Source organism: Erithacus rubecula (assembly GCF_903797595.1).
Source record: "Erithacus rubecula genome assembly, contig: SUPER_Z_unloc_2, whole genome shotgun sequence".
Taxonomy (NCBI): Eukaryota; Metazoa; Chordata; class Aves; order Passeriformes; family Muscicapidae; genus Erithacus; species Erithacus rubecula.
This window is the reverse complement of record NW_027635860.1, coordinates 215,965-286,002: the sequence shown is the minus strand read 5'-3', so window position 1 is coordinate 286,002 and position 70,038 is coordinate 215,965. Positions and strand designations below refer to the sequence as shown.

Genomic DNA, 70,038 nt, shown 5'->3' with positions numbered 1-70,038 from the left:
TTAGGAATCATCTTACGTGCTGCATTTATAGCAGTTTTCACCGTCCAGGTGCTCGGGTCTCACAAAGTCCTCCAGAGCTGCCGTGAGGGACGAGGCTGCCTGGAGGAGTGAGAAATGAGCACACTGAGCTGCAGGAAATCTCCTCAGCCAAACTGCTCCCTGGAGCTGACAAGAAAAGCCCTGTAGCTGATGCTGAACAGAGCCACCATGAACCTGTCCAGAAGGAGGCAGGAACAGAGTGTGATGCTGAACATTCCCCTGTGTCCCAGAGGCCCCTGGAGCCACCAAGAGCTCCCTCCCTGTAGCACCACTCAGTTCAACTCATGACAGTGTGCAGGACCATCAGTGGTGCAAACAACTCAACCCATCAGCCTCAGAGCCACACAGGTGCTGGGGGAGGACAAAGGGAAGAAGGATGAGGGTAGATGAAGGGTGCAGAGAGGATAATGCTGCTTGTCCAGCTTAAAAACAGCACCTGCAGAGAGACCAGTGTCACAGCCTCTGCAGGAGGACACCATCCATTCCCCTTGGCACCCACCACCAAGATCTCCTGTGCTCACAGTACACATTTTTAGACAAATGTGTTGACTCTGGAAAGCTGCAGGAGCCTTGGGATGTCTTGAAGCACAAGTGCAAATCTTCTTACTTTGATATCCAAAGGGATATCCAGGAAGGCCTCGTAGGAGTCAGAAATGGCTTTGCAGCTGAAGCAGGTGACTGGAAGGAAAAATGCAAATGCTGAGCAATGGGAAGCTGACTGACATTGCCCATTTCCACACTGTACCTGTCCCAGCAGTCCCAGGAAGAACTGTCAGAAGGGCACAGGAAATGGCAAAGAGAGTAAGAGTTGTGGAAATGTACCTCTGGATCTCAGAAAGCCTCCAAATATTTGAGAGACAAGGGTAGTGGATTGAGATGAGAGGTCCAAGCTGGAAAGAAGTGGTAAGACAGATCATTATCTCCTGCAAGAGTTTTGCTTGGCCTGAAAGGCCAGGGTTTAGGTTTCCCTTGATGGGAGCACACCGAGCAGCCCAAAGGCTCCGGGCTTTGGAGGGTGATTTGCTTGTGCTTACTCGCTGCCTGCACTCAGACAAGCTCTCTGCATGGCATTGAGAGTACAGGACAAGAAGTCGTGGGCATCTTCCTCCCTGCCAAGCTGAAAGTGTTCTCCTATGCCTAAGAAAGAAGCTTGTAGTTCTGTCATACAGGAAGGGAAGAAAACCTGTCCAAGCACCTGGCATGACTTACGTCTGAAAACCTTGAGGACAGCCAAAGGCACGATGGCACTGACAGGGGAATGCAGGACCTTGTTCACGTGTGCTTCCATGATGCACATCATGCAGAAACCCTGCTGGTGACCTGGAGAGGGACACAGGAAGGTCCTTAGGTTAGCAAAACATCCACAGCAGTGGGAAACTCCTCCTCTTCCACTCCAGCGCAATACTCCACTCTTCCCAACGTCCAAGTGATCCCGGGGCATTTTAGTGTGCAGAAAATGTTCTTAGAAGGATGCTATGCCCACAGTTTTCTGTGCAATCGGCCAAGAGGTTTTGACTGCAATACAGGAATAAAGGAATAATGGAAAAAAGGAAAAGAGGAAAAAAGGGAAACAGAAATAAAGGAAAAAAGGAAAAAAGACCCTGTGCTAGAAGGAAGCGCTTTCACGAAGTGTATGACAGCTGGGTAGGACAAGTGGCTTCTAGGCTTGAGTGTTTAAAGAACATAAACTCATAGGGCTGACAATGGGGCTGTTCTCCTAAATTAAATTGCAGGATCTGGGAATCTTTGGGACTCAGTTAAGAGGTGTTCAGGATGTTCCTAAAAGCACTCACAGGCCTGGCTGTGCTCTCGGGACAGCAGGTAGTTGGCCAGTGGCGGGGTGTAGGTCAGGCACTGCAGGACAGCGTTGAGGAAGCAGGTGTTGCCCACATTGACGAGCCCTGCTCCAGCACTCTGTCTCTGCTGCCACACCATGCAGATCTTCTCCGGCGGGAAGAGGATCGTTTTTGGAGGATCCATTCCCTCGGCAATGACTGCAGAGAAATTCCATTTGGAAAGAGATGAGACAAGGAACTAAAGCATCATTAAACCTGCAGTTTTCTACACAAGCAGTCAGGACAACCAGCTTGAACCTTGAGCTCAGTATCAGGGGAAGCCTAGCACTGCCATTGAAATTTACTGGTTTGGAAAAGTCTGTTCCCCTGCTTACTTTGCAGAGTCTAACAAAACCCAGCTCTGATTTCTGGGCCTCAGGGTACCTTCCTTTCTCACCAGAGCTCTAGACTGGATTCTCAGGTCAAGCTTTCCCTGATTGTAACTGATTGCAACTTATTGAAAACAAGCAAGTACTGAACACAAAAGTTAATTCAGGGATGTCAGACCTCTCTATGAGCATTGATGTTTCAAAGTCTTGTACACAGTGACAAAGGAGAGACAAAAGGTGTTTTCCTGTGACTAGTCATAAACACTTGGGTCAGGCTGGCTGCTCTCAGCAAACATCCCAGAGCTCACTCTAGGCTGTGAGCACATCATTCTGGGATCTGAGCACCAGTCATGTCAGCTGTCGGTGGGGAGTCACAAAGTCCAAACCTGCCAGTGAAGCTGTTACTCACAGGAATTGTTCTCTGTTGTGGCCATTGCCTCTCTGAGGAACAGAGGGCACAGCTCTGGATGATGGTCCAGAAAGAGGTCAGTATCAATTCCCTCACCTGATTGCAAAGAAATTTCTGTAGCTCAGCAAAAGAATAAAAATTCCAAATAAATACAACCTAGAGAAAGAACAGGCTTTGCCATCAAGAGTTTCAGTGGTGCTTGTACCAGCAGCTGAACTGCAGATTCACACCTTTGTGATGGGTGACAGAGCCCCAGGAGGTTCAAAGGTCCTGACGAGCTCCAGTGCAAGTCACCTTCTCTGAACAGTCTGTGCTGCTGCTGTCACAGCATCAACAGCAGAGCTCTCTGGCTTCCCCCTCCTCTGCAGGAGTGACCAGCATTCAGCCACTAACTTAACTACTGCCTCTGCTGCTCTCCTTTTTCTGTCTCACTCCCTCGTGCAGCAGCCAAGGTGGGCTTTTGCCACTCTGGGCTGAGCCCGGCCCCTCAGACTGCAGTCACCCCCTACTTACCTATCCTAGGCTATAGTAAAGAAAAGAGAATCAGCAACTAAGAACTCTAGCCTAGCCTGTATCTGGGCAGCCTACAGAGGTGTAACAGCTCAGCCTTCAGCTAGGAAGGTGTAAACCAGCCTAGACTTTTATCTCCTTCCCCTATGCTCTATCTGAAAAGGCAAACCATACTTACCTGTGAGGGGATGAAAGTTGAAGGGGACAGAAAACAACGAATCTCTTTGAAAGGAAGAGAGGTGAGTAGGAGAAAGGTGAACTGTCCTGAAGACCAGCTGGTTCGTTGGCCTGTTCTCAGGACACTGAGCACTGGGCAGGTGAGATCACCGTCACCCAAGAGGTGCCACACCTCTGCCCTCAGTGACATGGGGACATGCAGAGATGTGTCTCCTGGAGACCACGGAACCACAGAACCCTCCTGGGCACAGGAACCCACCTGGCTCCTCTCCCAGGTGCCAGGCACTGGGACACCCCTGTGCTCTGATGAACAGGGGTTCCTTGGCTGGCAGAGCCTCCCTTGGGTGAAGGAGAAGTGAGCTCCTTCCCCAAAGCACAGAGCCCAGTGAGCACAGGCCTGCCCAGAGCTGTCACAAGCCAGGTCACACTTCTGTCTGGCCCACACGAAGCACAGAAAAACACTCTATAACTCACAAAATAAGTTCTAAGAGTAGCTGTGTATTTATTTAGCACTGGGGGGCATGGGGGACAGCTCCTGCAACAATATGCACACCTTTGGCAACCTGCACCTCTCCTTTTATCCTCTACAAACTAGGAATACACAATTTGCCTAATACATATCCATTGCCTCCCCACTTCACATGGAAATTAGTTTCACTCCTCTTTGCACTGCCCATTGTTCCTTTTAGGTTGCTCTGGTGCTCCTCTGAGGGTCTTTGGATGAAGCAAGTGCTCTTCCTCTCACTTAGAACTTTTCACTTTGCCTCCTTGCACATGCACTCTCTTTAATCCTTTGGTCATTTTTTGCACTTTGATATCAGTTTTCCAGGTCTCAGGGGTCTGAGGAGCCTCTTATCCTATGGTGTCTTTGCCCCTGCATCCTGTTTGCTCATTTTAGCCCGTGATCTCTCCTTGTAGACCTGCTCTCCTTCTGCTCTTGTAAGCGCCTGAAGGTGCTGGAACAAGGGACAGGGTTACAACGATGGACAGGGAAGGGACTGGATCAAGGGGTTGGGAAAGTCAAGCAGGGTAGTTTCAGGGGTGCATACAACTTGGGGACAAACCCACTGAGAAAAACACGGGTACATAGGAAAAAATTATTATAACAATGAACTGAATAAAATAAATGCCCACTGCAACACCAAGCCATCAGCACAGCTGTGTCCCTGGCACTAGAATGGGGGCTCCTGTGGGAGCTGCTCCAGCCCCCCTGCCTGGACCACGGCTGCCATCCCATCACAGGGAACAAGGCTGAGATTTACACAACTCTGCTCAAGAGCATTTTCCAGCAGCCAGGGCTCAGACTCTGTAAACAGAGGGGCACCGAGGAACTGCAAGGGAAGCAATTAATGATTGCACTTGTGAACACTGCCTGTGCCCTGCTCATAGGGGGGCATGGCAGCTTTTGAAATTATATCACTTCCAAACTAATTTTAATTAACTTGAATTAGCTTTTCAATAATTGTATTAATTCATTATAAAGAGTATATTAGTCATAAGCAGCATGCTAGTTTTAAACCGTTTTTAGACAGCATGTAGCGAAGTTTGTCCTAAACTGCCCTTGTGGGAATAAAATTTCGAAAAATGAGTGAATAATCTACTGATACTTCCAAGTTTTGCTAAACTAGCCCTGACTGACTTAGGGAAAAAGGTCTCGAAAAAGAGACAGATGGATTGCAGATATTGAATACAAGGAATGCAGAATGCGTAGGTCACAAGGAGATTTTGCAGGAACCAGAAGATAAAGAGGAGAGTAATAAAGACCATTTCTTATGGAGCAGAAAACTCTCTACTATACTGTGAATGTTGCAGAAAACTCTCTACTATATTGTGAATGTTGTGTTTATATGGCCAGCCAAATATTGAGATTTCCCCCTGCCTGCAGAGGGTCTAGATCACTGAGCACCATAACACAACAGCAAAGGTTTATTTGGATCCCTCTGAGCTGTGGGAAGCTGCAGCTTTATAGGAGGGAGGTTGTTGTAGTGTTTTTCTTGTTAATGGTATGTTTCCTTATTGCCCAAGCTAATAGTTTAGTCCAAAATAATACCCTCCCACCCACCTTGTCAATCTCTCCTAAACTACCTGCTAATCTTGCTTTGATCCAGCCCCCTGCTTGGAATTCCTCTTTGGAAATCCCCTAAAGCTTGAGGTCTCATTAGTCCATGTGACCCAGGTGCAGGGTGTCAAATTTACCCTATGGGCCACTGCAGCGTACCCACAACTTCCAATTCGACTGACGTGGAAATCATCCAATCCTGTGTACGTAGAGCAGTGGCCCATACCAGAGCCTTGAATGTCCATCCTCCTTCAACTGGTCCAACGAGAAATAGAAAAGGGACACATTGAACCATCCGTTTCCCCGTGGAACACACCAGCGTTTGTAATACCCAAACGCAGTGGCGAAGGCTTTCGCTTGCTCCACGACTTGCGAACCGTCAACAAGAAAATTCAACCGATGGGCCCCGTGCAGACAAGACTACCGAACAATTCCTCATCCTGACAAACCAGCCTTGCGCAGTGATTGACATCAAGGACTGCTTCTTTTCAATACCATTGCATGAGCAGGACAAAGAACGGTTCGTTTTTTCCGTCGTGTTTCCCAACAGACAGTAACCCAACCTTCAAATTCAGTGGAAGGTCCTTCCGCAAGGAGTGGTAAACTCTCCCACCATCTGTCAAATTGTTGTAAGTCGAGCCCTAGCGCCAGTCTGGTCAGCAAATCCCAAAGCTACCATCATCCAGTACATGGACGACATCCTGATAGCGGTTCCTTCACCTAGCCAGGTAGATGATCTTGTGACAGCAGCTTCTGAAGTCCTGAAAGCCAACGGCTTCGAAATAGCCGAAGCTAAAATAAAGAAAGGTCCTTCAGTCACATTTCTAGGTGTGAAAATTAACGGCTCCTACGTGTCACCTCCCACAATCAAGATCTGTCACGACATCAAAATGCTACACGATGCACAGCAAGTAGTAGGGTCACTACAGTGGTTGCGCAACATCGTCCTTATTCCACCAGAGGTCATGTCCCCGCTGTATGACCTCCTCAAAGGCAAGCATCCATGGGAGCAAAAAACCATCTCGGAAGAAGCCACCCACTTGCTCGACTATATCGAACAACAGCTGTCCACTGCAATCCTTTCCATGTGGAACCCGAGCCTGTCACTAGATTCGTATGTGCACTTCACAAAAGAAGGGGGAGTCAGAGTGTTAGCACAAGGACCTCCTGTCCTAGCCAAACCAGTACAATGGATAGCTCTAGGGAGACTGTCGCGAGCCTTTACACCAGGAGTGGAATGCCTTGGAAACCTGATCATGAAAGGCAGAAAACTTGCTTTGAGTCACCTAGGTTTCGAACCTGCAAAAATATACTTACTTTTCTGGAAGCAGATCCCGTCATCATCTGTGACAATCTCAGAGTGCCTTGCCCTAGCTCTGTTCGGTTTTGCAGGAGAGCTGTGCTACGCTGCAAAGCCCCCATGGACTCAATTGCTGGCCATAGTGGACATCGACCTCTCACAGAAGGTCAGGGTCCTACCAGGCCCAACTGCATTTACCGATGCATCCTCAACAACTTCCACTGCAGCAGTTGTGTGGCAAGAACGAGACCAATGGCAGAGTGTCAAGAAAAGGGATGAATCTCTGTCAGTGCAACTACTAGAAGCCTCAGCAGTAGTGCTGGCATGCAAACTGTTTCACACCGAACATCTCAACATTGTCATCGATTCCACGTTCGTTGCAAAGCTGTGCCAAGCAATGGTCAATTCGGGCGTTTTCACCTCACCCGCTGCCATAATGATCGAAGAGGCACTTTACTCTCGTCAAGGCACTGTATCTGTCGTGCATGTCAACAGCCATAACCCAGTAAAAGGGTTCTATAAAACAGGCAACGACAAGGCTGATGTGGCAGCAAAAGGCCTATGGACTTTGCAGGAAGCACTCCAATTGCACGAACCACTCCACATAGGAGCAAAGGCACTAACCAAGCGATGCAGCATTTCCATATCAGATGCCAAGCACGTAGTAGCCACTTGTCCACACTGTCAAAAGTCACCCCTATGGTCCTGCGGCGTCAATCCCAGAGGCCTAAAGGCCTCAGAGATCTGGCAAACAGACTTCACTCTATGCCAGCTGCTGAAGCCCAGAGTGTGGCTTGCTGTAACAGTCGACACGTACAGCAGCATGATTGTGGCAACTCAACATGCCAAAGCTAACTCTAAAGCCACCATACAACATTGGCTAACAGCCATGGCTTGGCTCAGTATCCTGAAACAAATAAAAACAGACAATGGGATAAACTTTATCTCTAAGTCAGTTCAGGAATTCGCAACCAAATGGGGCATCACCTTAAAGCAGGGCATCCCGTACAACAGCACAGGACAGGCTATAGTGGAAAGGACCAATCAAACCCTAAAGGCTAAGCTAGAAACTTTGGCTAAGGCAGAAGCGTTCACTAATGCCATTCCCCCAACTGATCAACCATGCCTATTAACAACTGCCATGCTCATGTTGAACCAGTTTCCCAGAGGGGACCAAAACCAAGCTCCTTCTCAAAAACATTGGGCCGTAGAAGCCATCAGAGAGGGTCCACCAGTGAGCATCAAAAATGAATTAGGGGAATGTGAGACAGGTCGGAAGCTAGTTGTAACGGGTAGAGGGTACGCGGCGGTAGAAAAAGATAACGTCACTAAGTGGTGTCCTCTAAAATCCATAAAACCCATGCTGCCCAAAACTAATGAAACCTCTGAGTTTCTTTTAACAGGCTTGCCGCTGTGACCTATTTTTGTGCTCCAGTATTTTGCTGCTGTTAAGCCTGCCTTATGCCATCCAAGCGGAAGCAAGCAACTACCTTTACCGGCCCTACGTCTGGACATTTCGTTACCTGCTTACAGGTACAACCATCGGACGTCCCGAAACCAATGCGCCCAGCTGGACCGTACGTGCAGTCGACATCACCAACGGAAAACTAAGCGGTTTGTACCCAATTAGCCAAGGACTGTACTGGTGTCCCAGTGTTAACCCTGGGAAAAGTTACTGCACCTACCCAGGGTATTGGTTCTGTAGGTATTGGGGCTGTGAAACCATCGTAACAGGTAACCAGTGGAAACCACCTACAAAGGACGACTTTTTAGAAGTCACTCATTGGCCAAAAGGCTGTGTACCAACCACGTTTAAACACGGTACTAAACCCGGCAATTGTTCTCACCTTACAGTTACCATTTTACAACCCCAACACCCAAGCTGGACTTTAGGCAGAACATGGTCAGTGGGCTCGTCCTATCCAGACCGAGGCACAGTTGTGCAAATTACCAAAACCTCTATGCCAACAAAATATACCGCAATAGGGCCTGATAAAGCCATAGCTTTAAGGAAAATGCTAACAACTATCTCCGCAACACCCAAATTAACAGCAACAGTCCGTATACCCAAAAGCGATTTGTCACCTTTTAGTACAACACCCGAAGCGCCTTCAGGCAACTTGTTTACCCAAATGCTGTACACTGTACTTGTATCCCTCAACGCCTCACGCCCAGACCTCACCTAGTCCTGTTGGCTCTGTTATGATGCCAAACCACCCTTTTACGAAGGCGCAGGTCTCATCGCACAATTTAGTTACTCCAAAGAAAGTAGCCCTACACAATGTAAATGGGACACTCCTCGTAAAGGAGTCACTCTAGAAACAGTGTCCGGCCAAGGGACCTGTATAGGTAATCAGGATGTAGTAAGGTGAAACAAACAGCTCTGTAACGTCCCAATCACCCTCGCTAAGCAGCACCTATGGGCCATTCCAGCAGTCCCAGGTGTGTGGGCCTGTTACTCCACAGGCATCTCTCCTTGTGTCTCCATTAAAGACTTGAATGAATCTAACGATTTCTCTGTGCAAGTCATTCGTTCCCAGGATCCTGTACCACTCGGATGACAAAGTGTTCTTCCATTTCGAAGAGAGTCTCCATCGGCAAAAACGGGAACCAATAACTGCTATAAACCTTGCAGTGCTCCTAAGCCTAGGGGCAACAGGTACAGCGACAGGTGTCTCAGCACTAGTGTCGCAAAAGCAAAATCTAATGCAGCTGCCAAGGACGATGGATGAAGATCTACTCGAAATCCTGAAAAACATTCTAAGACTAGAAGAGTCCCTGTTCTCCCCGTCGGAGATGGTAATGCAAAACAGGCGAGGTTTAGATCTCCTGCTAATGCAGCAGGGAGGCCTGTGCGTTGCTCTGAGCAAAGAGTGCTGGACTTATGTAAACCATTCCAGGACAATCAGAAAATCCATGGCAGAACTTAAAGACAGGCTCCAAGGCCGCAGTCAAGAGCTGCAGCAACAAAATTGGTTCAGTTCCCTTTTAGGCCAACACCCTTGGGTTACTGCTTTTGTGTCTACCCTGATGGGACCAGTAATAGTTGTCATTTTCGCGTTAGTGTTCGGTCTCTGTCTTCTTAATAGAATAGTTCAGTTTGTTAAAGCAAAATTGATATTATGCTTTTAGAGCAAAGGCAGTTAACTTAAAGCATTTTAGTCGCTTATTTTATTTGCCAGTTCAACAAGTTATACAACCCAGTTGCAACCACCATTAACGTTTAACACAGTTTACGCTTTTACCACTAAGACGTTCGTAAGTTTCTACTAACACAAATCTAAGCCAGTTATAAAACTTAATTGCTCACGGAGAGGGGGGAAATGTAGTCAGCCAAAAGCTGCATGGAAGATCACGTGATGTACATGGTAGATAGGGCCCCCTCCTCTCCATGACGCTAGCCAATCGTATTGCATTCCGCGGTTACTTAAGCTGCCGTTTCCAGAAAATAAATGCATTTCGCCATCCACCGCATGGGTGTCAGTGAGTGAATTGCCCGGCCAGTTTGTTGTTTTGAGGTGGTTTCTTTCTGAACCAGGTCACCCTGACTTTACCCCAAAGGCAACACACAAGTAACTTCAAGCTCAGAACTCAAAAAAAAAATCCCTAACAACATCCCTCCCCAAACCTAAAGTTTCAGCTGTTTTCTGTATCATCCCCATCACAGAACAAGCCTAACCATCTCTATTCCTCTAACCATATTTAAAAGGTCTGTGCTGCAGCTGTTTTCCCTTCAGAGTTAAAAAGTGTTGCTTAGTCTCAATAGCTTAAAAATGGCACATCAATGAACAACTGTTTCTAGGTTAAAAAAAAATCTAATCACATTTGAGTAAGAAAATAGCTCTTCCTTTTTGTCTAAAAGAGCATCCAATTCCAAGTCATTCTCTCTTCCAGGAGAATGACACTGTTGGTTTTGTGCATTGCATAGCATCAAACAAAATTCTACCATCAACTCAACATGCACTTTTGATCAACTACTGAAACATCATCCTTCAAAAATAATTTTAATACATAAGCCTTACAAACAGCATATTAAAAATTACAAGAGGAATTACATGACTATGTCTTATTATAAACATCCAGTGGCAGCTGTGTATTTTATCAGCTTAACTTCAGGGAAAAGTTGATGCAAGAGCACAGATCAAAATATCTAAATTTCATCTGGCTTTGAAAGATATAAACTAAATTAGTTGCCTTTAGACAACCCAGCATCTATTAGCAGTGAAATAATCCTATTTCATGATTACAGGACAGGAATTTGGATTTACAAGAGCACATATGGTAAACACTGGCTTAGTTCAAAGAACCCTTTCCTGCAGAGCACCACAGCCCCAACCAAAACTGTGTTGTCAGAGAAGTTGGGAAGCACCAAAAGAGCCGCTCAGTTGTTAAACCAGAGGGCTGTGCTTTGTTGCTGAGCTGTGAGTGGGGAAAAGGATAGGGACTGCTGCTGTGCTGGGAAAGGAAGCTAAAGCAAGCAACAGTCTGAGATCATGACAACAATTTAACATGCGTTTGGTCAATCCATGTTTTCCTTAGTTTTTACAGAAGCTGATTATACACATTTACTGTAAATGACTTTCTTATATACAAATTGATGAGACGAGGCAGATTCTGTTAATCCTAAAATCTCCTTCAAGCACATGCTTGGAGACATCCTGAGGTCAGATGACTGTTGCTGCTTTTATTACTGGAAGCAGCAATTTATGATTTACACAACCTGCTACAGCATCATGCCAGATTCTCTTCCAAGAAAGTGAAAACTGATTCAGTTAAGGCAGCAGCCAAATCACTTTTCAGAAAAGTCTGCAAAAATCCTGTAAGAGGAAGCGAAGAAGGCAAAGGCAGAAGCCCAAAGAAAAAATGCAACCCAAAAACTTATCTATAAATACAGAGATTAAGGATAACAGTATCATTAAGGTTATTTGGCATCAAGCTGTAAGGAGTTCTACCTTCACCTTCTGCTGGTAAAGATCATCCAGCTCTTCAACTTCTTCTGTCAGCATTTTCACACCGCGTTTCTTGTCCTTCAGCATTATGTTCACCTAGGATGAAAACATCACCAAGGAAATACAGTTCAAAACAAATTCCAACAGATAAACCTGTGCCATCACAAACTACACCTGGTAAATCTGAAAAATAAAGCAATGAAACTAGGTTAGGCTGGGATGGCACAGTCTCTCTTCAGAGCAGTCTGTGTTATGCTTTGCTTTGGATAAGGGCTAATACAGTGCTGGGAACACACCAATGTTTTGGCTGCTGCTGAGTAGTGCTAGCACAGCATTCCAAGGCTTTCTATACCCTCACTGAGTAGGACGGGGATGAGCAAGGAACTGGGAAGGTGCAGAGCCAGGTCAGCTGACCAAGAAGACATTCCATACCACATAACTTCATGCTTAGCAATAAAAACTGAGGTAAAGGTAGAAGACTGAGGAAATCAAATTCTCCTTCTTTCTATCCATCCCAAACCCAATATTGCCAAAAATCTGCTTGGTGACAATTTGTCAGTGATGGCAAGCCACACAATCAACTGGAATGAGCAATTTATTAAAAACAAGTCCTCCCAATGTTTATGGTCAAATATATGTAGGCTACATAAACTTTAATTCAGGGAACACACTAATTCAACCAACAAAGATCCCAGTTCTTAGAAAAACTTTTACGTTCCAATTAAAGCAGTTTTCTCACAGCTTCTCCCGCTCTGCTTGTCCTCAGAAAAACCCCAACCAATCCAAAACACCAATCCAGCATACCACACTTCACCTGTGCAAAAGGTTGAATGAAAGCAGCAGATAAGGTTTGAGGGTTGGTATCTTAGTCCTTATCTTCATTAACCAACACACCTCTTTCAAAGTATCTTCCAAAGACATTTTCTGTTCAATAGCTTTAACAATTTCTTTCTCAGTCTCACTCATGATCTCCATGAGGGGAATCTGAAATATGCATACAAGAAGAGCTGACATTATATGAACCAAGATGTACCCCAGGACATCTTTTCCTTCTATTTTTTCAGGCTACTGTATTCCCCAACACCAAATCTTTCATACAATACAATGTCATCACAGTGACTCATCATACAGGCTTTTCAACGATGTTTCATGGTGAGATTTGAGAGACCTTTCCAGTATTTCCAAAGGAACACATCTTTTCTGTGAGTGGTAACTAAAGCCTTCAGTGCTGACTCTACTTACTTTGATCTGAGTTCTGTATTTCATTAGGCAATTTGGTCCTGCCTCAGGATTAAACCAAATCTCAAAGTTGTGTCCTTTGGAGTTCTCAGCAGTCACTGGAATTAATTTCAGTTTTCGAGCCAGTTTGTGATATTCTGCCAGTTGCTTTTCAATCTGCTCAGAAGAGAAAAGGGCAGAAATCATAGAAGAGATAAAAGTGAAAAGCTTTACAAGGAGTATTCATACAGCACTTCAAACAAGCTCCTGAGTTGCTCTCTAGAGCCAAGACTGCTTGTTACACCACAGTATTCCAGAGCTGTATGTAATGTTTGCTGCATTAGGTCCTGTTTTATGATTCTTTCAGAGTTTGCTCAGCCAGGTTTCTCAGTGTCTATGGCTGACACTCAACAGTTTTCACCTGTGGTTTTCCATATTCATCTGCCATAATTTTTCCTGCCCCAAGTTTTTGAGAATTAGCTGAGAGGTAACCAAAAACATGCTGGGAAATAATATTAAAGCAATGATCAGCCATCATGTCAGTATGGCTTCTCTCATTAGTTTTGACAGGAAACACCACACAGCCACATTCTTATTGCAAATTAACTTGAGCATGCCTCCAAACAGAGTTTATTAAATGCTCTCATTTCTAATTAATGAGTGCTATTTACATGCAAACATTAAAGCACCCCAGGTTTTTGTCCAGTTTTATGTGCTTCATACTTGCACGTGACAATTCAAGTTAATACAAGTGCTTGATAAAGGGTAACCCTATCACATATTCAAAACTTTTTGCTTTAGTTCTCCAATTGGCAAAGCAGAAGCTTTTAAATCTCAGCAGTGATATGACCATAACTTTTCATTCTGTTTGAAGGGATTGAACTCAGCCCTTGAAAGATATTACAACTTCTACATGAAGAACTAATCTGGCCCTAAATGCATGCAGAGGTATTGATTCCAATTCACTGGTTCTGCCTTACTTCCTTGCTCTGAAATACTAACATTAGCCTGAAATTTCTTGTGTTATCAAAGCAATGGCATGCTAATGTTATCAAAGCTCTTAATGCTAGAGCAGTGAGAGCTGACAGTGCTTCATATTCCAGCCACATCTCTTATGATGCAGAAAAAGAATACAGTTCCATTAATCACAAAACAGAAAAAGGCAGCGAGGGGGGAAAAACATATTTCAGAGCTATTGTAAACAGAGGCCATTTTTGTCACTTTTGCCTGCTTAGATCCATGGATGGTATTGTTAGATTATTTAGGGAAGAAATGATCAAGACTCCAATTTTAAGCTTGCATGATGAAAGCTGACAGCCATCCCCGAGTACAGTGGGTTTCCACATACCGCCTCTTTATGCCTAGCATATTTTAGCTCTTCATTCCACAGCTGTTGTTCTTCTGCTGCTTCCAGGTCCTTCGTCATCCTGTTAATGGTTTGCTGCAGCTCATTTCTCTCCTGTTTTATTCTCTCAATATCCACAGCTGAGTACTTTTGGTTATCCAGGATGTGCCGGAGCCGGGCATTCTCCTGACGCGCAGCTTCCACTTCCGTTTCTAAGTTCACAAAACATCTGTGAATTGGACATCAAATACCAGCCCACAGACAGAAACCTCACCTCTGGATTTCATCACTAAGTCACAATTACTATATAGCATTACCATTTCATTACTCTAGTGTATAACAAGCTATTAGACAAAAAAAAGATCTGTCCTGACTGATCAAGGCCTCCTTACCTGCAGTCTCAACTTCTTCATTAAGACTCCCCAGTTTTTGATCAAGCGTGGCTGTGTGAGACTCCGTACTGCCCAAATAAGCCTGGAATTTCTGGATGTCTCCTTCAAGAGCCGCTTTCACATTCCGCAGTGTTACTCTGCAATCCTAGGAAATGGGGGAAAAGAACAACCACTCTTAGATAAAGATAAAACAATGACTTCACTTCCCATACAAGACAGTTCACTAATTGGTCAGTAGCAATAGCACAAATATAAAAGTAAAGAACTGAATCATTTTTTATCTCTCTGACAGCTGAGTCAAGTCAAACACCTCTAAATTAACAGCAAGGAAGTCTGAAAAGATTTTTAAATTTCAGCATTAAGTCTCTTATTTGCATCTGACCCTGCATTAAGACAATTCTTACTACAGGTAGTTCACAACTCAACTCCAATAATATACAGATGGCAGATAAAACTGGAGCATGGAAAGGCAGGAATAAACCCAGCACATTTTGCACAGTTGGCAGGAGCATCAATTTGCTACCTGCACAGTCACTAACCCATTTTTAAACTCACGATGCATTAAAAGCAGAATCTGGCTTTTCAAGCCAAATATTTTCTATCACATATATTATTAACACTGAATCCCACATGTCATACCAACACATTTGGAAAACAATGTTGAAATTCAGATTTCAAAAAAGTGGTTCAAGCATGTTATTAATATTTCAGTCAACACAAGACCTTATTACCTGGAAATAGATGCACATTATCAAACAAATAGTGAATGAAGACTCCACAGAAAAAGCCTTGCTCTGTAATGGTATAGAGCCTGTAAAAACCCAGCCTAACTAAAATCTCAAAGCACTGAAAACTTCCATTTGTTATGTATCATAAGTATCTTCATTCAGAAATGGTCAATCATATAAAATTCAACTCCACTATAAAAACAGACCTCACTTACTAACCGGCTCACTTTCCTTTTCTCTTTCTACTCTTGCAATCTCTTCTTGAAGTCTTTTGTTTTCAGCTTCTAAACTTTCCATCCGGACTTCATCTATATTAAATAACTTCTCCGTGGGAGAGCAGGAGAGAGTGGGCTTACAAATTAATCTCACTTAATATTTCCACTTATTTGGACTATCTGAATTTTAGCTTCAGCACAGTAAATACCCATTATCTGGACAATTATTTCCCTCTAAAGAAATAACTAAAAACAACCAAGAAACTTGCCAGAAAAACCTTTCATTAAAATGCAACCAGGCAAAAACCCCAAAACAAATAAGAAGAGAAATGGGTTTCCCAGTCCTCAAGGTCACTGCCAAGAGGTAAGGGTTCCTAAACTCTCATACAGCCCACAGCACAGGAGTGTCTATCAGTCAGGACCACCATGTGATGCTACAACACATCAAACCTATTCAACAACCTCTTTCTTATCCATATATTTCCTTGCTACTTGAGACATCTTTTCCTAACTTCCCTTGGCCTTTGCCAAACAATGGGATGTTTATTTTTTCCTAATATCCAATAACAGCATCTTAGCTTCTTTCCTCTCCAATGGATGGCTCCAGTTTGCAAAGGGCCCTTAGTCTAACTTTTCATAGGAGAGCAGAAAAAGCAAGAAATGTTTTTCTTCCTTGTTCACACATTCTGTTTGTATTTCTGTAGGTGGTGAGATGAGGGAGTCAAAAATCCTAATAATTTTTCACCTCCCTGAAGACAAACATGGGTGCATGCCAAATCATACACAAGAACATTCATAACAGAGTTTGGAACTCTTGCAGACTTTTCAGAGCTTTCAAAAGCTCAAGTTTCTTATCAGGTGTGCATCCTCTGAAAAGATTTTTCTTTTTTAAAATTGTTAACTTTGCCAGACAAAAACAAGAGTCACTGCATAGGTGGAGTTGGCATCTGAAGAGTTGTATACTGGTCTTCTGTGACAAAGCCATTAAAAACCAGGTGACACAGCTAGAGCTGATAGCAGATCATGACCTAGCCATCTGTACTACTAAAATACAGATAAAAGAAGAGAGCATTAGGTTGAAGTAACTGAAAGGTACTTAGGAATTTCAGATTCCCTTGTAAACTGAACAAACTGATACTAGGAGAAAAGAAACCAGGAACACAATTGAAGACTTAATTAAAACTTGAAAACTTACTTCATTTTGACTGCACTTCAGCATCCACCTCCTCAAAGGTCTCTCTCCCTTTCATGAAAAGATCATAGCACTTGTGACAGTAATCCATGAAAAGCTAAAAACAATTTACAAATATTTTACTTCAACAATTCCAAGGCCTGTAAAATAACTAGATAGTCTAAAGCTACTCAATCAGCTGAATTGAAGAGACATCACAAATCTCTTTCACTGCTTTGATTGTACTTATGCAAAATTCAACTCTTTTCCTCCCTTTGAACATAGAATGTCAACAGATTCTATTCAGGCAGAAGGAGGAACCTAGAATTCACATTATGAAATGTCTGGAAATGCTGTATTTTTCTGGGATATTTCACAAGGATTGTAGGTACAATATTTAAGAATTTTTCATCTTGATGTATATGATTCTCTCAGGCTAGTTTATGGAAACTGGAGATCTGTTTAATGCACCCTTCAGTAAATATGACCATTAAAATTCAGATCTGCAGCTGTCAAAGAACTAATCTGGAATTAAAGAAAGGTTACCCAGAAAGAATTTGCTGGACACTAAGTTACAGATGTTTCAGAAGCAATTACACCAGTATTGGGAATTCTCTATCAATATATATACATAAGTATTGGTGTGGAAGAACATAGTCTAAAAGCATTTTTACTTGCCAACCATCAGGTTGTGACCTTAGTCCAAAATTACGATTTCACTTGATTTTGGCAATTTTCTAATTAAATGTTTTAGCTATAATGCGACCCCTTCCAAACACCTGTTGTGAGTTAACACTGAGTTAAATCTGACTAGTACTAATAATCTATGGTAAAAGAAAAAAAAGCAAGCTGTTGGATTTCTAAGAACCTGAATTACATTGCCACCCTATTTGAAAGCTCAGAAATAAGGTGCTACAACCAATCTTTACTTAGGAACCTGAGTAGATCTTGGCAGAAGCCACTGTCTAGAGAATTAAGTCACTGACTTTACACTGCACTGCTGTCAACCTCAGAAGTCTCACATGCTAAAGCACAATATACCAGAAACTCTACTAAAATAATAAGGAGCATAATGATTCCCTTTCTCCACAAAGGAGAACTGACACAGTAGACACCTGGAGAACAAGTTATTTCTGTTTAATACCCAGCCTTCATCAATAGACTGGCCGTGATGCCTGCTCAGGAAATAGCTGATCAGGCTTTTTATATAATGCTACTCTACTTCCTAGAAAGTGCTGTGAATATAAAAGGGAATACAATCTATAAACACATGACACAACAATCTAAGCTGTATTTAAATTGTGTTGTTCCAGCACAGCAGTAATTCTGATTCTAATTGTACCTCATGATGGACAATTCCATCATCAGTCTCTTCTCCCCAGCTCTGCCTGGCATCCAAGGCTGGTGCCTTTTCCCTCATGGAATTGTACAGCTGAGAAGCAGAGGTGCACACACAGAGCAGATGTGAAGATATCCATTAGTTTTCATATTGGTCTCATGATAAGAAGCAGAGTAACACTGGATTAGGATTTCAGCAAGCAGGTTGGAATGAGCCTATGAGCTGACTAAACACACAGGTAAAGAGGTGTCAACACTGCCAAATTGTCTTGTGTCTTTTCAGCAAAAAGTGACAGGATTTTCATGGGTGCTCAGCTCAGCAGTGGAGAACTTCTGCCACAGATTCCAAATTTTGCTCAGACCTGAGCTGGCAGCAACAACAGTTACCACCACTAAACAACCCAAACAAACAAAGCAAAATCAAAATTAAATAAAAACACACCACCTCAACACAAAACTTGTCACTCTGTATCAGAATCACAGGACAATTGAATAATTTCAATTGAAAATTCCATCCTTAGATTTCAAATTTAGTAGAGAATGGCAGATGTCACAACATTTGCACTGAAGACACATGTTCTATTCAGTGATTATATCCATTAATTTCTCACATTTAATGTATTTAGAAGCCAGCATTTCCCCACCTTTTTTTATACATTAATTTATCCAGTGCATACGTTGGAAGAAAAACATTATCACACTATAATGTGAAAAAATCACTTTAAAAGTTACTGAAACAAAAGACTAAGGGTCAGCTCCCAAATGACAGCTAAGAACATCCACCTTTATCTTTACATATATGTTAGACAAGGAGATTTGTAGAAAAGAGTGGCTAGATCTGTACTGAAACTAACATTCCAGCCTGGAAAGTAGAAATATTTCTCTGAAGACAAATGTTACCTTGACACAACCAATTAACCAATCCAAAGCTCCCAAAATTTGAGGCCAGGTGTGTGGTGCATCCACATTGTACATGGAGCTTTTTGTCAGAGGAAAGGGGGACCTAGAAGGCCAAAGACAACATTTTTAATAGCTCTGCTGAAAACAAACCAGCACATTCTCAAAATAAAGCAGCACATTTTTAGACTTAGATGAAGGCATAGAAGAACAAACTCAATTGTGCTTTATACTGTATTTCAAAGGAAATAAGTTTGAGCTCTTACAGCACTGTTTTATTCAATTCTCATGGGTTTCTCCTTTAAGTGATTCAGAGAATACCTTGGTTTGAAAGGGACCCCTAAGGATCAACAAATCCAACTCCCTGCTCCTCACAGGACTGCCTGCAACTAAACCATGTGATCAAGAGTGTTGTCCAGATGCTCCAGAACTCCCAAAACTTCAAGTGACTTGTTCAAATTACTCACTCAATCCAGAATTACACTCTTGGTGTAGCAGTGTGCCATCCATCTCAACACTTCCAGCTTTGTCAGCAGTTTCAAATGGTACAGATGAAACCAAAATGTTATTAAAATGCTGAGAAGTGAACAAAAGATTTGCACCTATGTTTAAGGAGCCCTGGCACTTGCATGCCATGATGGGTTCAAATCTATAGGAGTAAAATATGCCTTTAAAAAAAAAAAAAAAGACTGAAAATTCCCAATTATCATCAGGCAGATGATTTTCTTTCTTGGAAAGCCTTGGGGTCAATGATTTAAAACACTGAATAAACTCAGCAAGAAAAATCACTCATACTTCATGCTCTTTTCACCTCAACAGTCTATCTTGTTATTTCCACATTCTGCTTTAAAAGCAGAATGAGAAAAATAGCAGGAAAACTTTTTCAACTAAATTAACTTGATATAAAATTCTGGAAATTTTAATTCTTGGATTCTAACAGAATGAACAGAAAGGTCTGTAAAAGACAATTCTGTCTTGTCTTTCAAAGTTTTATACAAATAACCAATTAGTTTTTACATTACAAAGCAAGATTCCAAAAGCTAATAGTTGTGCAAGTGCAAATTTAGAATGCACAGTAGACACTGAAAAAATCAGATTCAACCTACAGCTAAATAAAAGTGAAACAAAACAATCACAAGCTTGTACTTTCAGAGTCTTACCTAAATAAAGAATCCTATCCATTCTCTGCAACTGCCAAGGCAGAATTCTTTGTTTTTACATTTCTAGCCTCAGCATATCTATTCAGCCCAGCAGACTAACAATAATCATCTTGCCCAAGGTCTTTCAAAACTCTTGGAACTTCCTCTTCATATTTTGAGCCAGCCAATTCATAAGAAGGGCAAAAGAATTTATAGATAAAGGTGAAGATCTTTAAAAAGTCCTTAAATGATGGGAGATTGTAGCAATTGCAAGGAAACCTTGTGGGGATAACCATTCTCAATGAGAAACTGTACAAAAGAAACATGAAATACAAGTCACTAAGTACAACTAAGAGTTGAACCCAAGAGAAAAAACATTTTGATTAGATTTTATACCTCCTAACACACATGCAGAATAAGTTCATGTTACCTCACAAAGCCTCTTGATACATTGTTGGATGGATGCCTTGGCATGAAGGGGCCTGGGGTCCTTTATCTTTCCTGCCCCGAACACCCCGTACAGGCTGCTGCGGGACCCTCCAGCCCACTCGCTCTAAGGACAGACAAACACACATCTTGTCAAAAATAACTACAAAGAAGAACTCTCTTCATGTTTCAGTCGCAACAATTGCTACATTTATGGGGGCTTTTTTTGCATTTGTTATACAAAGTGATACTTGAAAGTTTCCCCTTAAAGTGATGGGAAAAACATTATCAACCTGGAAGCCACAATTGCACATGTGCAACAAAGGGATTACTGCATCCTAGATTAATACTATCTTCATTTTATTGTGCTATGGGTCATGTTTTGACTAGCTCCTCTCCCTACCCCCCACCATGGAGCTGCCGGCCCCTGCCCCAGGGTGTTTTATGTAGGTGGGTGTTTTTCTGCTACTGCCATTTCCCTGAGGCGTTGGACCCCCTGCTCTATAGTTTTCCATCGGGTCTGCTGCACATATAAGTCATCTGCACACAGATATCTTTGTGCCACGCTATCCAGGACCCGTGCCCAAAGGCTTTGAGGGTTATCTCCCCTCATCACACCTTGGTCGATAACAGGATCATGAGACAGAGACCCCAAATGTCTCGCTTCAGAGCCATCCAAAACCGTGGCCTCACCTGCCGCATCCCAGAGACGAACCAGCCAGCTGATAATAGATTCATCAGGTCTCCGGGTGTAATCTTTTCTTAAACCACGAAGATCCTTTAGGGAAAGGGATTCATTATTAGTCTCTGCTCTTCCATTAGTTGTTTTAACTCCTGATTTTACATCAGGAGGCTTTGAGGGTCCCTCTCCAGCATCATCATCATCTTCCACTAGCCTATCAGTCTTCTTGGTGCACTTTCCACTTCTCGTACTAGTAGCCACAGCCATTGGTTGGGGCTTTTTCTCCAGTTTAGCTGCTGGGTTTCGGCCTAGGGGGTTGGCTGCAACTTGAGTCACTGGGATAGGGGATAATTTATCTCCCTGTTCCCTCTCCTCTGTCTCCTGCTCTATCGTGCCTAGCAGGGTGCGATATGCATGTGCCAGGGCCCAGCTCACTGCAATAATCCTTTTCTCTTTAGAACCATCCTGACACTTCCCCTTTAAGTACCTTGCAACCTCAATCGGATTTTGAATCTGTTCTGATGGGAATTCCCAAATTATGGGGTCAGAAAACTCCTTTAAAATCTGGCCCATTTTCTCCCATTTGCCATTCCACTCAAGATTCCTCCTACCCAGCTTGACTCCCAAATCAGGAGTCGTCCCAGCCCCTTTAGAAATCTCGGCCTTAATTTTGTATAAACTGCAAATGGTGCAACAAAGACTTACCAAATTAACTGATAGAAAGATAATGTCCTTAATATTCAGGGAGATCTGAATATTTTCTAATATAGATGTAACTGATTCAGAGGAGAGGAAAGGAAATAAAGGCAGAAAATCCTCTTTTCCTGCTTCTCCTCTAAGAAATAACACAAGCCATGATTTATATGTTCCTGAAGCAGATTCTAACATTCTTATAAATCTCCGGTATGCCACTATCACCAAGCCTAGTCCGATGAGTATTTTTGTTAATACCCTTTTAATACAAAAACTTCGTATTAAAGACAGCACTGGAGCTATCTTCGGATGAGTAAACAAGCCCAACGACCACAACAGTATTAACACTTCAAAGAAACCTAAGGACCACCCATACAGGCAGGCTCCCACAACAAAAGACATTCTGGATTCAATTGACATACCAATACCAACAGTTGAAAACAAAATATTATTAGAATAAAGTTTTTTCCACTTTTTCTGTTTTCCCCGTATGGGTCACCAAAATAATTTGTCCAAGTTTAGGACAAATTTGGGGAAAAAGACCTCCAAAGGGCCCCCTCCCCCCCCCTTACAATTCCTTCCTTCACCAAGCTCAGAAAGAATTTTCTTCAGGGGAAAGTGGAAAAAAACTTTTTATTAACAAAATACAAAAGAAACACTTTCCAGCACAGACCCAGATGAGATGAACTTGGCAGATCTTCGCCAGGAAGGGCAGCAGAGCTTCTTTGGCAGACTTCCAGAGGTGGTCTCCGAAGTTCAGATCCGTTTCCTCTGGAGTCGGTGCTAATCTTAGGGATGAGGAGGGGGGAGAGGGAGAGGGGCAGTTTAGGCAGCCGGGGGGGAAAGCAGCTGAAGCAGTGGAGGGGGGGGGCACAGCTAAAGCAGCAGCCAAAGCAGCAGCAAAAAGCCCCAAAAGCAGAAAAACACCCATCTAGATAAAACAGCCTGGGGGAGGGGCCGGCAGCTCCATGGTGGGGGGTAGGGAGAGGAGCTAGTCAAAACATAACCCATAACATATTGAAAGCAATAAACTTGCAGAGAGCAGAAAAATACCCCAAAGATGAAGAAAAAAAGTATGGTGGTGACTGTTAACAAACACTACAATATTTAGGGAATGTTTGAAAGGAGATGACCCCTGCAACACTGGGGTCCTATGAAAGAAGATACCCACAACACAAAGTCACGAGTTAAGCACAAAGATTATAGATTTTTGGAAGGTTTGTATCTTACAGGCAAGAAACTAATGCAGAGTATACTGCAGATGTCATTCTTCCTTAAACAGGAAAATGTACTGAGATACTCTTAAGGTCTGCAGTGCACATCATTGCCAAAAGGAGAAAATGAAACAGCTGCCCAAGCAATTCCAGCTCTGCAGCACTATTGTTTAGTGATCAAGGACCAGAGGAAGGCAGGCCTGAAAGTCTGCTTGCCTCAGATCCATCATTCCCTCTAATGAAAATCTGTCAAGAAAGAAACTCCTAAAGTTATGTAGAACCCTTTTTGTTTGAATTTACAGTGCAGAGAATGAAAGCTATCCATACCTCTTCCCAATACAGCTGACTTTTCTTTCTGAAGTTCCACATGTAGGTTTGCTCATGCTCAGCTTCCCAAAGGTGCTTCTGTCCTTGCAGAGGAACAGAGAGAAGGATGCAAGTGACTGTTTCTACCAATTTATCTTTTTCTTGTACCAGAGCTATACATGCAGTCATATATTCCTAACCACCTTCATCACAGCAACATCTTACAAGGATCAACTGATGCACTCAGTCACCTCCCAAAGAACATGGAAGTGTTCCCATTGAAATTTGACACGTAGACAAAAAAGTTAAAGCAAGTATTTTCACAAAACTTGTGCAAACATTCTTGGCTGTAAGGAGTCTTTTTCTCACTTTCATTTTTTTCCCCACGGTTCCTACTCAAATATACTATGATAAATGTCTTCAGAATTAGTTTCTATGCTTATTTTTAGCAATGTGACCAGCAAGACCTACATCTGCTGTGTGTGACGACCTGCCTTGCTGGTGTCTGGCACTCTCTGTGCCACCAAAGATTGTAGACTGTGGTTTCTAGCAATGTTTGAGCTTAGCTTTATGGTGACTCTACTGGAAATCACAACCCTTCAGTACCTCAGCAGCAGAAGAAAATGCAGGATCCAAGGGTATTAGGGTATTTTCTAAGTGCTACAACGATTTTGCAAAGGCTCAGAATACACAAGTAGACCTGTACATTGAAAAAAAAGGAGTAAAAAAAGATTATGTTAGACTCCAGAAATGCATAAGAGCAGCCACAGTCTTTGAAATAAGCTGTTTCATCATTGAATGGGTCAGTGGTTATTCCAAGCTGCTGTTTTGCCCTTCTTGATATTTGGACACTTCAAACCCCCAGGATCCAAAAGCAACAGAACTTGAGAAATTTCTCATTTCAGTTCACTGGATAAAAGGCCACACTACCACAGGCACACAAGTACTGCTTACAGCACTTCAGCCACACATCAGCTCCTGAGCTCCTCATTCTGAGCCTACCCATGCACCTGCAACTCATCTCCCCATATCATAGCACAAGAACTGGAAAACCTATTCTGAGATAAAAGTATGGCTCTCTTCAGACTGTGCATGCAGAATAAAAATCAAACTGGAATATTAATGCCATTGCTCCACAGGGGCATGAAGGGGGAATATGAAGTAAGCAGAATTAACTCAGCAATAAAATGCCAGCTTCTGCCCTCTACAGAGGTTTTACCTCATTTGTGGGATGGGCAGAAATGACTGAATTGTAACTAATAAAAGTCTCTTCCCCTACAAACATTACCAAAACATATTAATAGAAACTGCTGCTTCCTTCTGCTTCTATTCCACTGCTCACAAACCACAAGAGAAGTTTAGCTTAAGTCATAGGGCACCACAGTCATGACTTCACTGTGTCTGGGGAAGAAGCTGCATTATTCCATCACTTTAATAGGGATCAACCACAGAGAGGTGGAATTTTCACAAACATAGCAAGCAATTAGCTTCCAGAATAACAGAATCAATTAGGCTGCAAAAGACCTGCGAGACCATATCAAGTCCAACTTATGACCAAACACCACGCTGTAAGCTGGGCCATAGCACTAAGTGCTACATCCAGCCTTTCCTTAAACACCTCCAGGGACACGGACTCCACCATCACGCTGCTGTTCAAGCAAGCTTGACACACTCATTCATGACAGCAGTCCATTCCATAGAATCGCCTTTCCTGTGGAGGAATTCCTACAACTGTCCCACCAAAGCCTGGCACAGTTTGACGCCGTGTCCTGTCGCTCGTTGCCTGCGAGAAGAGGCCGATCCCCAGCTGGCCACAGCCTCCTTTCACGTGCTTCCAGAGCGATAAGGTCACCCTTGAGCCTCCTTTTCTCCACACGAAACAAACGCAGCTCCCACAGGCACTCCGCACAGGACTTGTACTCCACACCCTTCCCCAGCTCTGCTGCCCTTCTCCGGACACCTTCCAGCCCCTCCGTGTCCTTCCTCAACTCGGGGGCGCAGAACTGGACACAGCGCTGGAGCTGCAGCCTCACAGTGCCGAGCACAGGGGACTGACTGCCCTGCTCCTGCCGTAAACCAGGACGCTGGAAGAGCGCACTTTGAGCACAGATTTAAGAGCAGTTAGGTTAAAAAAAAACAAACTGTTGCAAGTTGATAAACTTTATATATATATATATATATTAACTTTGCATTAGCAGTAGTTACGCTAAGGGTTGTTTTATAAACTAGGCCCTGTGTTGGCAGACTCTGTGTGTACTTGTGTAGAACTTGCTGATATAATGTATGAGACTTATCTAAAGAAACTGTAACAATTTATTACTAGAAGGAATGTAAAGGGATTGAAGAAACCTTGAGAAAACCATGTAGGAGTAGTGCAGCAAGAAGATCAAAGAGTGAAGTAATTCTTCTCAAAGTGTATTTAAACCCTGAAAATGCAACTAAAGGGAGGCTCTGACTTTGGACGCTAGTCCTCAGACCCCAGGGCCCTCAATAAAGCACCGCACTAAACAACTCTGTTGTTTCGTGTCTCTTCTTTACTGTCGGGCAACAGTTTTCTGGCGACCATGGCAGGACTCCGAAGGTAGCTGGGGCGGTTCGCGTCCTGATCCATTCCACGCCGGCACCAAGTGATTGTCGGGGAGTCATCATTTCGTGCCCGACCCCGCACCTGTCGGACAACTGCAGGAGGTAAGCCCGAAGGTGCTTTATTCTCTGGTACTGGGTGCCTGCCTGTAAGACGAAGCATCGGCTCCGCTGGGTTGGGCTAAAGACGTCTTGGGTAAAGCCCAGGCGCCGGCTGTAAGATGCGGCGAAAGCTTCGCTGGTCCGGCACTTGTTCCCCCACGGCGTCGGAGGGTGACAAGTTGGTTGGTTGGCTGGTTTATCTTTCTATCTGCATAGTTCTTCTTTCTTTTCCTGTCTATTCTGTTTGGGAATGATGCCGCTGAAAACTTTCCAGGCGTTGGTACAATCTAATGGGAAGGTTTCGGAGAATACTCGCTTGGGGTGTCTGTTAAAGAAATGGAAGAAAGGGGGGTTCTCTGAAGAAGGTTTGATCAAAGGGAAATTGATTGACTATTGTAATCATTGGTGGCCACTTTATGGGTCGGAAGGGGGGCCTGAGTGGCCATTAAATGGGACAATTGACAAAGGAAAAATAACTCCTCTAATGCAATATTTGAAAGATAATGAAAAATGGGATGAAATGCCATACTTGGATTTGTTTTATTACTTAGGGAGACAACCGGAATGGTTGAAAGAATGTGAGATATTGATGATTGGGCTCCAAGATAAGAAAGAAGAATGTCTGGGGTGTAAGAAAAAGGGATTGTGTGTAGATTGTGCGGTAAAGTTGGATAAAAAGGAGGAGGATATGTCCCTATATGTTGCTGGTCTGTCCCGTGTGGGTCCCTCTGCTCCATCATTAAGCGAGAAGGAGTTGGGGGGGAGTGATGAGGATGAAGAAGATGAAGCTACGGAGTCTCCACGGACTCCGGGAGTTTCTCAGCTTTCAGTAGCCCTTCGTCCTCAAACCCCCTCCCCAGGTGCCTCCCGTGAAATTCAGAGGACTCCGCTGGCTTCCCGTACCCAGCAGGGTCGGAAGAACCAAATGGAGCCGCAATTAATTGCCCCTCTTAGGGAAGCGGTTGGACCCAAGGGGAACGTGTCATAGTTAAGGTATCATTTTCACCTAGTGATTTGGTTATACGGAAACAGTCGGCTGGAAGTTATAGGGAAGATCCAGAAAGAACTGCGCGGGTGGTAAAGATGGTTGTTAAAACTCAGAATCCGGATGGAGCGATTTGCAGGTCCTGCTAGATACATTGATGAATTCCACTGAAAAGGAAATGGTGTTGGGAGCTGCTAAGAAAAAAGCTAGGGAAGATATCTGGACCCAGAAAATAATGGGGTTGTCAGTAAATGAAGTAGTTCCCCAGGATGATCCGGGATGGGATCCAAATACTGGAGAAGGGTACCGCAGATTAAAACAGTTCCAAGAATTAGTAATAGAAGGGGTCAGAAGCGGAATGCCTAAGACGTTGAACTAGTCTAAATTATATACGGTCAAGCAGGAGAAAAATGAGTCCCCCTCGGCTTTTCTAGAAAGGCTGAAAGAGGCAGCTAGACGGTTTGCTAGTCTGGATGTGGAGTCGGAGGCTGGGCAATTACAAATAGCTTTATTGTTTACTGGGCAATCTCAGGATGATATCAGAAAGAAATTGCAGAAGTTAGAGGGAGAGGATACCCGGAGGTTAGAAAAGTTATTGGAAACTGCATGGAAAGTGTACAATAATAGGGAAAAGGAAACAGCCAAGCGTCAGCAGGCTAGTATTCTGGCATTAGTACAGCAAACAGGAGGACAACGTGGTAGAGGTAAAGGAAATAGGGGCAGAGGTCGTGGGGGATTTGGCGGCAGAGGTAGAGGCTTTTACCCGGGAAATAATGGAAATTTTGGACAAGGAAGTTTGGATCCAAATCAGTGTACTTTTTGTAGACAACTGGGACATTGGAAAAATGAGTGCCCCACAAGAATAGGGCTTGGGAGAGGAGGGGGCGGAAACAATGGTAACTTTCCTAGTTACCCTCTTTCGCCAGTAGATGCCGCTCAAGCCCAAATAATAATAATGGGGAGCTATCAGAATCAAGAGTCAGAGCTGACTAGATCAGGATTTGAAGGTCAGGATCGAGGTGGAGGGAGAAGAACAGGTATTTAGGGTAGACACTGGTGCAGTACATTCGGTTTTAAATAAGCGATTGGGACCTTTGAAGCGACACAACAGTCCAAGTGGTAGGGGCTATGGGACAGGTAGAAGAGAGACCCTTTTTGCAACCTATGAGTTTGAAATTTGGAAAGAAAGAATTAGACCATAGATTTTTGTACATGCCAAATTGCCCCGAACCTTTATTTGGAAGAGACTTGTTATCTATTCTAAATGCTAAGATTATATTTGAAAATGGACGGGTGAAATTAGAAATTCCAGATGAAGAGATTGGGAAAATATTTGTGATGAGCAAAGTAGATCCACAGCCTGTCCCACCTGAGATAGAACAAGCAGTTGTGCCATGGGTATGGGAATCAACGATACCTGGAAAATCGAAAGCAGCTCCCCCAGCAGTAGTAGAATTAAAAGAAGGGGCAAAGCCAGTAAGGGTACGGCAGTACCCTATTAAATTAGAAACTAAACAGGGAATAGCCCCGATGATTTTTCAGTTCACAGTGTTAGGATTGTTAAAAGAATGTGAATCGGAATATAATACAGCAATTTTTCCAGTTTGGAAACCAAATGGTATGTACAGGTTAGTGCAGGATTTGAAAACCATTAATGAAATAGTTAAAGACATTCACCCGGTGGTTGCCAATCCTTATACTCTGTTAACATCCGTATCAAAGAAATTTAAATGGTTTACTGTAATTGACTTAAAAGATGCCTTCTTCTGCATTCCATTGGCTGAAGAGAGTATGAAGTATTTTGCTTTTGAATGGGATGATCCAGCTACAGGACGCAAGAAACAGCTCACCTGGACTCGACTCCCACAAGGTTTCAAGAATAGTCCAACCATCTTCGGTAACCAGCTCGCAAAGGAATTAGAGGAATGGAAAATGACACAGGTAAAGGAGTCTCCTTTCTCTTATGCAGTCCTGCAGTATGTAGATGACATATTAATTGCTACGGAAGAGAAAGAGAAGGGTACTCTTTTGACAATTGCTTTGTTAAACATGCTGAGACAAGCAGGGTACCGAGTCTCAAAAGAAAAAGCCCAATTGGTTCGTGGAAGTGTGCTATACTTGGGATGTGAACTCACCCAAGGACAGCGCCGTTTAGGCGTGAACTGAGTAGAGGCAATCTGTTCGATTCCACTCCCCAGGAGTCATCAACAGTTAAGATAATTTCTTGGAATGGTGGGCTAGTGTAGATTATGGATATTAAATTTTGGACTTATGGCAAAACCTCTATATGAGGCCTTAAAAGAACAGAGATTGAAGTGGACCCCTGCCTGGGAGAAAGCATTCCAAGACTTAAAACAGGCCCTAAAGGAAGCACCTGCTTTAGGGCTCCCAGACCTAAATAAACCTTTCCAGCTCTATGTGAATGAGAGACAGCAATTGGCAATTGGTGTGTTAACTCAAAAAATAGGATCCTGGAAGCGGCCGGTGGGGTACTTCTCAAAGCAATTAGACCCAGTGAGCTCTGGGTGGCCATCCTGCTTGAAGGCTGTGGCAGCTACTGTGTTGCTAATATAGAAAGCTCGGAAGTTGACATTAAGGGGAAAAATGACTGTATATGTTCCCCATATGGTTTGGACAGTCTTAGAACAAAAAGGGCCATATTGGTTGTCATCTAGTAGAATGTTACAGTACCAAGCCATCCTGAGGGAACAAGATGATGTGAAATTAAAGACAACTAACCATGTCAATCCAGCAGTTTCTCCGCAGTGAAGCTAAGGGAAAGGAGCTCACACATGACTGTGTGGAAGTAATAGAACAAGTGTATTCCAGCCGCCCAGATCTGAAGGACACGCCGCTGGAAGTGGTGGACTGGGAACTGTTCACAGATGGATCCAGCTTTATGGAAAATGGTACCAGGTACGCAGGATACGCGGTAGTGACTGTTACACAAGTAGTAGAGGCAAAGGCTCTACCCCCTGGAACTTCAGCACAGAAAGCTGAAATCATTGGACTAACTAGAGCCTTAACTCTGAGCACAGGGAAAAAGGTGAACATTTGGACTGACTCTAAATATGCCTTTGGAGTAATTCACATTCATGGTGCATTGTGGAAAGAAAGAAGGTTGCTTAATTCACAGGGAACTCTAATTAATCGTAAAGAAGTCTTGGCTCTGCTCAAAGCAGTTCACAGGCCAGAAAGAGTAGAAGTAATGCATGTACGAGGACATCGAAAGGAAGAAGGGAAAATATTCGATGGAAATCGTCTAGCCGACTTCACTGCCCGGGAAGTCGCTCGGCAGGTTTAGACTCAGATGGCCCTGATACCAGCCAAAGTAAACGCTGTGGCACCCTATTTGACTCAACAGCCACAATATGCACCTGACAAAGAAAAACTGGCAATGTTGCCAAAAGCACAAAAGAATTCTACTAGATGGTATGTAACAGGCACAGGACAAGTGGTGGTACCAGAAAACATAATGAAAACCATTTTAGTCACGGAGCATGACAAGTGTCATTGGGGTGCAGATGTATTGGTGAAATTTTTGAGAAATGAAATAGTCTCTAATCGGATGTTAACGTTGGCAAAACGAGTGAATGCAATGTGCCCATTGTGTTTAAAGAACAATCCTGTAGTTAGGAAGCAAGTTCAGTTAAAGAAATTACAAGTAGGGCCAGAACCAGGAAATTATTGGCAAGTAGACTTTTCAGAGTTACCACGATCCCAAGGGTATAAGTATATGCTAGTCTATGTTTATACTTTTTCAGGGTGGCCAGAAGCATTTCCTTGCAGGACAAATCAAGCAAAGGAAGTGGTAAAGACTCTTTTGAGAGAAATCATTCCAAGGTTTGGGGTACCATTAGGATTATCTTCAGATAGGGGACCCCATTTTATTGCTACGATAAAACAAAAAGTAGCCAGAATGCTAAACATAACCTGGAATTTGCATACTCCTTGGAAACCTCAATCTAGTAGGCAGGTAGAGAAAATGAACCAGACATTAAAAGGCCAAATTAAAAAGATCTGCCAAGAAGCTAAGTTACAGTGGCCTCAGGCTTTACCATTGGCATTGTTACGGGTTAGGATTAAACCCCGAGAAAAGGTGGGAGTGAGTCCGTATGAAATATTGTATGGCAGACCATACCATGCTACCACCTTAAAAGGAGATCCACATATATCGGGGGATCAGGTGATTTTTAATTATGTTATGTCTCTTAACAGAATTCTCAGCTCCTTGCGGGGAGCTTTGCAGTGGAATCGGCCTCTGTCTCTGGAAAATCCGGTTCATGAAATACAACCGGGAGACAATGTATATGTAAAGAATTAGTCCACAGAGCCACTGAGAGAAACATGGAACGGCCCGTACCTGGTGATTTGACCACATTTACAGCGGTCAAGGTGGCAGGGATCGACAGTTGGATACACTACACACGAGTCAAGAAGGTCCCGGCCCAATGGGAAGCGCAAATCGTATCCCCAATGCGAATGAAGATACGAGCTGTACCAGGTTGCTAGTTATTGCTTTGTTAGTGATCTTAAGGTCCTTGTCCACTAATGGAATGATAACGGTTTCTGTTTCAGAATCATTGGTCGGAGCAATGGAGGGAATGACTGTGAACCTAACCTGCGAGATCCAAAATGACCAGGAAATTAGAGCCAGTAAATTGACTGTACATTGAAAAGGAGGAAATAAAGAGCACAAAGGTAGCACTGTCACAATTTGGGATAAAGATACACACACCAAAAACACTACTCTGACAATTGCAAATGTAACCATAGATGACACCGATGTGTTTACATGCTTAGTAATAATAAAAAGTAGTTTTGACTACAAACAAATCACACTTAGGGTAGAAAAATGGAGAAGTGGTGTCAACAAAGTGGTAGTTGCTCCTTTTGAAGCCGAAGTTAACATGTGACTTGGACCCCCTCTAAGAATTAATTGTACTTAGGTCACAGAAAGCTCGTGTGGACACAAATATTCAGTAACTTAGTGGAAACAAAACAAAGAATTGGACCAATGGGAAAAACCGAAAAGACAAAGTAACGTAGTTTTAGGTAATCAACATGGAATTAGATGGCTAAATGATACTGAGGCTAAGATAGGAAGTTCGAAAAGAAAAATTATTTGTGTTGTAATTTGTGAATGGTTCGCAAATTATGGAAAAAGAAAAGTAATTGCTAAAACACACCTAGGACAGGAAATGAAACCAGCACATGAAGTTTTCCGAGTATCACAGGGGCAGTCAGCAATTTTAAAATGCAAAGTGAAGGCAGATCGTAAATTTAAAGAATTTAGATGGTAGTTTAAGAAAAGTAATCTTCCTCAAAGTAATAAACACTACACTGAAAAAAAGTTAGAACATTCTCTAACATTAGTTGTGCAGAATGTACAGGAAAATGATGAAGGGACTTATTAGTGTTGAGTAGCTAAAGATGCTTGGTGGGTACACTCAAGGACTACAGTGTCATTAGCTCAAGGACAAATTCAGTCAAGAAAGGTCCGAGAAGTATCAAGTAATATAAAAAGCAGGTTCCCAGAATTCAAAAGAGGTACAGAACAAGAAAATTTAGTAGTTAGACTAATTAGAGATTTTGGAATAGTCCAAAATGTTTCCAGAATTACAGCATGCTTGCCGTTACCACAGGCAGCAGGAAAACCTATCCCATGGGGAGTAATACCAATAACTGAAATGCCAAATGCCTTTGCTAATATAACATGGAATTGTCGAATTATACCGAAAAAGGTTACCAAGTGGGTGAAAGTATGTGCCATAGTGTCTCAAGAGTTAACACAAGAATAGTGTAAACAGTTACCAGGATACTATGCTTGGGTCGATGATCCTAAATTGGCAGGAAATTGTATGGTGTCAGAGTCAGTTATATGGCCGTGTATAGAAATTATGGTAAAAAGAGAAAGAGTAACCAAAGAAAAGGTGTGTGAGAACCATACTCGTTTTACTACCTTAAAAAAATAAAACCAATTTAGGAACCAAGCTTGTTAAAAACTTACAGTTACATCGATACAGTCAAATGGTGCATCCAATAGACAGGAAAAATTAATCAAACACACAAGGGCCCGACAATGTTACAATTCGCCCACCGGCAACTTCGGCAACAAAATGAGAATTGGAGTTGTACAAAGGTTTATACTTGTGATACCCCAGAATTAGAAATAGGACTCATGCCTGTAAGAATGTTATTAAAATTGGGATGTAAATGCAAAGGATACAATCACTCAATGACAGGAATTGACAAAAAGGATGTTAATTGCAAAACCACTACAGTGAGAAGTCCGGGAAATTTGGTATGGGTACTAGGACATGGATTATGGACGACTCACATGCCAATAGATGGCCCCGTCACTCAAATCACATTAGGAATTCCCACCTTATGTCCCTTTTAGAGACAATCTAAATTAAAACCTCAAGTAGAAAAAAGCAAAAGAGAAGTAGAAAATGAAGAAGATCAATGGCAGGAACCTGATAGTGGAGTAAAATTTGGATGGGCATTAAAATCCTTGTTTGCACCAATTGCCTCTTATAGAAACAGAGAAATAATTTATCAATTAATGGGACAAACTAAGAAATTAGCTGCTGCCACCAAGAAAGGTTTTAAAGATCTAAATTTGCATTTACAGGCAACTACTCAAATGACAATACAAAATAAAATGGCATTAAATATGCTATTACTAAAGAAGCATGAAGTGTGTAGTTATCTCAGTGATAAAATTAACCATTGTTGTATCCATATCCCGAATGTGACAATTGATGTAAAAAATGACATCTCTCAATTGGAAAGTGTAAAAGAAAAGGTTAAAGAATTAAAAAAAGATGCATAACATAATTGGGTCGGTGCTCTGTTTCAATCCTTCGGGCTCCAAATTTCTGGATGGATCTCGTCAATAATTCAATATGCTATCATGATATTAATCATTGTATTAGTTGTTATTGGAGTCTTTAAGTGTCTTACAGGAGTTATCACCAAAGAGCAGCTGTACACCAGGAGACTGCTCAGCGCAGTTACCCATGCTCCAGTGACATCACCTCCTCCATACAAAAATGCAGTGCAAGTGGTGAAATTTCAAGATGGAGACCGTGTGAATATTTGAGCATCCCTGCAAAGAAAATTGAGTGATGCTCAAAAGGGGAGATTTGTTGCAAGTAGATAAACTTTATATATATATATAATTTTTAGCATTAGCAGTAGTTATGCTAAAGGTTGTTTTATAAACTAGGCCCTGTGTTGGCTCTGTGTGTACTGGTGTAGAACTAGCTGATATAATGTATGAGACTTATCTAAAGAAACTGTAACAATTTATTACTAGAAGGAATGTAAAGGGAGTGAAGAGACCTTGAGAAAACCATGTAGAAGCAGTGAAGCAAGAAGACCAAAGAGTGAAGTAATTCTTCTAAAAGTGTATTTAAACCCTGAAAATGTAACTAAAGGGAGGCTCTGACTTTGGACGCTAGTCCTCAGACCCCAGGGCCCTCAATAAAGCACCGCACTAAACAACTCTGTCGTTTCGTGTCTCTTCGTCACTGTCGGGCAACAAAACAACAAAAAAAAAAAAAGCGCGCAGGAGCACGGCAGAACTGGAGCAGCTCCACCCGCTCGTCCTGAGAGCGAGTCTAACCCGTACCGAAGGGGGCTGAGCAGCGAGGCCAGCCCGGGACTCATCGCCGACTCCCGACTCCCGCCCTGCGGCCAGCGCAGCCTCCTCACATTTTTCAATCCGGGCGGCTGGAAGTGCCCTCAGAGCGTCACCCGGAGCTGCGTCAGGGCGGGGGCGCGGGCCGGGCAGCGCGGGCAGGAGGGGATGGAGGGGAGGCGGGGATGAGGAGAATAGAGGGGAGGATGATCCCGGGGGGTTGAGGATCCCACCCCCCGGAAAGGCTCGGGGAGGGGCTGTGGCCGTGCAGCGGCCGCCCGCAGTCTGTGGTTGCCAGGCGCTGCCGGGTCATGGCGAGCTCGGAGCTTTTCTGCAGCCGCCGAGAGTTTTGCGGGGGAAAAGGCCGAGCTCAGGGTCCCTGTGTGCCCGCGGGGATGGCAGTCCCTGCCTGGCCTCAGCAGCGCTGCCCTTGTGCCTGTATTGCTGCTTCCGGTGCCGGCATGGTGATCCATGTCTTTATCTATTGTATATATATATATGTGTGTGTGTGTGTGTGTGTAGATACACACATAGTGTATGCAGATATATATAGTGATTTACCAAAGTAAGAGTATTGGTCTGATAACGATACTCAAGTGTGACGGACAAAAGACTCTCTAACAATTTAAAGTTAGAAAGTGTATGTTTATTCAGTGCTGGGCAGCAGCGTGAGGTAATCCTCCAATAGTCACCGCAAAATCACGGGTGATCACAGAGTCTATTTATGGGCAAAGGAATCAAACAAATACATATTCCTAATAACAGCCCCTCCCATCCCCCTCTTCCATTGGTAATTAGCTGGAATAGCTATTAAGCATGCGCGATCGACTTCTTCAATGAAGTCTGGGGTCGTTTTCGTGGGGAGGGGTCTTAAAAGGAGGAAGTAAGGCGAGTCTTCCTCACCCTAAACTCTTGACCTTTTCTATCACTGACAATACAAATGATTTCTGGGGATAGTCCAATTATTCAAAGAATGGGTTTCTGGTTGCATTGTCTGTGTTTCTTTGGGTCTACTCACTAGTTTTGTCTTTTCTTATTATAAGCGCAGCTGAGCAAACATAAAATGACAATTATTTAAGTTTCACATAATTACTCCCTTCCAACTTCTAATTTTTTCAGCAAGGTAACTAAAATCCTAATTTTCTAAGATTAGTGTTTCAATAGTGTGTGTATGTCCACATATATGTGTGTGTGTACAGATACAATGTATGCATATATATAATGTGTATATATGCATATATATGTGTGTGTTTGTGTGCATATATACAGCATATGTGTGTATATATAGTGTGCATATATATAGTATCTAGTAATATATAATTACTATATATATGTTAGTCTATATAACACAAGTGTAACATGTAGTAAACATATATAGTGTAGTAAATGCATATATATGTGGTTTATATACAGTGTTTAGATATACACACATATAGTATAGTTTTAGACATAATTGCTGTGTCATACGGTTGCTTTCTGACTTGTTAAAATGAACTGGAGTAAGTGCATACGGTATAAAAGTATAAAAAGTCATATAACATTTGCTTACTACAAAAAAAGTAGTAGTATAGGGGTGAACATAAAGGGGAAACCAGCTCAAGTCAGAAGTTTCAGCAGTGTGCCCTGTGTGTGCATGGAAATGTCTGTTAGAAGGTGGGTGCTCATTTATTAAACTGCTAATTCTGTCAAGTGACTTCTTATACAAATTCCCACAGGAGGAGGTTGCTCTAGGAAGTGTGGATGGTTTGTGAAGGCTGTGGTTTCAAGGAGCTGATTTTTCATCCTGAAAAGGGGGTTAGGATGTCCATGGTGCAGTGTGGCTCTGAGATCTGCGACTCCTCTGCATGCCCTGGTGTCACTCACAATACTTCTGCCACATCTCCTGAAGACTGTCACAATATTCCTACTTTTGCTGCTGCCCCCTCACCAAGCAGTGGCCCTCCTTATTGTCCTGGAGATGCCACAGAAGCAGAAGGTAAAAGAGCAAAAATGAGGTAGGTGTTTTGGGAGGAGTTGTTTGCTATTTCTGAGCCCCATACAACTGCAGCTCCTGAGCAGCAGCTGTGTCAGGGATGCCCTGAGCTCAGTCTGACAGAAATAAAGGCCAACAGCAGAGAGAAATAGCAAAAAGGAGCAAAGAGTGACACTGGAAATTCCTGCTAGGAAGGTCTGACTGTTGACTAAAATGTTTTATTCTCTAGTTTCTCACTCTTTCTTTCTTCAGCCAACAACAGAAGTTAGCATGGTGTCCTGGTTTTGGCTGGGATAGAGTTAGTTTTCTGCATGGCAGCTGGACAGCTAATGAAGAGCTGATGGAGTGGGAATGCTCCAAATGAGAAATAAACCCAATATTTTTAAAAAGCCCCAGAGTCAACATACTGGAAGCTGTAGGTAGATATGTTGCCCAAATGTCTGCACCCAGATGCAGCTGCTTTGTCCCTTCCAGTCTGGTCAAGATAGATGAGAAAACATCAAAGATTCTAATTTTGGGTTTAGCATAAGGATAGTATTGACAGCAACAATTCCAACATCAGTGTGTTAAGCTGTGCTTACCCTAAGTCAAGGAGTTTTCAGTTTCCCGTGCTCTGCCAGCGAGCAGGTGCACAAAGGAAGCTGGGAGGGAGCAGGGCCAGGAGAGGTGACCAGAAATGGCCAAAGGCACAATCTGTGCACTGGATGTCATGCTCACTGTATAAAGGATGGGAGGTGGCAGGAGCCATGGATTTGTTGGTAAGGGATAGGCTGCACATCAGCCAGTGGGTCTGAGCAATCCTATTGTGTGTCAGTTGTTTCTCCTGGGTCATACTTCTCTCTCGCTTTTTAATAATAAAAATACTTTATTTTCTTTCAATTTTTAAACTGTTCTTATAGTGGTCTGTGGAGCTTGCTTTTTTCCTTGGATTCTTCTCCCACAGGGGAGTGGGAGGCATGTGGTGTGCACTCACATACTCACAATGGCTGTGTAGTACTTGGTTGCCAGCTGGGGTTGGACCAAGACACACACCTTATTATCATGCCTTTGGAGCTTTGAGCCTATAAGCTCATTTAGGAAGGCACTTTGCATTTACTCCAAGAGGGACTCAGAAGTGGTTTTCTTCACCATACAACTGCAAAACTCAGTTGCAGGAAGAATAATGTTCCTCACAACGTTGTCTGTGGGTTGGCTGAATTATGTGTAATGGCAAAGCAGTTTCCAGTTGTGGATAAAAGTGACCATCAGGCTGTACGTGTGCTAGAGACCATGGAACAGGTTGGACATGAGCCTGAGTAAATTGAATGTTTAGAATAATTTTACATGTCCAGGAGTTCTGTACCTGCCATACAAGGGCCATCCCAAAATAATGACTCCTCCAGCAGTTGTGGCTCCCAGTTGTATGTCAGAAGTGTCATTCCTAATTATTAGAAATCTGTGCTCAAAATCACTTGATGGATGCCAAAACCATCGTTCATAGAATAATAAGGCAAAGGTGAAATAAATTGTTCCTGAATAACAGAATTTCCAAATTTTTCTTAAAATCTCTATTTGTCCAACCTTGAACAATTACCACTGAATGGCTGCTCCATTTCTTTGGTACAGTGAAAGTAAAGATACAATTAAAACATCAATCCTGCCCTCCAGTATAAGAAAAAAATTGAACATCCCCTCAGTATAAATCCTTCAAGTCATATGGTACATTATTTTCTGCTAACATCAACAGTGATAGAAAATATGTCTCAAATATGCCTTTATATTAAAATATAAAATAGATTTTATAATATAAATACCATCAGATATGATATTTGAAAAGATGATTAATGAAATCCCTTATTGATGGCTCATTTTCTTTTTATAATTACTACTCAAAAACATTATACATTTTTCTGTTGTAATTAATTTTTTTTGTATTAAATAAGATGTAATTAAAAACAAATATGTCAAGCCTCTGCAAAGCATTATACCTTGTAATTTTTCTGTGGAATCACAAACTCCCAAGATAAAAATTCATATGACATCAAATTAAGAACACTCTACTTTTATGATATTTATATTTACAATTATTTCCAGGAATGAAGGATTAATTTAAGGAGCAATTAATGTCCTTAGCTTTCCAATGTCATTTATGTTTTGAGGATTTAATATTAAGAATTTTACTAACAGTTCCAGAGTATTACAGTAGTTAGATGCCTACACCTGGTCTAACATATTGAAAACAATGACTCCAAAAAGAAGTATCTTTGAGGCAGTGAGACAGGAATGCAATTTTGCATTTTACCTTTTTTTTTCCCAATAACAATCTTAGTAAAAATCTGTAGTCAATAATTTCCTGGGCTCCACAATATAGCCTGAATTATGTCCTCTCCTTTCCCCAAAGAAATTTACTAAACATTTTCAGGAAATAAATGCAACCAGATGAAAACTTACTCTTCTCAGTTCTTTTGGTAAAATCTCCTGAATGTTATTCTTTTGTTCAAAAAAAGTAATTTTAAAATCTTTGAAAAATAGCAAGAAAAAGGAAGAAGTTTATTTATATAAGAATTTCCGAAGTATGTGGAAGAAATTTCCTGCCAAAATTTGAACATAACTTCTAACACTCCCTCTTACAGCTGAAAATCTCCACTCTTCTTCCTCCTTACACCCCAAAAGTGTATCAGGAGTGTATCTGGAAACTAATTTTACTGAACAAGAATTTAGAGTGAAAAATTTCACCACAAACCCCTGAAACAACCCAAATATTCTATTTCATTTCCACACTAACTTAGATTTTCTCCATTTTTCCTTCAGGGCTCTTTTCACCTCCTTATTCCTCAAGCTATAAATGATGGGATTCAATAAAGGAGTGGCCAGAGAATAAGAAAGGGAGAGGAATTTATCCACAGCTGCACAGTAGCTGTATTTTGGCCGCAGGTACATGGAGCCTGCAGTGCCATGAAAAAGAGTCACAAGCAAGAGGTGTGAGGAGCAAGTGGAAAACGCCTTCTCCTGGCTCTCAGCTGATGGCACGTGATGAATTGTGGAAATGATATGAATAGACGAATAAATGATCATCAAGAAAGGGCTCAGAATGGCAAAGACAGCCACCACAATGACCTGGATTTCACTTGGGAAAGTGCTGCCACAGAGCAGGTCCAGGAGAGGCTGAATCTCACACAAGAAGTGGTCGATGGCAGAACCACACCAGGGTGAACTGAAGGTGATCAGGGTGTGAACTAAACCCACAGCAGTTGCACAAATGTAAGATCCAGCAACCAGGCTTCTGCAGAGCCTGCTGCTCATGATAATTGTGTCATGCAAGGGGTAGCAAATTGCAAACTAATGATCAAGGCACATGGCAGCCAAAAGAAAACACTCGGCAACTCCAAAGAAAAGGAAGAAAAACATTAGCATTGCACATCTTGTCTTGGAAATACTTACTGTTCCCACCATCAGGTTCTCGAGAATAGCTGGCATAATGACTGACAAACAGCAGATATCCAAACAGGACAGCTGAGTGAGGAAGGAATACATCAGGGTATGGAGGCTGTTATCACTCTTTACTATGAAAGCTGTCACTGTGTTAGCCATCAAGGTGAGGATATAAAGAGACAATAAAGCTACAAAGAGCAAAGGGTGCAGATGAGAGATTCCAGAAAAACCCAGGAGTCTGAATTCACTCAATCCACTGAGGTTCCCAAGGATCATCTTTCTCTGGTGCCTTGTAGAGAGAGCTCTCTTTGTTTTAGTGTTCAGCAGCTGATGAAGCTGCAAACAGCCAGGCAAATCTGCAGTCAGAATACAACTGCCTGCTTGAACAGACAAAAGGATGAGTAGAATTTAGAAACTATACAGATTTTGGAAAGATCTTCTGAACAGATGATAAGAATTTCTAAGAAAATAAGGCAGTCTTATGCATTAATTTCTGTCTCTATTTTTGACTGATTCTTCTTTCATAGCATTGCCTTCAAAGTTTGCATATTCACTACTGTCTTCATATGCTCAGCTATCTACCACTTTGATCCTGTAGAAAAAGAAAAGGTATTAGGGTTATTAGGCAGATATCTTTTTTTGGACTAATCAGTTCAAGTCTCAAAAATCATCAGTAGCAATATTTGAATATAACGAAGGTAATTTCTCTGTTACTTGTTGTGAAGTGTGGTAGAAGAAGAGGAAAGGAATAAAAAACCCCACTAAATGATGAGGTCTCCAGAAAAGCTTTCAACTCTTGAGCACTCTGTAGTGAAGCAGAAGAGAGGCTTTTTCCACAGCTCTTTATACTATATATAGATATTTGTGAAGTCCACAGACTGGCTAGTGCTGATTGGAGCAATAAGGATTAGTTGTGAGGGGCTGGATAAATATGATGCATGTGTATGAGCTGACTCACAGCCACCTCTAGTTTTACATAACTTGGAAAGCATTAAAACCCAGATATCCTACAGAAATATCAACATCTGGTTTTACTTTGCAGTAATTACTATCACTCCATAATGCAGCCAAATTAATGGCAGAGTTGCCACACAGCCTTACCATGCTTATACTCTCTGAAAGAAAATTGAAGGTGTAGTAAAGATCAGCCTATGAAGGAAATGGATTATTGGAATAGAAGATCAATTGCAAGACTTTTTTGTATTCTTGAAAAAAACTGCTACACCTGAAACATGGCTGGGACAAATGTTATTTTCTGGGCACAATCCACATTCTTTAGTACTTTTTGCATGCTACTGTGGGGAATTTGTGGGATTATCTGTGTTCACCAGGTAATTATTTCCTGGAATGGACCCCATCCAGGGAATGATAGCCTGAACTCAGCTATTAAACTGTGGTTTAGGGTTATTATTCAAATCTCTCTGTCATCCGTGTGTGTGTGGGGGGTGTATTTTTTGAGATGTCACCAGAGTTTTACCTTCCTATTAAAATGACCCCATAGTGATTTTAGAGAAAACATTTACTCAAATGTAAATGAGCTCTGAGAAATGATTTAAACATGCAAATGGATTTTCAGGAATTTTAGCATATATGTATGAATTTCAGGAATTGTAATGAATCTGTGCAAGTTACAGGATTGAAACCAGTCTGTTAGCTAGCTGTGGTGTGTGCAACTGGAGGATATTCCCTGCTGAAATAAAGTAATGCCACTTCCTAATACTAAAATCACAGTGTTAAAGGGTTTTATTCCTGACTTTCAGTGGCAAAAGCACAATTCTGAAATCTGTTGTGGTGGTGCTCTGCAGAACTGGAGTCCACTGACTGTGTGCCCACTTCACTTTGGGGTTTTTCCATCATTTTATTCTGCTTGTTGCATGAGAACATTCCTTAATGCTACCTAGAGTGAAGATAAATTATTTTCCCTGTTGATGTCCAGATCATCAGAATTAAAACTTAGTTGGCCTTGATCTATGTCCTGGGATTTTTAGGCACTCTGAGATTTGAAGGGTGCTTTTTATGATACCATGAAGAAGAATGCAGACTCTAGGTTTTGCTGAGGTGCTGTTAATCCTCCTTGGCTTCATGATCCTCTGCTGCCAGATACTTGCCTTGCTTCTGCTGCCGTGTATTGCAGTCTGCTGAAACACTCCCACTTTAAACCACATTGTATCTGTAGCCATATTTCATTTCTGGGTCACAGCATCAAGGCGACTCTGCTGTAGAGGAACTCAAGGAAAAGGAGTGTGCATTGATGCAGTCCCCACATGTACTTTGGGATAAAGTTGCCCCAAAAGGGCATCCTTGCCCACAAATTAACATGGAGGTTCCCCTACTTCTTCTTCCTAAGATTTGTCATTAATAAGAAAGATTAAAAGAAATGAACAAGAACACCAACAAATCCCAATCCAACCAAGCAACCAAAAATCAGACACTTGCTTTGCCACATCTGCTGCAGAAAGCAAGGATTTAGCATTCAAATTAATTCTTTGGATAAGATTTATTTGAGAGATGAGCCCACCAAGGGGTCAGATCATCTTTCACAGCACAGAGCAACTCACTCAATGTTATCCACCACCAGGAGATATTCCCATTGTGTTTAGGGGAAGGCTCAATAAACAAGGGGAGGCACAGGCGTTGGTCTTCATTTCCTTTTATGAAAGCCTAGTCAAATTTTGTGATGTACGGTGATGCTTCTCCCTGCAGCCCATCCCTGCCTTTACCACTGTTTTGAGTACTACCTACCCACCCCTTCCATTGTAGCAAAAAGAAAATCCCTTTTCCCCTTCTCTTCATCAGACCATAGAATATCTCATGTGCGAATGGACCCATAATACTCATCCGGTCCAGCTCCCTGCAAAAGTTATCAGTGAGTGGAGAAGAGGCACACTCCAGACAAAGTTTGTTAGAGAAGCACTCCTGTCAAATCAGCAGCTACAGGAAGGACACTATTGTTTTCTAAACTCCTCAGAGAGGACTTTGGATGCAGCTGCACCCCATCCCAGCCCCAGACTCCTCAACAGTTTATGTCCAAAGGGTTACAGAGGTGTAACACAGCCTGTATACAACTTTGTCCCATGGGATTAAAGAGGGCAAGCCAAATATAAAAAGAAGTATTCATTGAAATTGATTGCAACCATTAGGCTAAATAACTTGATCAGAATTATTTGCTACATAGCATAGGCAGCCTAACTAACATAACACAGCATAACTAGGACACTAACACAGCATAACTAACTACCAGTTATGTTATAGTACAGTGCACTATTTTTGGACCAAGTGAGAAGCAATTCTATTAATCAAACAAAACAATTAAGGAGAGAATGATGTCACCCATGCAACAAGCATGAGCAAAGCTGTTTTGCTCAGTCTTGGGAAGTGACGTTAAAGGGCTTCTCTGCTCAAGGGAGGGATCCTCACACACCTTAGGGAGGGATGCTGGAACTTCTTGTCACACAAAAGTGGGACTGCCCTTCTATAGCATAACCTCTGATACATTTTGAGATTATGTTTTGTCAGCTTTATTCAGCAAGTATGCTTTGCTGCTGAAAAAGGTGTTAGCAAGTCTTTGCTTTCTTCCATGTGACACTTCTGACTCTCACTTCCATGTGAAGGCCTGGAGATCCTTGCTGCTGTTGTTGCTGCCCCCACATCAGAGAGTATCTGTCTACATGTCCTTGTGGTGTTGGAAATTACGTAATTCTACTGATATCTTTTCTAATTCATTGTTTTAATTAATCAGAAGCAGTGTCATTTTCCACTATGTCACATGCCACTGTAGCCAACACTTAGCAAGGCTTGACATGAGCTGCAGTGGGAGCACAGCTTGGGAAAATCCCTGAAGATTTAATTTTTGCTAAAATATCTGTCATTAACCTTATGCTTCAATGGTCCAAGACCCGAAGCTGGACAAAAGGAATGCACAATTTATGAACCACAAGGCCATTGTGCACAACCCTGAGATAAAGAGGGAACTAACAAAGATAATTCAGCAATTGCACTGTAATGCCATTGTCCTGAATCCAGCTAGGGTAGAGATAATTTCTGAATTTCACTAGCTGTTACACTGCTGTATTCTGGATTCTGAATGAGTATGATGTCGATAGTACACTGAATTTTGGAGTTTTGCTAAGTCACGTTTATCCTGAGTCAAGGACTTCTGTGTCCTCATCTTGTGCTCTGCCAGTGAAGAGGTTCACAAAAGAAAGTGGCAGAGAGCAGAGCTGAGACAGGTGACCTGAACTGCCCAGAGGGACATCCAGAGCACAGAGCATCATGCCTGGAATATAAAGTGGGAGGAGCTGCCCAGAAGAGCACTGGAATAAAGTAATGTCTGCTTTCTGATACTAAAAGTCACATTAGAGAGCTTAATGTATCCGGATGTTTTCAGTGACAGTGGGGGTGTGATAGTTGGGTCCAGCTGGTCTCAGCATTCTTGAACACCACAAACAGGAGCCCCTCCTTGCTTGAGCCATTCCTGTAAGGTGCAGACAGGACCCAGCTGGAGCTGCTGCGTCCCTGCTCGGGCAGAGCATCCTGCCCCAGCTGGCACAGCTCCCTGAGCACTGGGAGGTTGACAGTCCATCACTTGACACTGCAAAAGCCCCACTCTTCAAGAGGACAGACTTGTAACCTCCCCTTCTCAGAGCTCGAGAGGCTGGAGATTGCTCCCTTGAGTGGGGCCACCCAGCAAGGTTTCACCTTGAGACTGACAAAAAGGGCCATGGGCAAGGGTCAGTAATATCAATTTCTACTTAACATTTATTTTTCCAGCTTTACTAGAAAAATTGCTTCTATCTTGCTTTCAACAACTGACCTCTATTACTAGCAACTATCTACACTATGGAATAAAGAATTCTAATTAAACCCTATCAGTCTACACTGCCTATGTAAACAAATTGTTCGCTAATCCTTGTGGAGGCGTGGAGAGCACAAGGACACATTTGCTAAAAAGCGCTGTGCTAATCTGCCATTCTGCTTCAGGCAGGGCCATAATCTGACAGCAGCACTCCCAGAGAGCTGGAGGGCCCCGGCACTGCACTATGGGCAGGGGTTTGGGCAACTTGGGGCATTGGTTGCCAGCCTCCTCCTCTTCCTGGCAGAGGGCTCGTGGTCCGTGCGCTGCTCAGAGCGGCTCTGGAGGTTGTAGCCGCCCTGCAGGGACGCGCTCGTGTCCCTCTGCCTCAGCAGGGCCTGCTCCTGAGCAGCCCCGGGGCCAGCAGCACACTGCAAGCTCCTCTTGGAAGGTCTGGAAGCTGCACCATCCCTGGGAGGGGGGGCACAGCTTGGAGGGCTCCTTCTCCTCCCTGCACAGTGCTCAGTGCCCGTGGTGTCCCCAGAGCGGCCGCGGCCTTCCCTGCCCCGCAGCCGGGATCTGCTCCGGGCCCGCTGCCTGCCAGGGCCTTCCATGTGCAGCGCCAGGTCCTGGAAAGAGAGCTATGGAGAGTTCCTGCCCTTCTCTCCTCAAAGGGCCACAGTGAGTGGGGAACCCCCAGAGATCCGGGAGGGGACATTTCAGGGCCTCCCAAAGGCTCTTCTGGAGGTTGCCAAGGCCAAAGGGCCAAACTGGCACGAATGGGGTGGATCCAGTGTAAGGGTCGGTGTGAAGTTTCCCTGATCTGCCTCACAACCGTCCAAGCTCAGGGACTGACACCCTGGGACCCCACCAGTGGCTCTGGACAGGAGATGTGGCCTGGCTGAGGGGGATGCTTGCCCAGGGACTCTTCTGCAGCTGGGTGCTGTACTATCGTGGTGCCTTCAAGCAGCTCCACGGATAACAGCACCCTGTTTCTGCACCTGCTTCTCAGAGCAATGGTCTTTGCACACAATAGTCCATCAATCTCCCCCCTTTTGGCCAGAGGCCACTTGCTTTGGAAAACTATTATCAAAAGTGACTTTCCTGGAGAGATTTTGAGATCTCCCCTCAGAACACACATCCATTGGCAGGACCACGAGGACGTTTGTGTCTATAGGTTGATCACGAGGACACGTCACATCTGTTGGTAGCTATTCCCCATTCCCCTTTTACTCTCTGCCTCTTTACATTGTTTCCTTTATATATGTCCCCTCTAGCGCAACAACTGAGTCATTGGCACTCAATAAAGTGGGTTGTTGTTGCTGTTGAATAAAACTTTAGTCCCTTGCTGTTTGTCTTTTGCAGCCTGAGGTTAAAGGAAGCACTATGATCCCTGCTTGTGCTGAGCGGATGGTGACAGCCCAGCTGGGATGCTTGGAGGGGAAGCAGCACTGTGGCTGTGAAGAGTGCTGCTGAAGGCTGGGAGGGGAAAAGGAGAAATGCTGAGATCCTACAAAGAGATCCACTGCCTTTCTGGTGCCCTGACCCTCCTCCCCAGAGTTACCTCTGTGCTGCCAGGCAAACCCTGTGGGCCGACAGAAGCCGCCTGCTTGCTGCTGGCTGCCCTCTGAGGAAGGAAGGAAGGGGCACGTGGTGGTGCCAGCGAGGAAGAAGCCCTTTCTCCAATCTTCACATCCGAACATCTGGTGAAAAAAAGACTCATCTCACTTTAGGGCTGTTGTTGCAGCCTTCTCTGTGGTTCAGTCATTTTCTTGGAGAGGTTTCTATGACAGAGAGAAGACTCCACCAAGGCCACTAATGGAAATATCAGCAAGAGTCTTCCCACTCAGTCTACTCCTGTCCCAGCAAAACCTCATCTTGATACCTTCTACAACCTCCATTTCATAAATTCACAGACTTGTTTGGATGACAAGGGATCTTAAAGCTCATTTTGTGCCACCCCCTGTCATGGGCAAAAGTACCTTACAATAGACTAGGTGTCTCCAAGCCCTATCCAACCTGGCCTTGAACACTTCCAGGGATGGGGCACCCGCAGCTTCTTTGGGCAGCCTGTTCCATTGTATCACCACCTTCACACTGAAGCATTTCTTCCTAATATCCTCTGTAAACCTGCCCTGGGTCAGCTGGAAACTGATACCCTTCATCCTGTGCAACCCTCCCTGATAAAGTGTCCCTCCCCATCTTTCCCCTTAAGTTCTCTCGCTCTTCTCTACAAAAGTCCAGCATCAGAGAGCAGGCAAGGAGCTGCTACATCAGGGCAGCAGCCTGAAGGACAGACATGGGGACAGACAGGTTCCACAGCACTGAATGAAGCAGGTAGTAAGTGCATTTAGAGGGAAAAACACTCTGGAAAAGCAAAACAGTTAACAGGGAAAAGGAAACATCTTCTGAGCACATCTGGATGCTGGTTATTACCTGGCGTAGAACAGCAGGTAGGCTTGCTGCTTGAGAGCTGTGTCAAGGCAACGGAGCTCCACAGACTTATCATCCATCTTGTACCACAGCCCGTTGCTGGCCTGTGGAAAAAAGGCAAGGATCTCTGCTTCTCTCCAAAACAACTACCTAACAAAGATCATGTCCAGTCCAGCCCCCAAGGAGACCTGCTGCCACAAAACCCTGGCTGTCAGTAACACTGACAGGAAAGTTTCTCTTCCCCACACACATTTTCCCCATTGGGAAGGAAGGAAGGAAGGAAGTTGCTGACTACCTTTGTGTAGCAGAAATAGTGTCCTCCTTGGCAGGTGAGCCCACTGTGCACCAGGACAGCATACAAGGAGTAAAGGAGGGGTTCTCCCTCTGCCTGGGACATGTAGGAGCGAAGATCCAGGTACTCGGGGTACTCCACATCCTGCAGAGACACCAGCAGGGCTCAGAAGTGAGCCTGACCTGTGGCACAGAACAGCCTGCCACCTCCAGGGGCCACAGGGCTGTAAATACATCTTTGGGCCTCGGGAACAGCTGGTTTTTCATAGAGCAACATGTCATGGTTTGGGTGACAGGAAACTGTTCTTACCCAAAGCAGCTCTGTTGGAGAAAAGCGCTTGTCTCTCTTCCCAAGGGAATTCTTCCCTCCCCACAAGGGAAAACGACCAACCCAACACAAGTGGCTTGTGACAAGCTTTAGGAAATGTGCTGCAGGAAGAGAAAGCTGCACACCAGCTGTGTACAAACCTTGCGGATCTTGCCACCGGTGAAACAGTCAAACCTTTTCAGACACACTGTGAGAACCTTGGGTGCACAGTGGACTGTGAACCTCTTGGAGGCGGCAACGTTCTTCTTACACCTTGAAACCAAGCACAGAACCAGTGCTGAAGTGCACCCAATCCTCCCCCAAGGTGGCCAGGCAAGCTGTCCAGACTCACACAGCTTTTGCTATTCTAAGGCTATTCACTGCCATGTTTTACAAAAGCTGCATCTCCTCTGTGTGGAGTAAATCTCCACGAGAAGATGACTTCTGCTCAATGACATGCAGCCCCCTCACACAGGATCTCCTGTCAAGATGTTCTTAGGAATCATCTTACGTGCTGCATTTATAGCAGTTTTCACCGTCCAGGTGCTCGGGTCTCACAAAGTCCTCCAGAGCTGCCGTGAGGGACGAGGCTGCCTGGAGGAGTGAGAAATGAGCACACTGAGCTGCAGGAAATCTCCTCAGCCAAACTGCTCCCTGGAGCTGACAAGAAAAGCCCTGTAGCTGATGCTGAACAGAGCCACCATGAACCTGTCCAGAAGGAGGCAGGAACAGAGTGTGATGCTGAACATTCCCCTGTGTCCCAGAGGCCCCTGGAGCCACCAAGAGCTCCCTCCCTGTAGCACCACTCAGTTCAACTCATGACAGTGTGCAGGACCATCAGTGGTGCAAACAACTCAACCCATCAGCCTGGGAGCCACACAGGCGCTGGGGGAGGACAAAGGGAAGAAGGATGAGGGTAGATGAAGGGTGCAGAGAGGATAATGCTGCTTGTCCAGCTTAAAAACAGCACCTGCAGAGAGACCAGTGTCACAGCCTCTGCAGGAGGACACCATCCATTCCCTTGCCACCCACCACCAAGATCTCCTGTGCTCACAGTACACATTTTTAAGACAAATGTGTTGACTCTGGAAAGCTGCAGGAGCCTTGGGATGTCTTGAAGCACAAGTGCAAATCTTCTTACTTTGATATCCAAAGGGATATCCAGGAAGGCCTCGTAGGAGTCAGAAATGGCTTTGCAGCTGAAGCAGGTGACTGGAAGGAAAAATGCAAATGCTGAGCAATGGGAAGCTGACTGGCATTGCCCATTTCCACACTGTACCTGTCCCAGCAGTCCCAGGAAGAACTGTCAGCAGGGCACAGGAAATGGCAAAGAGAGTAAGAGTTGTGGAAATGTACCTCTGGATCTCAGAAAGCCTCCAAATATTTGAGAGACAAGGGTAGTGGATTGAGATGAGAGGTCCAAGCTGGAAAGAAGTGGTAAGACAGATCATTATCTCCTGCAAGAGTTTTGCTTGGCCTGAAAGGCCAGGGTTTAGCTTTCCCTTGATGGGAGCACACCGAGCAGCCCAAAGGCTCCGGGCTTTGGAGGGTGATTTGCTTGTGCTTACTCGCTGCCTGCACTCAGACAAGCTCTCTGCATGGCATTGAGAGTACAGGACAAGAAGTCGTGGGCATCTTCCTCCCTGCCAAGCTGAAAGTGTTCTCCTATGCCTAAGAAAGAAGCTTGTAGTTCTGTCATACAGGAAGGGAAGAAAACCTGTCCAAGCACCTGGCATGACTTACGTCTGAAAACCTTGAGGACAGCCAAAGGCACGATGGCACTGACAGGGGAATGCAGGACCTTGTTCACGTGTGCTTCCATGATGCACATCATGCAGAAACCCTGCTGGTGACCTGGAGAGGGACACAGGAAGGTCCTTAGGTTAGCAAAACATCCACAGCAGTGGGAAACTCCTCCTCTTCCACTCCAGTGCAATACTCCACTCTTCCCAACGTCCAAGTGATCCCAGGGCATTTTAGTGTGCAGAAAATGTTCTTGGAAGGATGCTAAGCCCACAGTTTTCTGTGCAATTAGCCAAGAGGCTTTGACTTGGAATAAAGGAATAAAGGAATGAAGGGAAAAAAGGAAATAAAGGAAAAAAGGAAAAAAGACCCTGAGGTAGAAAGAAGTGCTTTCACGAAGGGTATGACAGCTGGGTAGGACAATTGGCTTCTAGGCTCGAGTGTTTAAAGAACATAAACTCATAGGGCTGACAATGGGGCTGTTCTCCTAAATTGCAGGATCTGGGAATCTTTGGGACTCAGTTAAGAGATGTTCAGGATGTTCCTAAAAGCACTCACAGGCCTGGCTGTGCTCTCGGGACAGCAGGTAGTTGGCCAGTGGCGGGGTGTAGGTCAGGCACTGCAGGACAGCGTTGAGGAAGCAGGTGTTGCCCACATTGACGAGCCCTGCTCCAGCACTCTGTCTCTGCTGCCACACCATGCAAATCTTCTCCGGTGGGAAGAGGATCGTTTTTGGAGGATCCATTCCCTCGGCAATGACTGCAGAGAAATTCCATTTGGAAAGAGATGAGACAAGAAACTAAAGCATCTTTAAACCTGCAGTTTTCTACACAAGCAGTCAGGACAACCAGCTTGAACCTTGAGCTCAGTATCAGGGGAAGCCTAGCACTGCCATTGAAATTCATTGGTTTGGAAAAGTCTGTTCCCCTGCTTACTTTGCAGTGTCAAACAAAGTCCAGCTCTGATTTCTGGGCCTCAGGGTACCTTCCTTTCTCACCAGAGCTCTAGACTGGATTCTCAGGTCAAGCTTTCCCTGATTGTAACTGATTACAACTTATTGAAAACAAGCAAGTACTGAACACAAAAGTTAATTCAGGGATGTCAGACCTCTCTATGAGCATTGATGTTTCAAAGTCTTGTACACAGTGACAAAGGAGAGACAAAAGGTGTTTTCCTGTGACTAGTCATAAACACTTGGGTCAGGCTGGCTGCTCTCAGCAAACATCCCAGAGCTCACTCTAGGCTGTGAGCACATCATTCTGGGATCTGAGCACCAGTCATGTCAGCTGTCGGTGGGGAGTCGCAAAGTCCAAACCTGCCAGTGAAGCTGTTACTCACAGGAATTGTTCCCTGTTGTGGCCATGGCCTCTCTGAGGAACAGAGGGCACAGCTCTGGATGATGGTCCAGAAAGAGGACAGTGTCAATCCCCTCACCTGATTGCAAAGAAATTTCTGTAGCTCAGCAAAAGAATAAAAATTCCACATAAATACAACCTAGAGAAAGAACAGGCTTTGCCATCAAGAGTTTCAGTGGTGCTTGTACCAGCAGCTGAACTGCAGATTCACACCTTTGTGATGGGTGACAGAGCCCCAGGAGGTTCAAAGGTCCTGAAGTGCTCCAGTGCAAGTCACCTTCTCTGAACAGTCTGTGCTGCTGCTGTCACAGCATCAACAGCAGAGCTCTCTGGCTTCCCCCTCCTCTGCAGGAGTGACCAGCATTCAGCCACTAACTTAACTACTGCCTTTGCTGCTCTCCTTTTTCTGTCTCACTCCCTCGTGCAGCAGCCAAGGTGGGCTTTTGCCACTCTGGGCTGAGCCCGGCCCCTCAGACTGCAGTCACCCCCTACTTACCTATCCTAGGCTATAGTAAAGAAAAGAGAATCAGCAACTAAGAACTCTAGCCTAGCCTGTATCTGGGCAGCCTACAGAGGTGTAACAGCTCAGCCTTCAGCTAGGAAGGTATAAACCAGCCTAGACTTTTATCTCCTTCCCCTATGCTCTGTCTCAAGAGGCAAACCATACTTACCTGTGAGGGGATGAAAGTTGAAGGGGACAGAAAACAACGAATCTCTTTGAAAGGAAGAGAGGTGAGTAGGAGAAAGGAGAACTATCCTGAAGACCAGCTGCTTCGTTGGCCTGTTCTCAGGACACTGAGCACTGGGCAGGTGAGATCAGAGTCACCCAAGAGGTGCCACACCTCTGCCCTCAGTGACATGGGGACATGCAGAGATGTGTCTCCTGGAGACCACGGAACCACAGAACCCTCCTGGGCACAGGAACCCACCTGGCTCCTCTCCCAGGTGCCAGGCACTGGGACACCCCTGTGCTCTGATGAACAGGGGTTCCTTGGCTGGCAGAGCCTCCCTTGGGTGAAGGAGAAGTGAGCTCCTTCCCCAAAGCACAGAGCCCAGTGAGCACAGGCCTGCCCAGAGCTGTCACAAGCCAGGTCACACTTCTGTCTGGCCCACACGAAGCACAGAAAAACACTCTATAACTCACAAAATAAGTTCTAAGAGTAGCTGTGTATTTATTTAGCACTGGGGGGCATGGGGGACAGCTCCTGCAACAATATGCACACCTTTGGCAACCTGCACCTCTCCTTTTATCCTCTACAAACTAGGAATACACAATTTGCCTAATACATATCTACTGCATCCCCACTTCACGTGGGAATTAGTTTCACTCCTCTTTACACTGCCCATTGTTCCTTTTAGGTTGCTCTGGTGCTCCTCTGAGGGTCTTTGGATGAAGCAAATGCTCTTCCTCTCACTTAGAACTTTTCACTTTGCCTCCTTGCACATGCTCTCTCTTTAATCCTTTGGTCATTTTTTGCACTTTGATATCAGTTTTCCAGGTCTCAGGGGTCTGAGGAGCCTCTTATCCTATGGTGTCTTTGCCCCTGCATCCTGTTTGCTCATTCTAGCCCGTGATCTCTCCTTGTAGACCTGCTCTCCTCCTGCTCTTGTAAGCACCTGAAGGTGCTGGAACAAGGGACAGGGTTACAACGATGGACAGGGAAGGGACTGGATCAAGGGGTTGGGAAAGTCAAGCAGGGCAGTTTCAGGGGTGCATACAACTTGGGGACAAACCCACTGAGAAAAACACGGGTACATAGGAAAATATTATTATAACAATGAACTGAATAAAATAAATGCCCACTGCAACACCAAGCCATCAGCACAGCCGTGTCCCTGGCACTAGAATGGGGGCTCCTGTGGGAGCTGCTCCAGCCCCCCTGCCTGGACCACGGCTGCCATCCCATCACAGGGAACAAGGCTGAGATTTACACAACTCTGCTCAAGAGCATTTTCCAGCAGCCAGGGCTCAGGCTCTGTAAACAGAGGGGCACCGAGGAACTGCAAGGGAAGCAATTAATGATTGCACTTGTGAACACTGCCTGTCCCCTGCTCATAGGGGGGCATGGCAGCTTTTGAAATTATATCATTTCCAAACTGATTTTAATTAACTTGAATTAGCTTTTCAATAATTGTATTAATTCATTACAAAGAGTATATTAGTCATAAGCAGCATGCTAGTTTTAAACCATTTTTAGACAGCATGTAGCAAAGTTTGTCATAAACTGCTATTGTGGGAATAAAATTTGGAAAAATGAATGAATAATCTACTGACACTTCCAAGTTTTGCTAAACTAACCCTGACTGATTTAGGGAAAAAAGTCTGGAAAAAGAGACAGATGGATTGCTGATATTGAATACAAGGAATGCAGAATGTGTAGGTCACAAGGAGATTTTGCAGGTACCAGAAGATAAAGAGGAGAGTAATAAAGACCATTTCTTATGGAACAGACAACTCTCTACTATATTGTGAATGTTGTGTCTATATGGCCAGCCAAATACTGAGATTTTCCCCTGCCTGCAGAGGGTCTAGATCACTGAGCCTTTGGAAACCCTACCCTTTTATCCCTCCTCACAATTGCTCCAATTTGCTAAGAACTTGTACCTTCCCCTTGAACCTCCCCCCTATTTCATTCTTGCACCTTTGCCATTTTTGTCTTTTCCTCACTAATTCCCCAAAGGAATAAATCCTTTTTATCCTATGCAAGAGACCTCACCCTCCTCCTTGGCTCCTTGCAAAACAATCTGACAGCCAAAAGGCCATGGAGCCATAGCCTGAGCCACATCTAAGGCCTCCTGTTCCCAGAGTGAAACTCACTCAACAAGCAGGAGACAGACATTTACCTTGTGTCTTGCCAGTAAAATAAGACTTGGGGGAGAATGTCAACTGTCTATCATGCATGTGCCCTAAATGCATACATATGCTATTGAAAGTACAAAGTCTGAGCAAAGCTTTTTGAAGAAAATGCAACTTTATTGTTTAATTCTTTCATGGAAGTCAACAAAATGAACATTCATAACTTAAATATAAAACATAACAAACAATGTCATAATTTCTTTAAAAACCAGTTTCACTACTAAACACAGGGAGTGCCCATCCTTTTAGAAACCTCCCTACCACAGCTTCAGAAACACAACATTTTTATCTCAACCCTTCCAGTGATAGGGACTTCAAGCCTCCTTTTCATAATTTTGTAGAATGCTGGTCAAGTGTGACAAGAGATCTTCAGACATGAATTCTTCATATTCTCTGTCAATTTTCTCATTCTGTTCACTAAGGTACTTCTAGAAAAGAGACACAGAAAGCTTTATCAGCTCTATCATGGCCTGTATTGTACTGATTCTGCTAAAGCAGTTTCAGCAGTCATTGTGCAGGTTAACTGATTTCAGTTCAAACACTTTCCTGAAAGACATCTACCAGATGCAGGTTTAACCTGACAGGATGTTACTGCTTAAACTTAACAATCAATTCTGATTATTTATACCAAAGGTTTTGTCAGAAAATTTATCTATGGTTTATTCTATGTAGAATCCACAGACTCCGTGCAGCAGCTAAATAACCGATATTTTCTGAGAAAGAGAAAGTTCTTATTTCCAAGTGTTTACATGCAAATATCTCTACAGAGATTTAATTCTGAATATCAAATTTTAACTTGCCTTTACAGATGCTGTGTGAGTAGAAACTGTTTCCATAACATGAGTCAATTTAGCAGCAAGTTTTCTCTTCCCTTCTGTTGTTGTTTGTAAAACCACTTCATATCTAAAGGGTAAAGATATTCAGAAGGTCATGTCTGTAATTAAAGAATTCCTGAAATTGAAAACAATCATTTCAAGTCTGATTTATCATCATGTTTAGCCATACATTTTTTACTATTAGTATTAATTTGAACTAAGTTAGAGTATGTTAATACTCAACTTTAAAAAAAAGACTGGATTGTGCTAACTGATAAGAAACCTTGTACCTTAGAGTCCCAATACTCTTTTCAGGCTTTGAGGTATAAAAGGCAGTTCTCATGTCAGTTTGGAAACAAACTAATTTCTTTGCTAAACCATACATATTAAAAAAATACATGGAAAACAGGAGTTCTGATACAGCAGACAAATACTCTAGCAAAATACTGTTGAGGAGAAACATCTTTCAGTTGTTAACTTGTGAAATTAACACATGGAAATGGATACATCCTGAAACAACTTTATGCTACATTCAAGAGAGTACCTTTATCCTTAGAAACCAAAATAAACAAGGGAAACATGGGAGTCTTACTCACTTTGGACATCATGCAATTCATCTGTGGCTTCCCTCAGACCTTCACAGACTCCCCTTTCAAGGAATTGTTTCTGCTTCTTCAATGACTCCCCTTCATTTTCACATCTTTGGTCTTCCTCTTCTATCTCCTATAGTCATAAGGAAAAAAGAAAACATTGCTCAGGAATAATTTGGATTTATTTTCTTTATTACCTGACTACATCCTAATGCTTGAATTCAAAACTCACACAAGTAGCTTCAAGTTCAGAACTCAAAAAGAAAACAACCAAAATTCCCTAACAACATCCCTCCCCAAACCTAAAGTTTCAGCTGTTTTCTGTATCATCCCCATCACAGAACAAGCCTAACCATCTCTATTCCTCTAACCATATTTAAAAGGTCTGTGCTGCAGCTATTTTCCCTTCAGAGTTAAAAACTGTTGCTTAGTCTCAATAGCTTAGAAATGGCACATCAATGAACAACTGTTTCTAGGTTAAAAAAAAATCTAACCACATTTGAGTAAGAAAATAGCTCTTCCTTTTTGTCTAAAAGAGCATCCAATTCCAAGTCATTCTCTCTTCCAGGAGAATGACACTGTTGGTTTTGTGGATTGCATAGCATCAAACAAAATTCTACCATCAACTCAACGTGCACTTTTGGTCAACTACTAAAACATCATCCTTCAAAAATACTTTTAATACTTAAGCCTCACAAACAGCATATTAAAAATTACAAGAGGAATTAAATGACTATGTCTTATTATAAACATCCAGTGGCAGCTGTGTATTTTATGAGCTTAACTGCTGCTGTGCTGGGAAAGGAAGCTAAAGCAAGCAACAGTCTGAGATCATGACAGCAATTTAACATGCTGTTTGTTCAACCAATGTTTTCCTTAGTTTTTACAGAAGCTGATTATACACATTTACTAAAAGCTGTAAATGTATTTCTTATATACAAATTGATGAGATGAGGCGGATTCTGTTAATCCTAAAATCTCCTTCAAGCACATGCTTGGAGACATCCTGAGGTCAGATGACTGTTGCTGCTTTTATTACTGGAAGCAGCAATTTATGATTTACACGACCTGCTACAGCATCATGCCAGATTCTCTTCCAAGAAAGTGAAAACTGATTCAGTTCAGGCAGCAGCCAAATCACTTTTCTGAAAAGACTGCAAAAATCCTGTAAGAGGAAGAGAAGAAGGCAAAGGCAGAAGCCCAAACAAAAAATGCATTCCATGTTTTCTGAAAAAGGGTGGAAAGGGAACTCTACACAGCTCATTCTATTCATAAGTATTGTGTTTTCATTTAAAAAAAAAAACAAACTAATTTGCACAAAGCATCTTCATTTAATGATGAATAGCTGAAGTGAACAGGACCATTGATATGGAGAAAGGCTAAAAACTAAGGAGTAGCAGTTGAAGTACCTCTTTTTGCAGCTGTACCTTCTCTTTCCCCAAAGCCAGGAACACTGTTTGCAGCATTCCTACCTTACTCTTAAATCTTTCCATATCTCGTTTTAGCTCTTCATCAAGACTCCCTTCCAGCATGCCACACAATTCCTGAGCACTAGTGAAAAGACTCTGAGTTTCTGTTTCTCCTATATTACTGTTGATAAGGCAATCCTTGGGAACATCATTATGAAATACACAGTATTTTTTAAGTTTCATTTCTGTTATAGAATGTGCATTTTCATCACTTGCACAAACAGCTCTTATTTTAGGAAGAGTATTAGAAACGTCACCCAAAAGATTTGATTTTAAGCTATGTCTCAGGGAGTAAGCAGGACCTTCCTCTGCATTTTTACTACTTCCATTATCATTCTCTTCTGCTTCCATTGTAGGCATTTTCTTTTTCTCTCCTTTTCCTAGAGTCACCTTTCTGTTATCTACACTGTTAATGCCAGTTTCTTCATCTGTATTCCAGGTATCTTCTACATTTGTCTTGAAGCTATTATGATCCAGAAGAATTGGAAGCACAATTTCCATTTTAGGTACTTTTCCACCCAGTTTAAGTTTAGTATCTCCAAATTCACCTTGGCTTTCTAACTTATTCTGCCACAGGAGATGAAATAATGTGAGAACTCTTCAACTCTTCACCAAAGCCATCTTCTGGTATTTCTTCCACGAGGGAAGCAGTTTTCCCAGCTTCATTTTCAACAAACAACTGTTTCAGCTCTGCTGTAATGTTTTTAAAATTTGTTTTCAATTCCTTTTGCTCACTTTCAACCCACATTCTTTCATATCTTTCTTCCCAAGTTTTTAGATTTGACTCCTTGTCAGCACTGTGCAATTCTTCACTTTTTGTTACGGCTTTCTGATGTGAAACTTCTGCTTTGTCAGTCTGATTTTCACAGGCTGATTTTTCTATCCAGTTGGTAGTTTCTAAAATATATTTATCCTTAAGTAAACAGGTACAGACAAAAAGATGACCAAGAAAAAGGAAGTTACAGTTAGTACAGGTGATTTCTATTGCAAACCCATCCTATCATGTAACAGAAATAGCAACATCTAGATATTTGAAAAGAAATGTTTATAATATAAATCAAGGGATACTAAATTAAAGGTTCACTGACACCTTTTTCTCAAAAATAAAGGAGTTATAAAGGAGTTACTACCCATTAGCACTTAAGAGAAACAGCAGCTTTTTGGAGTTGTCTCAATGAGGGTTACTTTCACCTTTAGGCCTGCCTGCTTTCTGCCACCAGTGGCCTTTGTTAAAAGGAATTTATTTTTTCATATTTTATTGCTTTAATACAATTTTACTTTAGAACTGCCAATGTTTCCTCATCTTCTTTCCTCCATTATTCTACTGTCTGGCATTTTACAATTCCCTGCCAGCCAAGCTAATACAGTGTTAATGAACACGACAACCTTTTAATTGTCCACCCCATGGAGAACTGGGCCTATTTCTTCACCCAAGGTGCCGAAATGTTAAATTCCATTCTGAGCTCCAAAGAAAAAGCATTTATTAGGGAAACTTGTCCATTCCTTCCCTTATCCCAAAAGTCATGAAGCCAAACTTATGTGAAAACCATACCATGCCTCACTCAAGCCCGCCCAGTCTTCTCACATCCCTCACCCCATGGCCCTGCTCCTCAACAGCTCTGGCTGCTTCCATCATGTGTTACATTTCTCCCCAAATGCTCCTTCCCCATATGCTTCCTAGTGCCTTCCATACAGGGCTAAGACCATGCAACTCATCTCTCTCTTCTTGATAGCCAAGCCCTTCTCCGCAAAAATTCCTGCCTTCAGAACAGGGAAGGAGCACCTCAGCTACCATCTGTGTCAGCCTCTCCATTCCCCAAGTTCATTGTCCAACCATTATCACCTCTCAGATTTAGGAGCCCTTAAGATCTATTTCACATAGCATTTAATCAATCTTGGGGTTCCCTGTGTACTGGCAGACAACAAGGGAAAAGGCAGAAAAGACACAAGGCAACAATGTTCTTCCATCTTCAGAACTGACTGAAAAGGGGAGATGACAACATGTATGCTGGAGGAAGCCAACACCACAGAAAAGTAGATGACAGGAGGCAGCAAACATGTACAGGTGCATATTTCAGTAGTCCTTCCATTTACATAACACCTTGTTAAAACATATCATAATTTGAGCAATAATTTAAAAGGAGGGAAAGATTTGCAATTGCAATGTGTCTGTCCATGAAAGAACAGGATAGAGATGGTCATGAATACCTTCAATATCCTCGATATCTTCTAAATCAAATTCCTGCAACAGATCTGCAAAACATAAAACAGATGCCTTATTAAATACTCCTAAAAGATTATGAAGCTAAACTCAGAACCACTTGATGCAAATATTACCTGATTTCTGCTGCCTCTTTTCAGGAGATGTTTCATGCATTTTCAAAGCAGATATGGGAGTCCTCAGCTACAAAAGACAATTCAATGATGAAACAACAAATTCAAAGTAACTACAAACTATTTAAAGAGCAGAGTAAATAGTCAGTCTGACAGGAGCAAATGCTTAACTGTGAATTGCTATGTTTCTCCAAAATGCCTAAAAGTGAAAAATATTTTGAGAAATGTTATTTTTTAAAATTGTGGGTACCTTTTACTCCATTCAACATCAGTAGTTTCTAAAATTGAGTATTAGTCACAAGCATTATTTCATCAAGAGTACAACACTGACCATTCAATTTACCTCATCATGCAGCGTGTGTCATAGCATACAAGAAAAGAACAATGCATACTTCCCACCATGCCCTTTGAATTTAAAAAATAATTACCACAGAACTAGGACAATATAGGTTAAGCAGTAAGGTCATGCTTGCTAACAGAACAAGATTAAAATATTTAGTCCTTTTGAGGAGCTGAATCCTGCTTTCTGAAAGGATTCTTTCAAAAGCCAAAGCTGGTCTGCTGTAAGGAACGATCATAAAACAGCATTATGACTGTGATTATTCTGCAAGTGTTTAATATTGAGGAGCATTTTCCTTTCCATTGATAGAGCTAAGAAAACATGGGTGCAGACACCATAGATGTCTAACAATGTAAAATCATGTCAGTGTTCATGTTGGGGTTTAGCTGGCAGGGGAACAGCAGAAATAAATGTATGGTCTTAATCTACATTTATAACATAGTTCCAAATATTTGTTTAAATTTTGTCCAACACCAAATAATTTCCAAACCCACACAATGCCACCTACATTTCTCCAATTCTCTGCTTAAGTCATCTTATACTTTGAGTCCTCTCGCTAAATAAGTGTATGAAAGAATATTTAGAATTATTAAGAATGGCTCTGTGGCAAAAATTTTGTATTCAAATACATTTTTCTATATAAAAAAAACCCCTCAAACCAACATTAAAAAACAAACAGCATTCAATTTCAGTAAACATGGTGGTCCAGCAGTGTGGAAAGACCTTAGAAAGATTACTATAAACACCTTTTACTATCTTTTCACACTGATCCTAAACTTGTCTTAGTAGAACTCTTGTCTAAGCATAATTCCATGAAAAATAGTTAACTACATTTGAAGCTCCTGGAAGCCTGTCAAGTTTTGCTCAAGATGCTCAAGAGACAGCATCACAAACTACAGGCAGAAATCCTCACCAAAACCCCCTGTACTTGCAGTCCTATTTTAGATTGTAGGCAAAGCACAACATAAAGCTTGCAAAATGCTACCAAAGTTAAGCTGGGGGGGGACAAAAATGCAAAGCCAGATTACAACTGTCTTATGCTGCATTATCATCTAAGAATATCAAATGCTGAGAAATGGCAGCCCTAATAGACATACACTGCCATTGCTATGAAACAAGAACCTGAATCAAAAACACTACATACTCACCTGAAGAACACAAATAATGCAAAGAATTTCCTTTACAAACTGGCCAGCAAGTGCTGTGATTACTGGCATTAATTCCCAAACAGTAAGCACTTCATTGGTATGGTTTTCTCACACACAATGACAGCATTTCTAAGACAGACAGCAATAAAAGTTGACTTTAGCCTATAAATGCTCACAAACACTAGCCCACCAGGAAGTTACCATTGTCACTTTCCCCTGAAACAAACTGGCAGCATGGTCCATGTCTCTCTGCAGCTGGCAGCAGCACACCACGTGGGAGATTTCTTGGCATTTCAGAATCTGCCTGTGTAGCCTAAAACAGACAAAGAAGAATTGGTACAAATGCATTTTCAACTCATTTCTATACAAAAAGTTCCTGCTGAATCAATTAATGTAGCACGGTATTAAGTATATTCTAGATACAAAAACATTTTTAAGGTCCTTGACGAGAATCCATCAAAAGGCAACATACTGGAAAATCACAGCAATTGTGCTTGTTTTCAGATCTTAGGCAAAACCTTCACACCACTATTCTGCCACACTGACAAACCTTGACAAACCGGACAACTTCAAACAAGAATCAACTCAATGGTAGCTCAAGATACAGGTTGTGAAACAACATCTGCATGTCTGCGGTGCTCCAACATTTGCACTCAACTTGTAAATGACATTCAAGTTGGTACTGACATTCCCTAGGCATATATCCTGTGGTGGTAAATGAACACACTGCTGCTCCCAACTGCATGCATTTGGACTGCACAAAAGATTAGCAAGGCAGAGCTTACAACTACCTTACAACTAATATTTTAACCTTGTATTTTTAAGAAGGGGATGGGAAGAGTTCTCAAAAGAAGAACCAGAGGGACTTAGCTACAGATCTTGCTGATTGCCACAGACAGGAAGAACAAAAAAGGCAAACAAGGCCAGCATATGCAGTGTCACTGTTGAACATGACTTTCAAGAGGGCCAGAGTACACCTACAGAAGGTAGAGAGGATCTGTGCAGAAGCAGCTAGACGACATCTAGGTTGTAGACCCCAAGGGCAACAGCTAACCAGCTCAGCAGACTAGGGCTGTATGGTGAAAAAGCAATAATCCTGCCAGCCTCTGTGAAAAGGTCAGAGTATTTGAAGTAGCAAGGACCTTCACAGTTTCACTACTATACTAGAAACAAAATTCAAAGGGCAATTGCTGAGACCCAAGCCATTAGCTCAGTTCAACTTCATCCCAATCCTAACTGAGCAGCTGGCATAGAGGAGAAGTATTTCAAGTGCCCCCCCAGTTAGAAACATAGCGCAAAAGGAAAAAAAGAGGAAATACGCCTTATCAACAGCAGTGTCCAAATCAAAAGGAGGCTCTCAAGTGATTCTGGATTTTACTCCTACTTCCTGCAGTGGTAACCCTTGCATCCTTCACAAAACCTACCTCTCAATTCCAGGGAGATTCAGCATCTTCCTCTTGCTCTGCTCCCACTGTTGGAAGGGTACCTGCAAATAAGGGAAGAAGTGAGATGCTTGAGCCTTTGTGCATCCAAAGATGCAGGTTCCATCGGTGAGGACAAACTAAGAACCAAGTTGTATTCAAGCGCTTCTTCCCACCCAGACACATCACGTTATCTCCTTTACACTTCCAGCTCCTTTTGCTTCCTTTCTATCAGAAGCTGGCTGTGCACAACAGCTGATAAAGCTGCAGGCAATATCCAACATACTTGGGTAACACTCAGAAGATCCTCCAACATCCTGCAGTTCTCTTGAATACAGAGTTAAGGTCTCCCAGCCTACAATTCCAAAACTTGGCATTTACTGTCACTTTCCACTGTACAGGGGGTACCATAGAAATATCATACAAAACCTCCTCACGCTAACATCCACAAAGTCACCAAGAAACAATGTTCCCTTTGATGTACTATTAGGAAAGATCTTCCCTAACAAAGTTGTTAGCCAGCCCCTTCCCAGGTGCTAGACACCTAAGTATTGCTATTTAAAAATAAAGGCTCAGACCTCAAATACTTAACCCAAACACATAAAAGCCATTTCTCTATTGGGGGGGGGGGGTTAAAATTCAAACCTCTTCTCTATCAGATGATTTTAAAGTTCAATCTCAAGGGCTTCCTAGCCAGATTTTCCTCTCCTATTTCTATTTTAAGCTACTCCATTAGGAAAAACTGATTCACTATTCAATTGTGTGGACACATACACATAAAGAAGGGGGAAGGAGCTGAATGCCTGTGAAGGCACTCCCCACACAAGACGCAACTACTGGTTCCAATCTGAACTGTGACTACTTACTCTATGCCAAATACACACTTATGGTGAAACAAATACAGACAGATGAGCAGGTATAGGCACAACAGCAGGTTCTGCCAGGGCCCCCTGCACAGCATCTGAACAGCAGCTACATGTGCTCTAGGAACATCTACTTCAACAAGCTGCACTCTGGAGACAGACAATGGAAATGGTGCTTTCTCTTCCAACTGTCACACCTCAGGTCAGTATCAAAGTGCTCTGCTCTGACTAGGCTGCTATTGTTTTCAAGTACACGCACGTGGTGCTGGAGAGACCACCTACATTTTAAAACTGGACAAGGTGAGGCACTGGAACAGCTTTCTCTCAGCTTGACTCAAATCCTCCCCTGGCTTCAGCCAAGGTCAGTCACAGCCTTTCAATGTGACAGTGCTCATCATAAAAGGGAATACTGTTGTCACTCAAGACATTCTAGTCCTCCTTCTCTTTTCCATCTGTGCATTTTTTAGACCACTTCAGGGAGAATGCAGAACAAATCAAGAATGGCACTTGCTTCATATTGCATTGCTTGGCATACAGTTTCAGTTCTTTTAAGAATGAATGAAAAGCAACACAATCTGCTTTCCTTCTCTGCCAATGCCCATTAGGACTCACAGGCAAGAGAATATTTTGCTATCATAGGAATCAATCACCATTTAAATTCACTTTCTGTGCATTAATATTTGCAGATGAAGAACTTGGCTCAGGATTTACAAAGTCATTTCCCTCACCAGAGTTGTCCTTTGAAGCTTTGTGGACTTCATGCCTATCATTACAAACACAATCTTTCAAATCCTCAACACCTGGAGTTTGTAGCTTTCTGCCAGCACCGTCCTTCTCCTCTTCTTTGTAGTCAGATGATTCTTCCTAAAAGAGACCAACCAAAACAGCTGAAAAGAACACAAACATCATCTTTGCTCTTCCTCCATAAGCAATTCCTCGTGTCAGTCTAACTTCTAGCTTCATTGAAGTTACAACATTCCAGAGCATATTGCTTTTTTCCCCCTACTTTGCTCCACAGAAAATCATTAGTTTCCTGCTCTCAATCTGATCCAAAATTCTTTCTGTTTCCTCACTTTCAGCTATCACACCATGAATTTTCTTAAATGGTAGTAAAACATCACAAACAAAAACTGTAACAGAACTGATAAAAATCTAACTGATTCCAGAGTCTACTGCCTCCTCTTTTTCCATACTCTATTACCATACCACAACAAAGAAACTGTTTTGACTCCAAGTAAGACACTAACATCAAAACTGGATGATGAAAAGATGGATATGTGAAAAATAAGCATTAAAATAAATCCAGTTTACTATGTGTTTCTTACCTATATGACCATTAGAAAATACCCTTGTGATTTAATCATTCTTATATACTTACTTCAGTACTTGAATGAAATGCTGCTCTCCAATCTTCTTCTTGCTCATTTAAGTGCAAGTTTTCATTTTCTTGTTTCAGTGGTTTACAGACTTTATCACCTACTCCTTCATATTCCTCTTCAGTATCTTCATCCTTCCACATGTTCAGGTTTGACAGAGGTTGGTCTTTCACCTTCAGGTCCTGGGGTTTTTTCTGCTAACCAAGAATTATTGCCACTTTCAAAGCTATCACTGAAGTTGGACTTTTCCTCCTTAACACCACAACTATTTAAGACAGGCTGAGGTATCTCTTTTTTCCAGTCTGTCATTTCAGAGCCTGCAAAACAGGAGTCAGCCTTCTTATGAAATGTCTCCTCAATCATGCTTTTCCTGTTCAAGCTTTCTTGCATATCTTGCAGATTATTTAGATTTTGAAAGACAGCTTGTTTTGGTACTGACTTGCAAGATATTTCATTATTCACGATCTTAGGAGACATTGCCGTTTTATTTCCTTGAAACTTTTCACAAGACCCAGCTATGAAGGACACTGCAGTATCAACAGAATCCTTCACTTTTTCATCATGTTCTTTAGTTATTTCATGATCATCACAGACATCTCCAGTTCCACACTGAGCATCCCCTTCATGCTTAGCTTTATTGAAATACTCTAATTTCTGATTAATTTCCCCTTTAGATTCTGTTTTATCTTCTTCCAGTATTTCGTTAGACTGAGTTTCTTCATCTTCCAGCTCTTCTTCCTCCTTTTCATCTTCAGTAAAATCTTCATCCTCCTCCTCCTCCTCCTCCTCCTCATAATCTTCATTACCATCTCCATTGTCATTTTCATCCTCTTCCTCCTCCTCCTTTTCCTCCTCCTCCTCTTCTTCCTCCAATTCTTCATCCAGGTTGCATGCAGCTGAGACATCTTGATTAAAAAATTCTTCACTGTCTCCTTTGTTCACATTTGCACCTGATGGGATTCTTTGTTGGAGACTTTTCTTTGGTGACTTAGCACTTTCAATTCTAGAACCACCACCATCATCTTAAAGAACAAAAAAAGAAAAATGCATATGAACAGAAGGAATTATGTAAACAGTAATCGGAATGTTATCAGATTAATGTACAAAAGAGGAGCCATTTGGGAATATTAAGAAATGGGGAAATTAGGTTGGGCAGGATGGACGATGAACTTGATGAAGGAAAAGGACTTAAGAGGGGATTAATATCTTCATTTTAATTACTTATTTTATTCTGAATTATTAACATCATAAATGTTTACAAATGCTACTTTCCTCATTTACTATTTAAACAAAAACTCCGAAATCAACCAAAAAAAAAATCTACTTAGCAAGTCCATGTTATACATCAGTACATCATGCTACCTTTTGCAAATAACTTACTGTTTTTCCTGAACTGCTGTGAAGCACTCATTAACAGTGTCAGGTTTGGCTTCTGCAGCTTCTGTAAATAAAGATGTAAGAATTTTTTTTAAACAGTAACAACAACAAATCCTTTGTTCACATGAAATCTTCAACAGTAAATATAATCAGAATGTCCTTAGGATAGTGCCAGCTCTATCCTGTACTTCTAACTACCCAAACAACACTCCTCTCATATCCAATTCAGTAAGTATTTCACACTGTGCAGGCACCCTTCTGCAAACTGTTTCCAAAAATGCTCATGTGCATAAAAATCTGTTTCTAATATTTGTAATACTTAAGTAAAATTAAATTAGATTTAAAAGTGCATTTTCAGGATGCTTACTTGCAAATGTGTGCAAGGTAAGTAACTATTAAGATCCTCATACTTAATGCATAAATTTAGTCCCTGCAAGAGCACTAAAAAAAAAAACCCTAAATTTCAAAATCATTGCAGAAAAAGTATCATTTCTATTTAAATCAGTGCAAGAAAAGGAAATCAAGTAAAATCTAAACATGCTTGCATCTCCAGCACTACAGAGTGATGTTGAACTACCACACTCAGGTTCCACATCACTGCATAATGCCAGTGCAACAGAGTTGATGCTCCAGACATCACTCAGAAGCTGATCATTCTAAGGATCATTAGTAAAAACAGCAGGCATGAGAGCTTGTAACTAACAAAAAGAGCACTACCCGAGCACTGAAAAAGAAAAGAGGAAAAACATTCAGTGGGAGATCACATGCAAGTACTGAATGTCATCTTATAGAAGAAAATAGATGACCCATTTGAGTAACTCATCTGCTCATTGAGCACTCTTGAAGAACCTGCTGAGGAAAGGAGAACTAGGTGATGAAGGATTTTTGTAGATCTTGATAAATAAATGCCCTTTATCACTTAGGAATTTGTCCCCAAATCTACAGAAAACAGTAACAATGATTAAAGCAGAACAGGATAGGTTATAATAACAACTTGCACATTTTTGAAGTCTGCAAATCTGACTCCCATGAACAAGAAAAAAATAGAACTATATGGTTATCTTGTCACCTACTGCTTTTTGGCTCCAAATTACAAATCTACTGCATATTGTGTCACAGCTACAGATCCTTTAGAAAAAACTCACAGTAGAAGGAAGGCTGGTAGGCCAGAGATTGCTTTAAACAGAAAACAATCTTGACTGGAGCTGCAGTTTCTTTCAGTTCCAAAGAAAATTTGCCTTCAAGCCCCTTCTTTTTACAGGGTATTTTTCCTGTAAATGCACCATAGCTTGGGGGTAAAATCAAGTTCTTCTTCCTCAGAAGTATGCCAACTGTCATCGTTCCCCTCTTTCTCAGAGCTTCTTTAAAAGCAAAGCAAAATGAGTACTGTGTCTCTCAAGTCATTCCTCAGCTAAGTGTTTGATATTTTTCAAGTCTCACCTTATTGAGTCTCCTTGGGAGAAGTCATCTATTGCTGTTCAAACATTAATCAACAAGTTGAAATTAAATTTAGCATGCTAAAAATTAACCATTTAAAATTAAATATTGAACATGGACAACTTTACACATCATAACAGAATGATGCTTTGGGAAGTAAATTCAGTACAGGGAGGCATAAATGACTGCATTTCCAAAACAACACTGAATTAAAAAAAAAAAAAAAAAAAAAGGAAATAAAAAGACCAGAGCTATATCTCTTTTGGACTCTTATACCTAGAAGTTTAGAAAACACAGAAACACACCTAAACTAAAAAAAAAAAAAAAAAAAAAAAAAGCATACCTTTAATATCCTACATTAGTAAACAGATAACAAAATGGTGGTGGTTTAGCAAGACATTAAGAACTTACAAAGTACTCATCTTACACACAAGTACACATCACTAGCAGAGATTTATTCTTTTATGTAGCATTATATATAACATTACACTAGGTATTCCACTATCTGCTGGTCTATCCAGTTCCAGATTATTTTGCAAAGATAATGAAAATCAAATAGCATAATCAAGCTCTAAAGCTCAAGCAGAAGAATCACCAGCTGCACACTGGATCAAAAAGAGAACTCAGCAGATGAAAGTGGCAAACCCAGGGCACTCTACAGCACACTCCAAGCTTTCAGCAGTATTACAAACATGACTTGCATGTAGGATAATAGGATAAATCACATCAGAAGGAACCTCGGGAAGTCTCCTAGCCAGCCTTCTCAAAGTGAGCTCAGTCATGAGGTCAGATAAGGTTGGTCAGGGCTTTATCCAGTCTGGTCTTAAACACCTCCAAGGAGGCAGACTGTACAACCTCTCTGTTTTACTCTTCCCATTTGATCAGAAACTATTGTGTTGCCATTTATGCCTCTTATGTCTCCTCCTCCTGTCATGTACCACTTGGAAGCACCTGGCTTTGTCTTCTCACATGTACTGGAAGCTGCTCCTAGGTCCCCTGCAAATTCATTTCTCTAGACTGAAAAAACCCCCAGTTTTCTCAACCTGTCCTCAAAGGGCAAATATTCCTGTCCCTGATGAATCTGATGGCCTTCTACTGAACTTGCTCACTGCTGAAAGACAGATCTCTCTTGCACTGGAGGCTCCAATTTCACCCAGAGCACTGGACACAATCCAGAGAGTGCCGAGTGGAGCTGGGTAATCACTTTCCTCAATCTCTTGGCTATGCTGCTCTTAATACAACTCAGGGCACTGTTGCCAGGGCATCCTGCTGCTGGCTCATTCTCAGCTCCCTCTGCCAAGACCCACTAGGCTTTCTCACCAAGGCATCTCTCCTGCTAGACAGTGCCAGCATGCTTTGTAACAAGGGCTTGTACCTCTGTGCGCAGACTTTGCATTTGCCCTGGCTGAATTTTGCTAGACAGGCCTGACAGTTCATTTACACAGCCTGTCAGAGTAAAAGCCTCTGAATGATTGCACTGTCCTGAAGTGCATCTACTGATCCTCCCAACTTAGGGCTATTTGCAAGCTTGATGAGAGCACACTCTAGCACATCACTGATCTACCAAAGAAACCTGAACTCTAGGAATCCAGCTTCAAGAGTGCTAGAACCTCTCAACTATCAACAGTTAAGATGAAATAGAAAGGCTCTTCAATTTCAAAAACAGAAGGGGTAAACAAACACAACTTCCACACAGTAGCTATTTCAGCATTTGCCAAATTCTTGCTAACTATCATAACAACCAATCCAAGGACTTTGGCACAATCATTAAAGGGAATAGAAAACAAAGGCATATCATGCCTGATCTCCTCTGCTAGCATTAAACACATAAGAGCATGACATTTTTTTCTGTTCCAAAGACAGAGTACATGTGAGAATTTGGATGAGTACCTCTCCTGACCTGCACTGGCCTTTTGGACAATGAAATACAGTCTATGTCACGCAGAGAAAAACCTAGAAACTGAAACAAGGACAAGCTAACCATCAAAATACCAACACAGTCTCTAACTTCCACTGTTTCCTATTGCAAACACACAATATTTAAATAATATTAATTAGTTGTACATACCACAGCATCCTGTAAATTCACTCAGTACCAGCATACTAACCTACCTGCTGATGTCCCAAGCCAAATAAAAATTTCTCCACCAGTGTGGAGCAGTCACTTATCACTCTCGATGGGTGACTTCAGTTATACTTTCAATTAGTACAGTTACAAGTCATCAAAAGAGCTGAGTAAATTTTCTGAAATTTTGATTCCAATGAATAGATAAGATCAGCTGGGTAGAGGATGGTGATAATAATACCAAGTTGGTGGGTTCAATCCCTGTATGAGCCATTCACTCAAGAGCTGCACCTGATGATCTTTGTGGGTCCCTTCTAACTCTGAATACTCGCTCATCTGTGAATAGTAACTTTAAGCAATGATCAAGACCAAGTCACATCATCCTTTAGAAGGCAAGAGAGAAAGTTTATGAGCTACCTTTCAGACAGAGCTCTGATTACAATAGAAATGGGATCTAGAAAAGCAGTTTCTGGGGACTACTTGCTTCTACTTTAATTCAAGCCCATTTCCATTTCAGAGTAACAGAAGGGCTTATTTAAAAAATTATTTACTATCACCAATGACACAAAGCAAACACTAAATTCAATAGTAAAGAACCAAAGCAAAACATGCAAACAAACAAAATCACACAAAGCCTGCCCTCAAATGTAGTTCATAGAACCAGTACCACCAAAATAGGGACCTCTGGGATAATAAACATCATAGATGTGTTGATATTTGTATACTATACAACATGGTTCATATTTTGAATGCTACTGTATAAAATACCTTTCCTTGATTTTCCTGTTCTTGAGGTCTGGTTAGGAGATTGTTGCATTCCTATATCCATTTAGGAAAAGGCATGGAAAGGACAGATGGAACAATGACATCAGAATAAACTGGAATTGCCAGAAACTCGCAAAACAGAAGCAGAACGTCAAAACAGCTACAGCAATGTGAGAACATACTGTGAC

At 42.5% G+C, this 70,038-nt stretch overlaps 5 protein-coding genes, 1 long non-coding RNA gene and 1 pseudogene across 11 annotated transcripts in view; all 7 read right to left on the bottom strand.

Moving 5' to 3' along the window:
- The window catches only part of LOC306814751 (ubiquitin carboxyl-terminal hydrolase 17-like protein 6), a gene marked incomplete at its 3' end in the record, with an annotated part of 6,651 nt that extends 3,291 nt beyond the window's left edge, over window positions 1-3,360 (bottom strand). The window contains exons 1-8 of the mRNA XM_079331129.1: window positions 3,301-3,360; window positions 2,613-2,708; window positions 1,833-2,033; window positions 1,249-1,359; window positions 1,074-1,176; window positions 862-929; window positions 647-717; window positions 17-99 (exon numbers count right to left, since the gene is read on the bottom strand). Coding sequence (XP_079187255.1) covers window positions 17-99; window positions 647-717; window positions 862-929; window positions 1,074-1,176; window positions 1,249-1,359; window positions 1,833-2,033; window positions 2,613-2,637 — 662 coding nt within the window. The 5' untranslated portion in view covers window positions 2,638-2,708; window positions 3,301-3,360. The remainder of the gene's footprint in view (window positions 1-16; window positions 100-646; window positions 718-861; window positions 930-1,073; window positions 1,177-1,248; window positions 1,360-1,832; window positions 2,034-2,612; window positions 2,709-3,300) is intronic.
- A 7,892-nt stretch (window positions 3,361-11,252) lies between these two features.
- LOC306814798 (kinetochore protein NDC80 homolog) lies at window positions 11,253-19,391 on the bottom strand. 3 transcript variants are annotated; one of them, XM_079331229.1, is made up of 8 exons: window positions 19,233-19,391; window positions 18,019-19,017; window positions 16,701-16,794; window positions 14,563-14,707; window positions 14,174-14,382; window positions 12,850-13,002; window positions 12,502-12,591; window positions 11,253-11,703 (listed from the first exon to the last, which is right to left on the bottom strand). In XM_079331229.1, the coding sequence occupies exons 3-8, from the start codon at window positions 16,722-16,724 to the stop codon at window positions 11,590-11,592; spliced, it is 735 nt and encodes a 244-aa protein (XP_079187355.1). In that variant the 5' UTR covers window positions 16,725-16,794; window positions 18,019-19,017; window positions 19,233-19,391; the 3' UTR covers window positions 11,253-11,589. The 3 variants fall into 3 exon arrangements, with proteins under 3 accessions (XP_079187355.1, XP_079187356.1, XP_079187357.1); XM_079331230.1 differs by lacking the exon at window positions 19,233-19,391 and having other exon boundaries at window positions 18,019-18,108; window positions 18,915-19,133; XM_079331231.1 differs by lacking the exon at window positions 19,233-19,391 and having other exon boundaries at window positions 11,591-11,703; window positions 12,422-12,591; window positions 18,019-19,132.
- A 4,000-nt stretch (window positions 19,392-23,391) lies between these two features.
- On the bottom strand, window positions 23,392-34,731 carry LOC306814801. The gene is made up of 3 exons (XR_013777247.1): window positions 34,681-34,731; window positions 23,839-24,071; window positions 23,392-23,475 (listed from the first exon to the last, which is right to left on the bottom strand). It is a non-coding gene; the product is annotated as an uncharacterized lncRNA (long non-coding RNA).
- Window positions 34,732-39,409: 4,678 nt separating this feature from the next.
- Window positions 39,410-40,348, bottom strand: LOC306814750 (olfactory receptor 10C1-like; annotated as a pseudogene). The gene has a single exon. The product of its transcript is annotated as an olfactory receptor 10C1-like (transcript).
- A 4,761-nt stretch (window positions 40,349-45,109) lies between these two features.
- Window positions 45,110-51,034, bottom strand: LOC306814749 (ubiquitin carboxyl-terminal hydrolase 17-like protein 6; the record flags this gene model as incomplete). The annotated part of the gene is made up of 12 exons (XM_079331128.1): window positions 50,977-51,034; window positions 50,197-50,397; window positions 49,639-49,749; window positions 49,464-49,566; window positions 49,252-49,319; window positions 49,037-49,107; window positions 48,407-48,489; window positions 48,057-48,168; window positions 47,593-47,733; window positions 47,301-47,401; window positions 46,429-46,567; window positions 45,110-45,493 (listed from the first exon to the last, which is right to left on the bottom strand). The coding sequence occupies exons 1-12, from the start codon at window positions 50,999-51,001 to the stop codon at window positions 45,110-45,112; spliced, it is 1,539 nt and encodes a 512-aa protein (XP_079187254.1). The 5' UTR covers window positions 51,002-51,034.
- A 9,708-nt stretch (window positions 51,035-60,742) lies between these two features.
- Window positions 60,743-70,038, bottom strand: part of LOC306814806 (uncharacterized protein) — a 52,837-nt gene continuing 43,541 nt past the window's right edge. Inside the window, 2 exon segments of the mRNA XM_079331255.1 lie at window positions 60,743-60,859; window positions 61,971-62,032. Coding sequence (XP_079187381.1) covers window positions 61,974-62,032 — 59 coding nt within the window. The 3' untranslated portion in view covers window positions 60,743-60,859; window positions 61,971-61,973.
- Window positions 63,581-70,038, bottom strand: part of LOC306814804 (uncharacterized protein) — an 11,437-nt gene continuing 4,979 nt past the window's right edge. For 2 of the 3 annotated variants that reach the window (XM_079331251.1, XM_079331253.1), the window contains 5 exons: window positions 67,024-67,057; window positions 66,874-66,944; window positions 65,587-65,649; window positions 64,209-65,228; window positions 63,581-63,694 (listed from right to left, as the gene is read on the bottom strand). In XM_079331251.1, coding sequence (XP_079187377.1) covers window positions 64,336-65,228; window positions 65,587-65,649; window positions 66,874-66,944; window positions 67,024-67,057 — 1,061 coding nt within the window. In that variant the 3' untranslated portion in view covers window positions 63,581-63,694; window positions 64,209-64,335. The remainder of the gene's footprint in view (window positions 63,695-64,208; window positions 65,229-65,586; window positions 65,650-66,873; window positions 66,945-67,023; window positions 67,058-70,038) is intronic. The other variant, XM_079331252.1, reaches the window with a different exon arrangement.

Excerpts from the sequence above, each read along its gene's own strand:
- LOC306814798 (XM_079331229.1), bottom strand. The coding sequence starts at position 16,724 with ATGCTGAAGTGCAGTCAAAATGAA. Across the intron at positions 13,003-14,173 it reads ATGCTAGGCATAAAGAGGCG|ATTGAAAAGCAACTGGCAGA; the intron begins GTATGTGGAAAC and ends TCTTCTGAGCAG. Across the intron at positions 12,592-12,849 it reads AATACAGAACTCAGATCAAA|ATTCCCCTCATGGAGATCAT; the intron begins GTAAGTAGAGTC and ends TGCATATTTCAG.